The 72,089-nt window shown below is 42.7% G+C and overlaps 1 protein-coding gene and 1 pseudogene across 1 annotated transcript; one reads left to right on the forward strand and one right to left on the reverse strand.

Moving 5' to 3' along the window:
- Positions 1-23,356: 23,356 nt before the first annotated feature.
- On the forward strand, positions 23,357-54,183 carry gemin8 (gem (nuclear organelle) associated protein 8). Its single transcript, XM_078232408.1, has 3 exons — positions 23,357-23,439; positions 30,778-31,219; positions 53,794-54,183. The coding sequence occupies exons 1-3, from the start codon at positions 23,416-23,418 to the stop codon at positions 54,048-54,050; spliced, it is 723 nt and encodes a 240-aa protein (XP_078088534.1). The 5' UTR covers positions 23,357-23,415; the 3' UTR covers positions 54,051-54,183.
- On the reverse strand, positions 34,890-37,116 carry LOC144506224 (large ribosomal subunit protein uL15 pseudogene; annotated as a pseudogene).
- Positions 54,184-72,089: the final 17,906 nt, after the last annotated feature.

Consider the following 72,089-nt stretch of genomic DNA (forward strand, 5'->3'; position numbering starts at 1 on the left):
TCCTCCAATGTTCAGCTGGTGGGTCTATCCTGCTCTGGTTCCATTCTTATCTCTGCAGTCGGACTCAAAGAATCTCCTGCAATGACTTCTCTTCCCACTCTTGCTCTATTATCGCTGGAATCCTACAGAAATCTACCTTTGGTTCCCTGCTATTCCCATTTACATGCTGACCCTCACAGACATCATCCCAGTGTTCACTGACCTACGATGTTTTCCAGTCCAACAACTGCTCATTTTTAGTATTCTGATCTGACCTTCAAATCACTTCATGGCCCCTATCGCCCCTCACCCGCCACCCCACTTACTCTTTCTCACTTGTAATCTCTCCCGAACCTACAAGCCTTTAAGATATGTATCCTCTTCCAATTCTATTGATCAATTCGCTTGATCATTCCTATGTTTAATTGTACCAACATTGCCACCCACCCAGGCCCTTTTCCCATAACCCCACATATTTACCCTGTTAATCCCCCTGACATTAGGGTCAATTTAGCATGGCCAATCACCCTAACCCGCACATCGATGCCAATTTTATTTTTCATGACACCCTGCGGAGCATCTTGGGTCAGCTTACCTAGGTGAAGGTGTAATATAAATGCAAGGTTTTATTGTTGTTTTGTAACATACACATCATTGAACTTAGGTGTAATGACTTCAACCTGGTGTATGAGGTTGTCTCTTGGAATATGATTGAGGTCATAATAGCCTGCCTAATCAGGGAGCCTCACCTGTATGTAAATATGGAAGTGTCAGGTGTCTGGCACTCCTGATCCTGACCTTGCATCTGACGTACTCTAGGAGTGGAATAGAGTTTGTAAATAAAGAGAATTAGGTGAAAAGACACTGGCCTCTGAGAGGTTATTTCACGAGCATTGATTCATCTTTTCCAGACTAAGATTAAAGGCCGTCTTAATTTTGCATCAGTCACTGGAGGGTGCACAAGGAATGCACTTCCATCTATTATCCCACTATGACTCTGTCCAACTTTTCTCAATGTACCTTCAGATATTCAGAAGCTGTAACCAGTGCTATTAGCGCCCTCTACAGGGAATCTGCCCACACATAAGCAGAGGGGAGGAATTGCAGAGTTGCAGCAGCAGCCGCATTTAAATGGTTGCAGCAGCTTAAAAGCCTAAGTCTGCAAGTTTGTGGTGGCAACAGTTTCAATCACTCCAGCTAGTGATTCATTGGAGCATCAAGTCTCCAAATTGACAGATTTTTCATTTTAAGGTGCTTGTGTCAGAAATTTGGCTCAAAGCATTTTGCCAGAAGGTGGTGACCATGACAATGAGTACCAGCTTCAGAAACCTACACCAAGTTTATCCATATCACAAAATGTTCACTGATAATATTAACCAGTCATAAATTGAACCAACACAATGTTAGGAACATTGTGGGTGGCACGGTGGCACAGTGGTTAGCACTGCTGCCTCACAGCACCAGGGTCCCGGGTTCAATTCTGGCCTTGGGTCACTGTCTGTGTGGAGTTTGCATGTTCTCCCCATGTCTGCATTGGTTTCCTCCGGGTGCTCCGGTTTCCTCCCACACTCCAAAGATGAGCAGGTATGGTGGATTGGACATACTAAATTGCCCCTTAGTATCCAAAGATGTGTAAGTTAGAAGGGATTAGCCGTGGTAAATGTGTGGGGTTACAGGGACAGGGGGAGAGGGCCTGGGTAAGACACTTTGCAGAGAGTCGGTGCAAACTCAATGGGCAGAATGGCCTCTTCTGCACTCTATGATTTTATATTTCATCATCCTTGCCTGTTAAAACTCTAGAAACTTCAACAAGACATTGCAATTTCCTTATTATCCCCTTCCTTCTCCTGTAGCTGCTCTCTCATATATGCAGGAAGACAAACAGACTTATTTCAGATATATGTATTCAGTTCCTGCTCCTCTTCACATCCTTATTAAGCATTGTTTTCACACACCTTGGTTGCATTCCTTAATGACAGCAGAGTGTAATCACTCTACTTCATTCTTGAAGAAAACAGCAAATAGCAAAAACAAGAATTCAGACCTAAATCCCCTCCAAAGCCTACTGAATAGCATCAGCTTGCTGCCTTTTAACCTCCTGAAGGAGCACTGAGGAGTTCAGAGTCTACAATTGGGTAACTAATTGTAGGCACCAGTGTGAAACAAGGTGGAAATAAATGGTATGAAAGCACATAGATTTGATTTAGTTAAATTTTTATTTCCAATGGAATACAATGAGACGGATTTGGGAAAGGTGGAGGAATGCCTGCAAGAAAATGTAGCGGAATATTCTCAAAATGGTTCTTATAAAGGGAGCTGCAAAAAATTGTGCAAACAGCTGGAGGACACAAAGGGCAGCAAGATGGCGTAAGTGATTTTGCAGCAGGTATGGATTTTGTTTGTGTGAAAGTGTTTCTTTTGAGCTGTCTCCACAGAGGGTGGCACAGTGGCAAGCACTGCTGCCTCACAGCGCCAAGCACTGCTGCCTCACAGCGCCAAGCACTGCTGCCTCACAGCGCCAAGCACTGCTGCCTCACTGCGCCAGGGACCCAGGTTCGAGTCCCAGCTTGGGTCAGTGTCTGCGCAGAGTCTGCACGTTCTCCTCGTGTCTACGTGGGTTTCTTCCAGGTGCTCCGGTTTCCTCCCACTGTCTGAAAGACATACTGGTTGGGTGCATTGGCCATGCTAAATTCTCCCTCAGTGTACCCAAACAGGTGCCAGAGTGTGGCGACTAGGGGATTTTCTCAGTAACTTCATTGCAGTGTTAATGTAAGCCTACTTGTGACACTAATAAATAAACTTTAAAACTTAGATATCTAAGAGCTGGCTGCAGCTTTCTGTAGCTGGGTTTCAGCTCATCCTGCTCCCTTTCTACATCTTCCTCTTCCTCCATTTCTCGCAAAGAGTTGCAACAACTGACAGTGATCCAGAACTCCCTGGCTAGAATGTGCTGCAGCATTCATCCAGCCAGGTCTTGTTAAGTCAATGAAAGTATGCCTCAGAATCACCGTAGTCTGCAGAATCACAAAGCAGGCAGCATGAGGGGCTGGTTCTCCTTTGCTGCCAACTCTTCATTTTCAGAGTGGAATCATCAATGGAAAGGTTATGTAGTCCAGTTTTCTGTTGACAGATTAAGGCAGAAAAGGTTCTGCACCAACCTTATGAGATGAAGAGGGAAAAAAGAGCAAAAAAAATTGATTCTTCTGCGAAAAAGTTTGAGTGAGGAAAAAGACAAAAAAAAGTTCTTTTAAACACTCTTTTCCCATCTAAAACCAGGTATTTCATTCAGGTATTGTTTCCTCAAGGTGAACCTTAAGTATTAGTTTAAGGAAATGAATAGGCAAACATGAGAGGCTGATTAGAACTAAAAGTACACGAGTCAGCTGGAACTCTGCTGGGTTCACATAGCTGTTGGAAGGAGCTTTTTCATAGGTTTCTTCACGGGCAAGGAGGCAGTGTTAAGTCTCCCTCGCCTACAGCATAGGAAATGCTGGAAACTCTCACAGGGTTTGTCAGAACCACTCCTGGCCAAAAAATCATTGACTTAAAAAGTTAAGCCTACCTTTGGTTCGGGATAGATGCTGCCTGACTTGCTGAGAGTTTCCAACATTATCTGCTCAGATTTTCAGCGTCTGCAGTGTTTTAGTTTTGCCAAGATATAGACCTACATCTGAAGCTTCAAACAATGACATTCTCTTATTACCTGGTAACTGATACAGACTCACAGAGCGAGAAGTGGGAAAATAGTTTAAAGATTGAAAGTCAAAATTACAAAGAAATACCGAGTATTTCATCATCTAGCTCAATTTTACCCTTATGCTTCCCTGCAAGTTCCCTATCAAACTGTTTGAACAGGATAGCCGTTCTGACAAAAGGTCATCAACTCTAACCATCACTCTGTTTCTATCCTTACAGATGCGCCTGTCTGGTTCATTATTTCCAGAATTTTCTGTTTCTATTCTTTCTTCATCAGAAAAGATCATTTCTGCCTCAACAGTTACTTTCCAGTATACATAGTCATGAGGCTGGGGGCTCAGAAGTTAAATTGTCCATATTCTCTGATATTTGGGGCAGTGTGGTCCTGGGTTCAATTCCGGCCTTGGGTGACTGTGTGCAGTTTGGTTCTCTGCATGGATTTCCTCCCACAGTCCAAAGCTGGATTGGTCATAGTAAAATTGTCCATTTAGTGTCCAAAGATGTGCAGGTTAGATGGATTAGCCATGTTAACTGTGTGCGGTTATGAGGATAGGTGGGGGTGAGGGGGGGGGGGGGGTGTGAGGGGGTGAAGGCCTAGGTAAAATACTTTGTCAGAGAGTGGATATAGCGTCAATGGGCTGGATTTGCCTGCCTCTAACCCCATCTACAAATGGGATAAATGCAACCATTGAAAAAGCCTTTACTTCTGTTTCCACAAAAATCATAATTTTGAAACAGACTAAAATTCTTAATAGTTATTCCTTTTCGTAAGCCATTGCAACTTTTCCAGTGTTAAATAAAGAACAATGATTCGCCAAGGTATCTGTGCAATGAACAACCAAAGGACAAGTGAAAATAATTATTTCTTATGCATAGACTATTTACTGTTGCTTTTTGCATAAAGCTTCATTCAACAGATATAAGCAGTAAAACAGCATGAACATATATAAACCATAAGTGAGTGTTCTGACTCCTACATTTTGGATCACTTAACCTGACACGTTTTCCTGGCAAACAGTTGACACAGATAGTTTTCTTGTCCAACACTGCCACCTACTGATCATTTATGAAACATTTTAACTTGACACTACCTTCATTCAAATTCCAAGCCAAACTATTTCATGCCACAAAATCTGGGTTAAATCACAACTGATTATCATTAGATATATTCAGAACCTGGTTCAATAACAATCAGAAAAATAAAAACACAATAATATGTTTGTTAGAGGTGCTTGGTATCTCATAGAAGCAGCGATGGACAAAATATTAATGCATAGGTAATTGCTGTTGACGTAAAGTTGGTAGAAAGTTGTGGCGAGCACGAATGATTCGGAGGAGTTCAGAACATCAGCTTGTGTGAAGATTCTCAGGAAGACAAAAGATTTACGATGAAAATTAGGGCTGCTACACATATGCATGTTGAATATGCATGAATTGTAGTCAGAAACCAGTCTATTGTAAAAAATACGTTATCATAGAACCATAGAAAAGTTATGGAGCAGAAAGAGGCCATTCAGCCCACCGTGCCTGGCCTAAAAAGAGAAAAAAGAAACTAGCTGCTCATTTTAATCCCATTTTCCAGCCCCTGATCCATAGCCTTGCAGATTACAGCACTTCAGATGCAGATCTGCATACCTTTTAAATGAGTTTAGCCAACTAAGGCAGTGAATCCAGACATCCTCTAATCCTTCTACCACTCACCTTAAATCTACGCCCTCTGGTAACTGACCCCTCAGCTAGGGAAACAAGCCTACCCTGTCTAGGCCCTTCAAAATTTTGTACACCTCAAACAGGTCACCTCTTAGCCTCCTCTGTTTAAAGGAAACAGCCCCAGCCTATCCTATCTCTCCTCATAACTGCAATTTTCAAGCTCTGGTAAATCTCCTCTGCACTCTCTACATAGCAATTTTGTCCTTCCCGTAACGTGGCCGAAACTGTCCACAAAAGCTCCAGCTGTAGCCTAACCGGTGTTTTGTACAGTTCCATCGTTACACCCCGACTTTTGTGTTCAATACCTCACCCAATAAGAGAAAGCATTCCATATGAATTCCACCTTCAAGGATCTGTGGACATGCTCTCCAAGATCTTTCACTTCCTCAACCTCTCTCAATATCTTCCCATTTATTGAGTTTTCCTTGCTTTGTTTGCCTTCCCCAAGTGCATTACATCACACTTTTCCAGATTGAATTCCATTTATCATTTCTCTGCCAATTGAACCAAACCATTGATATCATTCTGGAGCCGACACTTATCCTCTTCACTATCAACTATACATCCAATTTTTGTGTCATCTGCAAATTTCCCAATCATGCCTCCCACATTTAAGTCTAAATCATTAATAAATACAACAAACAGCAGGGGTCCAACACTAAGCCCAGTGGAATACCATTGGAAACCACTTTCCATTCACAAAAACATCCATCAACCATTTGATGCGCGACAATCAAGCACGAGGTACAAGGCTTCAGCGATTGAAGGCTTTTATTGACAAACAATGGAACTATCTAACACGAGTACACCAATCCAGACTGGAGGGGTCCCGCCTGAGCAGAGGCCCGACTGGGATGTGCCATAACAACATCCACCACAGGTATATTAATCCCACAGTGTAAACACCCTAACCCAACAACATTATAACAACCCCCACAGTGGCAACACCCTAACCCAACAGTAACATTGGAATAACCCCACAGTGGTAACCAACGATGGTTCACCACATTCACCCCTCCTTTAAAAACAAAGGCCGGCGGGGTGCGAAAACAGGTCACATATATACAAAATTCACAAGTCCAGACGGTCTGGAGGACCGCACCGTCGCTGTGATCTCCTCAACACCGGCTGCGACACCAGAGCAGGTGCTTGCGGTGGCGTTCTCTCCAAAACAGCGTCCGGCTGTCCCCTCAAGGACTCCCGGGCCGGTTGACCCTGGTGAGGCGGTGGTGCAGGGGATCCTGGAACCTTCTGTGGTGGCGCCGATCTCCGAGTCTCAGGCAAGCTGTACATGGGAGTATAACTGTTATGCACTGGTCCCGGTGCTGACCGCGCCACGTCTGGGGAAGAAAGAAGTGAAAGGGGGTTCGTGACAGGGGGTATAGGAGCTACAGGAGTTGCTACGTCCCCTGCGGGCGCCAGGTCTCGAATCGAGACCGTGTCCTCTCGCCCGTCAGGATATGCCACATAGGCATACTGAGGGTTGGCGTGGAGGAGTTGGACCGGTTCGACCAAGGGGTCGGACTTGCGGGCCCTCACATGTCGCCGCAGAAGGACGGGTCCTGGGTACGTCAACCAGGCTGGTAAGGAGATCCCCGAGGACGACTTCCGAGGGAATGAGAACATCCTCTCGTGGGGAGTAGCATTGGTTGCCGTACACAGGAGGGAGCGAATGGAATGAAGCGCATTTGGAAGGACCTCCTGCCAACGGGAGACTGGAAGGCCCCTGGACTTCAGCGCCAATAGGACAGCCTTCCAGACTGTAGCATTCTCCCTCTCCACCTGTCCGTTACCCCTAGGGTTGTAGCTCGTGGTTCTACTAGAGGCAATCCCGTATGAGAGCAGGAATTGCCTCAAGTCGTTACTCATGAACGACGAGCCCCTGTCGCTATGTATGTAGCAGGGGTACCCGAACAGGGTAAAAAGATCACTGAATGCCTTAATCACTGTGGCAGTCGACGTGTCCGCACAGGGGACAACAAACGGGAACCGGGAGTATTCATCTATGATATTGAGAAAATAGACATTCCGGTCCGTTGAGGGAAGGGGGCCCTTAAAAGCCACACTCAGCCTCTCGAAGGGGTGAGTGGCCTTGACCAATTGTGCCCGGTCCGGTCGATAAAAGTGCGGTTTGCATTCCGCGCAAATCCGACAGCTTCTCGTTACTGACCTGACATCCTCCACCGAGTAGGGCAGGTTGCGGGCTTTTATGAAGTGGTAGAGTCGAGTGACTCCAGGATGGCACAGGTCATTGTGGAGGGCCTTCAAGCGGTCCTCCTGCATGATAGCGCATGTTCCGCGCGAGAGGGCATTCGAGGGCTCATTGAGCTTCCCTGGACAATACATAATATCGTAATTATAGGTGGAGAGCTCAATTCTCCACCGCAAGATCTTATCATTCTTGATCTTGCCCCTCTGCGTATTACTGAACATAAACGCCACGGATCGTTGATCCGTGATCAGGGTGAACCGCTTCCCCGCCAGGTAATGGCGCCAGTGTCTGATGGCCTCCACAATGGCCTGAGCCTCCTTCTCCACCGCTGAATGCCGAATTTCGGGACCTTGAAGGGTGCGGGAAAAAAACGCGACGGGCCTGCCTGCCTGGTTTAGTGTGGCGGCCAGGGCGAAATCCGATGCATCACTTTCCACCTGAAAAGGGATGGATTCATCCACCGCGTGCATCGTGGCTTTCGCAATGTCGCTTTTCAAAGCCTTGAAGGCCAATTGGGCCTCCGGCGTGAGTGGGAAGGTCGTGGACTTGATGAGCGGACGGGCTTTGTCCGCGTAGTTGGGGACCCACTGCGCATAATAAGAAAAGAAGCCGAGGCATCTCCTCAGTGCTTTTGTGCTAGCGGGCAAGGGAAGTTCAGTAAGGGGGCGCATACGGTCTGGATCAGGGCCGATGACCCCGTTTTCCACCACGTATCCAAGGATAGCTAACCTGCGCGTACGGAATACACACTTCTCCCTGTTATAGGTCAGATTCAGGCGAGATGCAGTGCGCAGAAAGTTTTGGAGATTCGTGTCATGGTCCTGCTGGTCATGGCCGCAGATGGTGACGTTATCCAGGTACGGGAAGGTAGCCCGCAACCCGTTCTGGTCCACCATTCGGTCCATAGCACGCTGGAAGACCGAGACCCCATTGGTGACACCAAATGGAACCCTAAGAAACTGATATAGACGACCATCCGCCTCAAAAGCCGTGTATTGTCGGTCCTCTGGGCGGATGGGGAGTTGGTGGTAAGCAGACTTAAGGTCTATGGTGGAGAACACCCGGTACTGCGCAATCTGATTGACCATATCAGATATGCGCGGGAGAGGATACGCATCCAGCTGCGTATAACGGTTAATGGTCTGACTGTAGTCGATGACCATCCAGGGTTTGTTCCCGCTTTTAACCACCACGACCTGCGCTCTCCACGGACTAGCACTGGGCTGTATGATCCCTTCTTTGAGGAGCCGCTGAACCTCAGATCTGATAAAGATCCGGTCTTCAGCGCTGTTACGCCTACTTTTAGTAGCGATGGGCTTGCAGCCTGGTACCAGATTCTTAAATAAAGAAGGTGTGGTGATCTTTAGTGTGGAAAGATTGCATGCGGGGCGCTTTGGGCAATTTGGAGGCTGCGGCTGATTCCCTACTGCCAGTGAAGGGAGTGGCCCACCGTACTGTAGGATCACACTCTTCATGTGGACCATAAAGTTTAGTCCGAGGAGAATTGGCGCGCAAAGGTGCGGCAACACAAGGAGCCTGTATTGCTCGTAAATTGTGCCCTGCACCTCTAGGGTTACCATACAACGTCCTTGGATCGGTACAGACCGGGACCGTGATGCCATAGAAATTGTCTGTTTGGCAGGAAGAACCCGGAGTCCACACCTTTTTGCAGTGTCAGGGTGAATAAAACTCTCGGTGCTCCCACTGTCAAACAGACAATACACAGTACGACCATTTACCTTGATGTTCATCATCGAACAGTCAAGCCTACGATGCTTTGTCTGGTCCAGAGAGATCGACGCCACCGTTGGCCCCAGGGCGTCACTGCATGCAGCCGAGGTTGATACTGAGGACCCCTGCTGGTCGCTCCTGGTCATCGTCGACCATGATGGCCGCCCCCATGAATCGCACGTGGGTGAGGGCGCCAAGCGTAGCGACTCCTGGTGGTCATCCTCCTCCTCCGTCAGCCACGATGGCGCCGTCCTGGATTCGCACGTGGTCGGGCCTCGCGGGTACTGCGACGCCGAAGGAGATTGTCTCCGCTCTGGAGGGTCACAGGCTGCACTGCCGTTCTTGGGCTTCGACCTGCAGGCTTTAGCATAGTGCCCCTTTTTACCGCACTGACTGCAGATCGCCGTTTTTGCTGGACACTGTTGCCGTGGATGCTTGGCTCCTCCGCAAAAATAGCATCGCTGGCCGCCTGGAGCTGCCGCCGTCGTCGGGTCGATATGGGAGCGCGAGCCCGTGGGGCGAGGAGGGATTTGTGCTTGCTCCTGCCACGTTGTCTCCACGTGGTCTTCGGGGTACAGAGCCAAGCTTTTCGACGCTGCCTCCAGCATCTCAGCCATCTCCATCGCTTGGGTCAAGTTGAGGTTCCCTTTCTCCAATAGCTTAAGCCGGATGTACGAGGACCCTACCCCTGCTACGAACGCATCTCGGGCGAGGTCGTACATGTACTGCTCAGCTGACACCGCTTTGCAGTCGCAGCCCCTGGCAAGCTGCAAGAGCTCATTGGCGTAGTCCTCCATGGTTTCGCCCGACTGCCGACGTCGTGTAGCGAGGAGGTAACGAGCGTGAATCTCGTTGGGTGGTCTCGTGTATCGTTTCTTCAAGAGCTCGATGGCCCTCGGGTAATTGGTGGCCGCACGAATCGCAAGATAGACCGTGTCGCTTACCCTCGCGTGGAGGACCTGGAGTTTGTCGTCGTCCGTAGTAACTGCTGCAGAGGCCGCCAGGTAGTCCTCGAAACACTTCAGCCAGTGGTCGAAGGTGTTAGAGGCACCGACCGCACGTGGGTCCAGCGTCAGACGCTCTGGTTTCAGCATTTGCTCCATACTCTCTTTACTGTCGAGAGTTTTGTGTTTGTCAATAAAATTGATGCGCGACAATCAAGCACGAGGTACAAGGCTTCAGCGATTGAAGGCTTTTATTGACAAACAATGGAACTATCTAACACGAGTACACCAATCCAGACTGGAGGGGTCCCGCCTGAGCAGAGGGTCTTATACCTCTCCCCAGGAGGCGGGGCCCGACCGGGATGTGCCATAACAACATCCATCACAGATATATTAATCCCAGTGTAAACACCCTAACCCAACAACATTATAACAACCCCCACAGTGGCAACACCCTAACCCAACAGTAACATTGGAATAACCCCACAGTGGTAACCAATGATGGTTCACCACACCATTACCCTTTGTTTCCTGTCACTGGGTCAGTTTTGGATCCAACCTGCCACTTTCCCCTGTATCCCATGAGATGTCACTTTTCTGACCAGTCTGCCACGTGGGACCTTGTCCAATGCCTTACTGAAATCCATGTAGACAACATCCACTGCACTACCCTCATCAACCCTCCTTGTTACTCCCTCAAAAAAATTCTATTAAGTTAGTAAGACACGATCCTCCCCTAACAAAACCATGCTGATTATCTCTGATCAATCTGTGTCTTTCTAAGTGACAGGTTATACTGTCTCTCAGAATGTTTTCCAATAATTTGCCCACCATCAAAGGCACACTAATCAGACCATAATTTCTGGCCTATCCCTTGTGCCCTTTTTATTACTGGTACAATGTTCATTCATTACATGATAGCAGATCCCATCTACAAGCTGGTGATTAGTGCTACAATGTGACCTGAGAGTTTCTGGACAAAGAATAGCAATGAGTCAAGATTACTTCCTGCTCACAGCCCAGTGTAGCTTGCTCGAAAGTATGCATTGTAATGGTAGGGATGCCGCCGTTCACAGTCAAATAGCTCATCAACAAGAAAAGTCACCACTTTGCCATTCATCGGCAGCTTTCACAATTTATCAGTGAGCTTTGTGATTGTCAGAGAACACGTTTTAAATGCCCACTCTTTGAGAAATTTAAACAAGGCTTTCCCGACGTTTAAATGTACCGCATGAGGCGAGCGGATTACAAAAGCAGTTTGGGGACCGAAGGCCCAATGAGTAAATTGTGAGCATTGGTAACACCGCTTCACACTGAAAAGGGGTGAGAAAATTAGGGCAACATTTCCCTACATGATGTGTACAACAGAATAAAATCCAAGAATTCAATTCATTTGTTAGATTACAGAATGTAAATTGCAAGCAAATTGCATCAACTCATCACTCAGACATAACACACAGTTGTAGGAGCTGCACTGTGACATTGGCCAGATGTTTGTCACAGCCAAAGTTCAAATTAAAAGAAAAAAACTGAAAAATGGTAGAAATCGGTAATGTAATGATCTGTCAGCATTTGAAAAAGGAATGTTTGGTTAACTTTAATTTTTCATTTCTAACACATTACATCTGAAATGTTAGCCTAACCTTTTATCCCTACTTATGCTAACAGCTCCTGTGTAATTCCAGTTTTTTTTTTGTTACAGAGCTGCTCTGTTCTCTGATTTCATTGCTGTACATTAGGGGAATTAACTATCTGATCTACTTTCAGACTTAGATCTATAGCCAACCAGCAATTCCCACAGCAAACCTCATGCCAGTGTACATGCAGTTAAACCCTGGAGGAAGTTAGCTTGGCTTTAGATGTGTGAAATTTGTGTTATGGTTTAGGCTATTCCCGGCAGCTTTGCGTTCACAGCAAGAAGGTAAGGGCCTGGATTCTCACTCTCACGTCGAGCGCACTGAGCCGGGTGAATTCCCAGCCCCTCGAGCCCGACTCCTGAAAAGATGCCTTGGAAGTTCAAACGTTCCTTTGGGAGTGGGGAGGGGTGGGCAGGTTTTATGGGAGTTGTGCCTTCCGCCCCCTACAAAAGAGTCTGAGTGAGAGGTGGGAGGGGTGAAAGTCCAACCTTCATATACGGCACTTTATGCTAGCTGTGAAAAACAAGACCAAAACACAGCCCTCCAGCACTGAGCCCACACACTCCCCATGCCCCTTCATATCCTCCATGCCAACCTATGCTACTCTATTCACCCCAATGATTCCCCCATACCATCCATGCTAAACTATGCCCCTCTACCCACCCTCAATGGCCCCCATACCCGCCATGCTAATTTTTATGCCCCTCCACCCACCCCATAGCCACTCATACCCCACCATGTCATTGTATCCATGTCACATATCTCCCTTGGTCCTTTATAGCTCCTATACCAACTTCGTGCTAACTCATGCTAAACCATGATCTCAGCCAACACCCTTTGTCTGAACATCCTCTATCCCAACTCACCCAGTTTCCACCATGGGCAGACTTCAGGACTCTGAGATTAAATAAAGATCATAGGTGTCTATTGATAAAATCACTACATAAAACAACACTTGAATTGATTTTTTTAAAACTACATTCAACTTCCTTTATTCCTTTATAAGATCAAGCATTTGCATTCATAGACCCACGTAAAAGATTTTATATGCACTTGGAATTGTCGATTGACAGAAACCTCACTGTGATAATGGTAGGTTGTGAAATCAGTCATACAGCACTAATGGTGACCCTCAAGCTGTGTCAATGGGCAGATTTAAATAGAAAGCACATTTTTTTCTTTAACATTGCGGCAGGGATTTTAAAAAATATTTAAAGGGAAGTTCCCTTTAATAGTTGACTATTCCAATGGATGTGTCCATTTTACACACATTCTTGTCTATTTTAATACCCACTACAATGCTACTGTACCCACTACTCATGAAGAATGCATATCCCAAGGATTAAAAATGATCCTTAATTGCAGTATATAGTACATTGCAGATCATACAGGATTGCAACCATGTTTCTTTGCCTCTCTCAAAAGGTGGAAAGTATTGCATGATGCTGCTCAATGACCAATGCAGGTAGTGTGGGTTAAAATTAGCCCTTCATGTGCACATATGCTTGCCTATTTGTCTTTCTCTATCTGTCTCACACCAGTTACTAATTAAAGTGTTTACAATGACTAACTGTCAAAACACGAGACGGTAATGAAGGTAGATAGTTACATAGAAATTTCAGCACAGACACAGGCTATTCAGGCCAACAAGTTGTTTCTTTTCTTCACCCCAACTTCTTTTGAAATTCATGTTTAATATCATGCCAAGCCTAATCTTGCCAAACTTTCCTCATCTGCCCCTTGAGTGAGAAGAAAATGGGAGTGTGCCTCCCCCATGCCCCTCCCTAAACCCCACCCCTCCCCCCCACCCACTCTGCACCTCTGTGCACAAAGGCTGAGCCTGAGTTAGAATAATGTAAAATTGTGAGGAAAGAATTGTCAGTATAACAAAAGTGCTATTGAACATGACTATGAAAAGAAGTGGAATTTTAAATCCTCTTTGCAACTATGGTGACCACTAAAAGGCCAACAAGAATCCTAAGCCTACTTATAATGAAATAGCATCCTCTTCATAGATCCCTACAGGTCATTCAGTCCATCGATTCTGCACTAACTTTCTCTGACGGAGTACCTTACCCAGGCCCTTTCCACCCAACCATAACCCCACACATTTACCATGGTTAATCCATGTAATCTACACATGTTGGGATACTAAGGGACAATTTAGCATTGCTAGTCCACCTAACCTGCATGTCTTTCGACTGTGGGAGGATACTGGAGCGCCTGAAGGAAACCCACACAGACAAGGGGAGAATGTGCAAACTTCACACAAACATACTTGTCAATAGTTTACACATACTACTTAACACTTCTCCAACTCTATATGAAATAGAAAAAGCAATTCTTAGCAGAGTCTATTCAGTGCCCGCAGCTTATTTGCCTGCACAACTGTGATTACACTGCAAAAGAAATTCAGTGGCTGTAAAGCGCTTTGGGGCATCCTGAGGATATAAAAGGTGGTAAGAAGTCTCACAACACCAGGTTAAAGTCCAACAGGTTTATTTGGTAACACAAGCCACTAGCTTTCGGAGCGCTGCCCCTTCATCAGGAGCAGCGGTCCAAAAGCTAGTGGCCTGTGCTACCAAATGAACCTGTTGAACTTTAACCTGGTGTTGTGAGACTTCTTACTGTGTTTACCCCAGTCCAACGCCGGCATCTCCACATCATGATATAAAAGGTACCATATTAAAAAAGTTCCCTTTTTCCTATTCATGCTCAGTGGAAAGCATAATTTCAGCTTTGAAAGGTAAAAATAAATAAACTTTCATGAGTTTGAAATACAAATATAAATGCTATTTACACTTCTCTGCAAATTAATGCAAGGTGAACTGCGAGGAGGATGGTGTTAAATTTTGAAAGGACGTAGTTTAGTTCATTAGGCTCTGAAATAGCCCAGCAAGCCACTCAGTTGTATCAAACCGCTAAAATAGTAGTTCGGGAAGGAGGCTCACCACCTCCTCAAGGGTAATTAGGGAGGAGCAAAATATGCTAGCCTAGCCAGTGATGCCCACATCCTGTGAAAGAATAATGGACAAGTGGCAGATGAAATTGAATGCATAGAAATGTGAAGTAATTCATCTTGGCAGAATGAGGAGAGGCAATTTAAAACAAAGGGTACAATTCTAAAGGGGGTGCAGGAGCACTGAGACCTGGGGGGTATATATGTGGGCAGGTTGAGAAAGCAGCTAATAGAGCATTCAGGATCGTGGTCTTTATCAATTGAGCGTAGAGTACAAAACCAAGGAAGTTATGATAAACTTGTATAAAACATTGATCCGGCATCAAAAGGAGAATCGTATACAGGTCTAGGCACCACACTTCAGGGAGGATGGGAAGGCATTGTAGAGGGTGCAGAAAAAATCATGTGAATGGTTGCACAGGGGAGGAACTTCAGTTACGTGGATAGATTGGAGACACTATGGTTATTCTCCTTAGGGAAGAGGAGATTTGGTAAATGTGTTCAAAATCATGAGAGGACTGGACAGCGTAGATAGGGAACACTATTCCCATTGGCGGAAGGATCAAGAAGCAAGGGACACGGATTTATGATAATTGGCAAAATAAGCAATGGCGACATGAGGGAACATATTTTTACACAGTGAGTGGTTGGGATCTGGAATTCACTGCCTGACAGTGTGATGGAGGCTGATTCAATTGAGGCTTCCAAAGGGAATTATCTGAAGAGAAAAATATTGCAGTGTTTCCAGGAAAGGCTGGGGAGTGGGACTAGGTGAAGTGCTCTTGTAGAGAGCTAACACAGTCTCATGACAGCGGATCATAGCCCCACATTATGTATGCACATATTGAACTTTTAAATAAGACATGTTTCTTAAGAAAGGACATACAAGCAAAAACTGGCAGAGACTACAAAGTAACCACTTGCTGGAGCTCCTATGTGGATTGTACTCAGTCCTAGAGAGACAAAGGAATGTTGCACACATTTAAAAAGAAAAGATGCAATGCAAAAGCTGAACTGTAATCTCCTGCGGAGATAATGGAAGCTGATTACCATCCCAGGTAAAACCACCTCCTGTGAGTTATACCCCAGATATTGTTGTGTTTTTCCACTTCCAAGAATACACAGGAAAATTGGTTAAAAACCAACTGTAACCCTGGTCTGTGTGTGCTAGTCTGGTGTCCAGTTCTAATGTGCTAGTGTGTGCTGTGAAGATCGCAGCTGTAGAACATTCACTATGCACACTATGCAGGCAAAGTCTCTCTTTACAATCGCGAGAAGTAAGTCAAGTGAGCAAAGCCATAGTCGAAAAGGAAGCGGGGCAACTCTTTTCAGCTAACTTGTCGAACCAGGAATCTCTAAACCACCTGCTCAACTGCCAAGGTCAGCTCTACTGGAATGACCCAACTTAACAACCACAACTTTTCATTTTTCTCACCTATAAGCTTAGGTATTATTTGTATATCTTTTAAAACTTTTTTTTGGACTCACTTCCCATTTGTAGTCTGTGTCTATGTGCATGAGTAATTATTTGTCTTGCATTTTAGTAACTAACAAGCTCACTCTTTCTTTAACTCAAGAAAACCTGGTTAAATTGGAAAACATAAAAGCATTTGGACTGGGAGAAGGTATCCATGAGGGAAGAGATGCTTTTAAAATTAGTCTTGTTGCAACTAAGCTAGTGGTTTGAATTTTAAAAGGCAAGCCAATTCATCCCTCTTCACCTAGGAGCATGGCAATTTGGGAGTTACCGTCTGGAATTATAACATTCAAACATACGAATTAGGATCAGGAGTAGGCCATTCGTTCCCTCAAGCCTGCTCCTCCATTCATTAAGATCATGGCTGATCTCAACCCCACATTCCTGCCTACCCCGGTAACCATTCACCCCCTTGCTTATCAGGAATCTATCTACCTCTGCCTTGAAAATATTCAAAGACTCTGCTTCCACTGCCTTTTGAGAGGAGAATTCCAGAGATTCACAACCCTCTGAGAGAAATAACTCCTCCTCGCCTCCGTCTTAAATGGATGACCCCTTATTTTTAAACAGTGACCTCTAATTCTAGATTCTCTGACAAGAGAAAGCATCTTTCCACATCTACACTGTAAATACCCCTCGGCATCTTAAAGGTTTTAATCAAGTCGCATCTTACTCTTCGAAACTCTAATGGATACAAACCTAACCTCTCCAACCATTCCTCATAAGACAATTCCTGGTATTAGTCTAGTAAACATTCTCTGAACTTCTTCTAAAGCACTTACATCTTCCTTAAAACCTTAAATAAGGAGACCAATACTGTACACAATACACCAGATGTGGTCTCCCCAATGCCCTGTACAACTGAACCATAACCACCCTACTTTTGTATTCAATTCCCCTCACAATAAACAATAACATTCTATTAGCTTTCCTAATTACTTGTTGTACCTGTACACTAGCCTTTTGTGATTCACGCACTAGGATGCCCAGATCCCTCTGAAGCACAGAGCCCATTACAAATTGGATGACCTTGCCTGGGAACCAGTTGTAACAACAGACAGAAAAAGCCGAATAGCTTTATTCTGTATTGTAACCATTCTATGATTCCCTGATTCGAAGTGAACCATGTCTCAGAATGTCTGAATAGTATCCAGACATCACTGTATAGCAACATTGTCCAGAGGTGATGTGGCTTCCATGGAACTTCCGTGCCTGTCCTACACCATCCTCATGTGTTTCCCCTTACTGTGTATTTTAAATGCCTGTGAAGTAGTTTGGCTGCTGGTTTCTGCTGCGAGGTTATTCCAGGCTCTTCTGCTATTTGGTAGAAATCTGTTCAGATATGTTTGAGTGTGACATTGGAGAGGCAGCACTGGTTGGTGTTTACCGTCCTATAGCAAACAGCTTAAAAGATGGTGGGATATCAAGAGAAACTTCTTGAAACAGCTTTGTAGAACATTGTTAGCCAACTCATCTGCCTAAGTTGTTGCACTGCAGTCCACTCCATAGAATTCAACATAGAGATAACACTGGATGTTCTGGCATAGTCATTGCAAATAAACAAAGCTGCACTTCTTTGAACCATTTTTAGTTTGTTTACAAGGTACGTTCAGATCAAAGAACAATACAGCACAGGAACAGAACCTTCGGCCCTCCAAGCCTGCGCCGCTCATGTGTCCACTAGACCTTCTTTTGAATCCCTCTATTCCCAGTCTGATCATGTGGCTATCTAGATAAGTCTTAAATGATCCCAGCGTGTCTGCCTCAATCACCTTGCTTGGCAGTGCATTCCAGGCCCCCACCACCCTCTGTGTAAAATACGTCCCCCTGACATCTGTGTTGAACTTTGCCCCCCTCACCTTGAACCCGTGACCCCTTGTGTTCGTCACCTCCGACCTGGGAAAAAGCTTCCCACTGTTCACCCTATCTATGCCCTTCATAATTTTATACGCCTCTATTAGGTCGCCCCTCATCCTCCGTCTTTCCAGGGAGGACATCCCCAGCTTACCCAATCTCTCCTCATAGCTAAGACCCTCCATACCAGGCAACATCCTGGTAAACCTTCTCTGTACTCTCACCAAAGCCTCCACGTCCTTCTGGTAGTGTGGCAACCAGAACTGGACGCAGTATTCCAAATGTGGCCTAACCAACGTTCTATACAGCTGCAACATCATATGCCAACTTTTATATTCTATGCCCCGTCCAATAAAGGCAAGCATGCCATATGGCTTCTTGACCACCCTCTCCACCTGTGCTGCCACCTTTAAGGATCTGTGGACTTGTACACCCAGGTCCCTCTGTGTGTCAATTTATTGAATAGCTCCCCCTTACATTAGATCTACCGAAATGCATCACTTCGCATTTATCTGGATTAAATTCCATCTGCCATTTCTCCGCCCAATGTTCCAGCCTATCTATATCCTGCTGTATTCTCTGACAATGTTCATCACTATCCGCAACTCCAGCAATCTTTGTGTCGTCCGCAAACTTACTGATCACACCAGCTACATCTTCCTCCAAATCATTTATATATATCACAAACAGCAGAGGTCCCAGTACAGAGCCCTGCGGAACACCACTAGTCACAGACCTCCAACCGGAAAAAGACCCCTCCACTGTTACCCTCTGTCTTCTATGGCTAAGCCAGTTCTCCACCCATCTAGCTAGCTCACCTTTTATCCCATGAGATTTAACCTTTTGCACCAGCCTGCCATGAGGGACCTTGTAAAACGCTTTACTAAAATCCATATAGACGACATCCATGGCCCTTCCCTCATCAATCGTTTTTGTCACTTCCTCAAAAAACTCAACCAAATTTGTGAGGCATGACCTCCCTCGTACAAAACCATGCTGTCTATCACTAATGAGATTATTCAGTTCTAAATGCGCATATATCCTATGGCTAAGAATCTTCTCCAACAATTTCCCTACCACGGACGTCAAGCAACAACAACAAAAGCAACAACACCTCCTCCACGATCATCCTCAACATTGGTGCCTCACAAGGCTGTGTTCTAGCCCCCTACTATACTCCTTATACACCCATGACCGTGTGGCTAAATTCCCCACCAATTCAATTTTTAAGTTTGCTGATGACACCACCATAGTGGAACAGATTTCAAACAATGACGAGACAGAGTACAAGAATGAGATAGAGAATCTGGTGAACTGGTGCGGTGACAATAATCTCTCCCTCAATGTCAGCAAAACGAAGGAGATTGTCATCGATTTCAGGAAGCGTAGAGAACATGCTCCTGTCTACATCGTAAGAAGTTTAACAACACCAGGTTAAAGTCCAACAGGTTTATTTGGTAGCAAAAGCCACACAAGCTTTCGGAGCTGCAAGCCCCTTCTTCAGGTGAGTCACTCACCTGAAGAAGGGGCTTGCAGCTCCGAAAGCTTGTGTGGCTTTTGCTACCAAATAAACCTGTTGGACTTTAACCTGGTGTTGTTAAACTTCTTACTGTGTTTACCCCAGTCCAACGCCGGCATCTCCACATCCTGTCTACATCAACAGGGACGAAGTAGAAAGGGTCGAGAGTTTCAAGTTTCAAGTTTTTAGGTGTCCATATCACCAAAAATCTGTCCTGGTCTCCTCATGCCAACACAATATATTTAAGAAAGCTCACCAATGCCTCTACTTTCTCAGAAGACTAAGGAAATTTGGCATGTCAGCTACGACTCTCACCAACTTTTACAGATGCACCATAGAAAGCATTCTTTCTGGTTGTATCACAGCTTGGTATGGCTCCTGCTCTGCCCAAGACCGCAAGAAACTACAAAAGGTCGTGAATGTAGCCCAATCCATCATGCAAACCAGCCTCCCATCCATTGACTCTGTCTACACTTACCACTGCATCGGCAAAGCAGCCAGCATAATTAAGGACCCCACGCACCCCAGGCATTCTCTCTTCCACCTTCTTCCTTCGGGAAAAAGATACAAAAGTCTGAGGTCATGTACCAACCGATTCAAGAACAGCTTCTTCCCTGCTGCTGTCAGACATTTGAATGGACTTACCTCGCATTAAGTTGATCTTTCTCTACACCCTAGCTATGACTGTAACACTACATTCTGCACTCTCTCATTTCCTTCTCTTTACGGTATGTTTTGTCTGTATAACGCGCAAGAAACAATACTTTTCACTGTATGTTAATACATGTGACAATAATAAATCAAATCAAATCAAATAAAAAACAAATGTTTGAGGACATGTACCAACCAACTCAAAAACAGCTTCTCCCCTGCTGCCATCAGACGTTTGAATGTACCTACCTGATATTAAGTTGCTCTTTCTCTGCACCCTAGCTATGACTGTAACACTACATTCTACACCCTCTCCTTTCCTTCTCTATGTATGGAATGCTTTGTCTGTATAGTGCGAAAGAAACAATACTTTTCACTCTATACTAATACATGTGACAATAATAAATCAAATCAAATCAAAGCCATGTATGCAGCATCCTGACTGTTTGGCTAGATTTCACCTTGCAAATCCTAAGATTTTGTTTGCATCATTTACAGCACTGTTTATGTGGTGTACTTGTCATTTAACTGATCGGACACCAAGACACAAGTTCCACTTGACAGATGTAAGGTTGATTCGCATCATGACGTTTGTGGTCCTGTAGGCTGCCTTATTCTTGTTGCATGCTTGTTGTGGCATTTTTTTAGGTTTAAAGTAATTTGCCTTCGATGGGATCATTCTCAGTACATCTAAGACCTTCTACATCTGTACTTGGTCTTCTTGCCTACAAATGGGTCAGTACATGAGGCAGTGTGCAGAGAGCTTGACTTTAGTGTCAGGACTGATTCTAGCTCTTCTGAAATTTATGTACAGCAAGAACATCAGGGGCCTGAAGGTGGCCATTGGGGAACACGCAATGTAATCTACATTGAATGTGACTTTTAACATCAATAGCACATTGACTTCTCTTAGTTAGCCATGTTCCTATCCATTACTGAAGTCTATTACTAATGTACATTGTTTTGTGTTCCAGGTTCTTTGTCAAATACATGGGCCGGAATTCTTCAGCCAGTCATGCCAGTGGGATTCTCCAGTCTCGCTGGCATTGCCTGCAGGTTTCCCGCCAGCGTGGAGTGACATCAATGGGAATTCCCATTGACAGCGGCGGGACCAGGGAATCCTGCCACTAGCGAACAACGCACCATCCCCCGCCGGCGGGAAACGCAGGGCTGGGAGGCTGGAGAATCGCACCCTACATGTTTTCACGATGTTATGTCCTTCTACATGGGCCTTCTCCATATGATGAGAAATGATATGCTCCAATATTTCACAGGAAACAGAAATTAAATCAGTATTTAGTTAGCAGGGAATACCCTTCTTTAAATATAAACAGACTTTAGTAGTTAATCGATCTGCTGATTAAACCCCTTCCTTTTCTGACTTTAGTTATATACTTTAGTAAGTGCTGCTGCTCATTCTTCAGCACAATCCTTCCCCATGTATTTCACCAACTGATATTTCATCAGATCCATGTGCTTTGATTCAATCTCCTTAGTTTTAATACTGAAGCAATATCTATGTCAAAGCTCATAACGATTTGGATGAGGATTGTATCTCCCTTTTTTGTAGAGATACACCTATCTTGGTTTCTTTTTATGAACCTTAACTCCCATGTGGATTTCTGCCAGGACAGCCTAGGAGTCACGCATGCCAAGTATCATTGGAGGAATCTTAACACAAGCTGGATTGGATGTAAGAAGATGCCTCAGTGTGAATTCCTTGAACATGTTAACTGAGACTGAAGATCCTATGATGTTAACGGACTATTGGTAAAGATCATACTATATTGGAGTTTAGGATGTACTGAGTTTGTTTCCCGTTTATCCTTGATATGTTGATACTCCTCCGATCTATGATTATGAATGGTAAAGAGGTTGCAGACACTTTGACAAGTTTAACTTTCAGGTTCTTCAGCATTTGAAAATTTAAGGCTGGATTTCGATGAAAAATTCCAACAAAAGTGGGTTTATATCCTTGGTAAGGATACCCCACTGATTCATTGATTCCATTTTCTACAAGTGATCTTTGAAAGCTAGAAGAGTTCCTCATGACTTCAGATGGTGATCTGTCCTATAAGCAACATATCCCATGGGTAAGCCAATTTTCTGGGCAAGGTGTCAATTAAATGAATCTCAGCAGCAAGAATTGTGTCAGCATTCTCAGAGTGTGTCAGTATCTGGAGTTCTGCTCGTTTGCTTTGCTTTGCAAATTTACAATGAGAATTTTCAATTTCTTCACAGCACATTGGTTTTGTCATGTTTGCGTTTGTGGAAGTATATTGTGTATCACTTGTGCTCACCCTTATGCCACCAGACATATCTGAGAATATTGAGAAAGAATTGTCTTTGGCAACAGGTCCTGAGTTAATTGTCAGAGAATGAATTTGAAAATAATGGTAGCTTGCAAGTTAAGCACCAAGACAACTTTTGCTCCTGCGTTTTGTGAGTTTTTTGAAATACTACAGCATTCTATATGGTACCATTTGTCACAGTGATCACAACACTGAGCAGGTTGATCTTCCTTCACAAATGGCACTCATCCTGATCATGCATTTCACCAGTATCGCTTTTCCTTATTAGGTAAGTTTTGTAGATTTTTGTACTGGTCTGTTGAGATGTTGGCACACTTGATGTGAAACCAGCACCTAAAATCCTCACAGATGAAAGACTGCCCTTAGCCTCAGCTTTGTGGTTCTCAGCCTCAGCTTTGTGCGAGCTGCTCCAATGGCATTTCACTGGCCCTGGGTTCAACTGGCTATAACAGGCAATGACCTCTCCTTTACAAAGATGGCCACCCGATAGTCCCCGTTTGTGGTCCCCGTTTGCCAAGATGGTCGCACCGGGCTCCCACTTGGGTGGAAGTCCTTCCTTAACCACGATGGCCATCCTGCAGCGCCATTTCAGGGGCCCTTCCTTTACCAAGATGGCCACCCTGCGGCTCCGCTCCAATCACCATCCGGCACACCGCTGTCACATGATTCCTCGACATCGCGCGCGGACCCGCTGGTGAGTCTGCGTGCGTGAAGTGTGGGCTCGCGGAGGGAGAATGGAGGCGAGAGGTGGCCGTCAGGTAATGTCCGCCCGGGTCTGATGTGTGTGAACCCTCAGCTTGGGTGCTGCTGGTGTGTGGATGGTCAGGGAGGCGCTTCCTCTTTTGATACCTGCACCGGCTCCCCCACTCCGCCCCTCTCTCACAGAGGCAGGCAGGCCTTGCCCGGCTGGCTCTCCCCAGCACACCCCGCAGAGGCTGGAATGAAAGAGTCTTGTCCAGCATCTGATTTTTTTTTTGTTTTTATTCCAATTCAATCAAGTCCAATTCAGAGTCTCAACAAGTTGAGACATATTGTCACGTGTTAGTATACAGTGAAAAGTATTGTTTTGCGCTATACAGGCAAAGCATACCGTTCATAGAGAAGGAAAGGAGAGGGTGCAGAATGTAGTGTTAAAGTCATAGCTAGGGTGTAGAAAAAGATCGGCTTAATATAAGGTTGGTCCATTCAAAAGTCTGATGGCAGCAGGGAAGAAGTGGCTCTTGAGTCGGTTGTTAGTAACCTCAGACTTTTGTATCTTTTTCCTGATGGAAGATGGTGGAAGAGAGTATGTCTGGGGTGCTTTCAACATGAACCTATCTTTCAGGGTGTTTAAAATGGTAATAGGGTTACAAAGGGGAAAGCTTTTTCCTGTGGTGGAAGATCCCAGAACATGGAGACACAATGTTCAAGCTAGAGCCAGGCCACTCAGCAGTGAATTCCAGGAACAATCTTTCATACTGAGGGCTCTTTCTGCTCAATAACCCATGAGAAAGGTGCAGCTGCTGGGTTAATTTTTAAGATGATTTCATATTAATTAGTGTGGGTGTCAAGGGGCATAAAAGCAAGGTGAAAAAGAGAAAATCAAGGAGTAGCATGATGGCACAGTACTGCCTCAAAGTGCCAGGGACCTGATTCAATTCTGGCCTTGGGTGACTGTGTGGAGTCTGCACATTCTCTCCGTGTCTGCATGGGTTTCCTCACAGCACCAGCATGCTTAATAGTAACCATTCCTTCCCATTAAGCAGTTCATTCTTCCTGCCTTCACCCCTAATCATCTTCCAAGCTGAGTCTATAATTTATTTCATTGTTGTTTTCTGTCTTTGAATTTCCACACCTTTTTCTCCTGTAAGGAATTATAATACCTGGTTCTCAATCTAATTGCCCCTTTCTCCCTTAAATTTCAATATCTTTGTCAAGACCTGGCAGCTCTTTTCAAGATGTGGAGATGCCGGCGTTGGACTGGGGTAAACACAGTAAGAAGTTTAACAACACCAGGTTAAAGTCCAACAGGTTTATTTGGTAGCAAAAGCCACACAAGCTTTCGGAGCTCTTAGCCCCTTCTTCAGGTGAGTGGGAATTCTGTTCACAAACAGAGCTTATAAAGACACAGACTCAATTTACATGAATAATGGTTGGAATGCGAATACTTACAACTAATCACTTGATTAGTTGTAAGTATTCGCATTCCAACCATTATTCATGTAAATTGAGTCTGTGTCTTTATAAGCTCTGTTTGTGAACAGAATTCCCACTCACCTGAAGAAGGGGCTAAGAGCTCCGAAAGCTTGTGTGGCTTTTGCTACCAAATAAACCTGTTGGACTTTAACCTGGTGTTGTTAAACTTCTTACTGAGCTCTTTTCAAACCATATCTCAGTTTTTCTCTCTTGCTCTTATATGCTTCTTGGTTCTCTTACAGTAGGTTACAGTCTTCAGATCAGTATTCCCTGTTTAAAGCTTGATCTTGTCTAATTACTCAGCAGCAAAGTTATATGCTACCAGAGCATGGGGCCCTGACAACCCATGAACTTCAATTCCAGCGGAAATGCAAGGATTAGGCTGCCAGCATTGCAACCCCTGAGTTTACAATGGTCATTCTGGGAGAGCTGAATATCACAGACTGGGGGTGTGCAAGTCACTGCATCCTGGGTGCTTCTGCATGCGCTTGCTGTAAGGGCAGCATGGTGACACAGTGGTTAGCACTGCTGCCGCACAGCGCCAGGGTCCCGGGTTTGATTCCCAGCTTGGGTCACTGTCTGTGTGGAGTTTGCACTTTTTCCCTGTGTTTGCATGGGTTTCCTCCGGGTGCTCCGGTTTCCTCCTGCAATCCAAAGATGTGCGGGTTAGGTAGATTGGCCATGCTAAATTGCCCCTTATTGTCAGGGGGATGAGCTAGGGTAAGGGCAGGGAGTTATGGGGATAGGACCTGGGTGGGATTGTGGTCGGTGCAGACTCGATGGGCTGCACTGTAGGGATTCTATGATTTTATTGGCTGTTGTCAGGAAATTACTGGAGTTTTATACTTCTGAATAGGGTGACCTTGAAAATGTTTAGTTAATGAGAATGAACCAACATATATTTGTAAAGATAGGCTTTTTCCTTGGTGGAAGATCCCAGAACATGGAGACACAATGTTCAAGCTAGAGCCGTTCTGTGCACCATAGCTTAAAATATATTGACCTTGGGTAGGGTTGGAATGTAGATTTACTGCAATGATACCTGAACTCCAATGGTGAAATTATAAGGAGGGATTACACATACCAGGATTGTATTCCCCGGAATTGATTTGATTTTGATTTATTATTGTCACATGTATTGGTATACTGTGAAAAGTATTATTTCTTGCACGCTATACAGACCAAGCATACTGTTCATAGACAAGGAAATGAGGGAGTGCAGAATGTAGTGTTACATTCATAGCTAGGGTGTAGAGAAAGATCAATTTAATACGAGGTAGGTCCATTCAAAAGTCTTTGATGGCCGCAGGGAAGAAGCTGTTCTTGAGTTGGTTGATATGTGTCCTCAGACTTTTGTGTATTTTCCAGATGGAAGAGAGTATGTCCGGGGTGCGTGGGGTCCTTGATTACGCTGGCTGCTTTGCCAAGGCAGCGGTACGTGTAGACAGTGTCAATTGAGAAGGTTAAGGTGTGATTTGGTCAAATTTTTCAAAATGTTAAGGGGAACAACTGCTGCAAATAGAGATAAACTATTTCCACTGGGCATAGTTGTAAAAACCTTTCACTGAAATTAGGAAGCACCTTATCACGAAAAAGGTTGTAGAAGTAAAAAAGTAAAAGTTTATTAGTCACATCATAGAAACCCTACAGTACAGAAAGAGGCCATTCGGCCCATCGAGTCTGCACCGACCACAATCCCACCCAGGCCCTACCCCCATATCCCTACATATTTTACCCACTAATCCCTCTAACCTACGCATCCCAGGACACTAAGGGGCAATTTTAGCATGGCCAATCAACCTAACCCGCACATCTTTGGACTGTGGGAGGAAACCGGAGCACCCGGCGGAAACCCACGCAGACACGAGGAGAATGTGCAAACTCCACACAGACAGTGATCCAAGCCGGGAATCAAACCCAGGTCCCTGGAGCTGTGAAGCAGCAGTGCTAACCACTGTGCTACCGTGCCACATGCAAGGCTTACATTAACACTGCAGTGAAGTTACTGTGAAATTTCCCTAGTTGTCACACTTCGGCACCTGTTCGGGTTAGTGCACCTAACCAGCATGTCTTTCAGACTGGGAAGAAACCGGACCCATGCAGACACGGGGAGAATGTGCAAACTCCACACAGACAGTGACCCAAGCCGGGAATCGAACTCGGGACCCTGGCACTGAGAGGCAGCAGTGCTAACCACTGTGCCACCATGCTGTCCATAAACTTGGAACTTTCTTCCACAATTACAATTGACACTAGATCAATTGTAAATTTTAACTATGAGAATAGTAAGTTTTTTTTATGTACAGAGGTAACATGTTTAAGAGATGTGGGTCAAAAGTGGATAATTAGAATTAAGTTGCAGATCAGTCATGATCTCATTGAAAGGTAGAACAGGCTCGAGGGATTAAACGGCTTACTCCTGTTCCTACGATTAGGGGAGTGAGAATAAAAATAGCGACTGTTTCTTGTGAAAGTGCGCAATTTTTTATAAAGAAAATTTATTTCAACACTACTTTTTAATAACTGCCTTGCTTCAGCATATTCCTGTTGCATGTCATGTATTTTGTTCTGATATGTTAACATCATTTAACATCCATATTATGACTGATATTGTCAACAATGTGGCATAGTCGTACCACAAGAACTTAAGACTTAGAAACAGTCCCCTAATTCTAGTCTTCCCACAAGAGGAAACGCCCTCTGGGTATCCACCCTATTAAATCCCCTCAGGATCTTATTTCAGTTGGATCACCTAATTCTTCTAAACTCCAGTGGATACATGTCCGCCCTATTCAACCTTTCTTCATAAAATAAGCCCTTCATTCCAGGAATGAGTCGAGTGAATTTTCCCTGAACTGCTTAAAGCAATTGTATCCTTTTTCAAACAGAATGATCGACACTATGCCGCACTACAGGTGTGATCTCATCAGGGCAGTTCTGTACATTTTATCTCCGATTTCTGTTATCCAAAGAGTTAACATATTAAAGGATATGGAGCAAAGGTGGCTAAATTCAATTAGGTCACAAATCAGTCATGATCTCTTTGAAAGGCAAAAGAGGCCTATATGCAACAAGTACTGCAGATGCTGGAAATCTGTGATAACAGATTTCTTTCACAAATTCTGGAAATACTCAGTAGGTCAGGCAGCATCTGTGGAAAGAAACAGTTAACATTTCAGATCAAAATTACCTTTCATGCGAGGAAAGTTGATCTCGACCTGAAACGTTAACTCTGTATCTACAGCAGCTCGGACAGAACAGGCATCTTCAAATCTAGCTAATCTGCAGGAAATTGTGATGAACAATGTAAGAATGATGCTGTTAAAGGTTTGAGAACAGAATATCTATCTGTAGGTGAATAGTACTTGGGGGAACTGAAAGCAATAGAAAGTTGTATAAAGCTGGGGAAGGAAGGACGCCGTAGTCAATGCATATTCTACCATGTATGTTCCTTACCAAAGCAAATTTTGAGTTGGTTCTAACAGTTCTTATACAACAGTGGAGGGAAACCTGCAGCCCCCGGGGACCGCATGCAGACCATCAGGGTTCTGAATGCAGCCCATGAGACATTTTGTTGACTGTTGCCCACATGCAGAGTTATCACATTCCACTGGTTTCCTTCCGTGTAGCTTTTTTCTACCAAAATAGCTGAAGTGATACACAGTTAAAGCAAGAGCATTTGAGGTGAGGTGTCCAATCAAGCATAAATATTTAATTTGTTTTTACTTTTTTTTAGCTGATGACAGTTCTATTAATATATGAATGATGAAGCCTTTTCCAAAACTTGTCATCAAATATTTGATGTGTATTAAATGTATTCAATTTTATTCAAGGATCATGGTTAGTAATGGCCCAATTTCAATCTTGCAAGTCAGAGAAGATGGAGGGCCACTGATGCGACCCACTCACTAGCCTAAGTTGCCCATCATTGATATACAAAATGAATTCTTTAAGAATGAGTATGACACGATCTACTGAGCTGCAACAGCTTTAGATTTGTTACAAACTAGCCATTAGTATTGTTCCAATAGCCCTCTGATTTTATATTGCAAAATCATTATCCATACCTGGACTTAGCTAAGGGCCATGAATGCATTTCTTTTTCTATAAATTTTGGAACTTTTGTTCTTTTGAAGATGTTTTTTCCTTTTAACTGCGAGCAGGATTCCTTATATCTTCAAATTGAATTTTAAAGTCAACACCAACTGAAAAGAGCATTCTCTGTTGCATTGTTTTTCAAATCTTATTGGTTGAAGGACATCTTTTTAAATTGATTAGTTTCCCCAATCCCATCCCATCCCCTCCCCCCAGGGCCGAATTATACTGCGGTATGCTCATAATGTGAAAATGCTATATTAATTGATATCAGTGAAATAGGTGTGCTTTTGTGTAGTATCTTTTAGAATTTGTCTCCCCCCCCCCCCCCCCCCCCCCCCCAAACCCCCCTTTCAAAACCTGGAACTAATTGCTAACTGTACCGTTCTTGATTCCAATGCAGGAGAGGTTGTTACGGCACTAATCAACAGAAATGCAGTGCATGCTGTTTTTCATAAACCATAGATTCCTAACTACCAAAATGAACAGTATAAAGATAGATATGAATCTGCTCTGAGTAGCGTTCAGGGCCACTCACTTTTTTTTAGTTTTGTCTTCTACACGAACCCAAAAAAATCTACTCACATTACAATAAGACTAAACCAATTTTGCTTCTAGTATCAAAAAGTTACAGAGGCAGCTTGTTACTCCCGTATGTTGCCTGATAATGAGTTGAGAAATGCTTTGTCTATGCTCAAAGTCAGCACAGCTAGATTTGATCCTTGGTTTCTGTTGAAAATCAGGTCAGCTGTGAAGTTGACTGCATGTGCTCAGTAAAACAAAAGAAAGCAGCATTGCAAATGTAATTCTCCATGATGGTGTTGCCTGGTTTGAGTGTTTCCAACATTTTCCAAAGATGTGCGGGTTAGGTTGATTGGCCATGCTAAATTGATCCTTAGTGTCCTGAGATGCGTAGGTTAGCGGGATTAGCGGGTAAATGTGTAGGGATATGGGGGTAGGGCTTGGGTGGGATTGTGGTCGGTGCAGACTCGATGGGCCAGATGGCCTCTTTCTGCACTGTAGGGTTTCTATGATTCTATTCTGTTTTTATTACATACATAGAGATAATATATTGCAACCAAAATTTCAATTTATATCAAAGGCTGCCACATTCTGTACAAAGCATTTTATTGTGAGACATCCTCCTTTAGGGCTTTAATAATTTCTTCTTGCATGCATTTATTTTTGTGAAATAATTGGATAGTTGACATGCATCCACTCATTTAACTTTAGAGATTTTTCTTTTTCTTCAATATTTGGTTCAAACCAACATGGTAAAACTGTAACGCTTCCTCATTCATACGTTTTGTAGATTGGACATTCAATGGATATACTATCTTATGCAGAATCTTGCTAAAATGTTCGACAAATAGAATCTCATAAATACTGCCTCCACACAGCGAGTGGTTTGGCAGCTAAAGTACTTTTGACATTTAAATAAAAATTTTAGCTTCCCAAGCTAAAGGTTGTTAGTGTCTAGATTGGTTGTTTGAGCATTAGTTTAGCTCAGTTGGCTAGGCAGCTGGTTAGTGATGTAGAGCGATGCCAACAATATGGATTCTTTCCGATATCGGCTGAGGTCATTCATGAAAGCTGTCTTCTCAACGTTGCCCCTCCCTGAGATGTGGTGATCCTCAGGTTAAAATCACCACCAGTCAGCTCTCCCCCTCAAAGGGGGAGAGCCTATGATCAGCTGAGACTATGGCAACTTTACCTTTATACCTGTTGAACTGTGAACACAGCATAAGTGATTGTCTTTAGGAGAGAAGGAGAAACGTTGGAGTAGGAAAAAAGGATGCAAATAATTGTTTGTATTTTCTTTTTAGCAGGGTGATGGGATGAGGCAAACATCGGACATTTGGTACAATCATAAAATGTACTCAAGGTTTTGGCAGCATTATCAGCTAGCTATGGGATGGCTACAGAAACATAGACGGGCTTATCGCAAGGCAGTCGAATCACTTGAATATTCTCCCTGGTATAACGCAGAACCAGCCGCAACTCGCTTTGCTGACTGGCATAATGGATCACCATGCTACTCTTCAGGATATCCTTGGCAAAATGAGAACAGCCAAAGCAGACAATGGCAATGCTGGCACAGCTCAGAGGTTGAAGTGGAAGATTTGAACAGTGAAGCTGATTTGAATGCTGACGAAGGAGGGGAAACAGACTCCGATAGTGAAATAGAATGTGATATCAGCAATGTGGAAATAACAGAAGAATTGCGCCAGTACTTCAAACAGACAGAAAAGCATAAAGAGGAGTTAAGTAAGTGTCAGTGATTGTGTAGAATTTTCTTCTTGGAATATATTTCTATGACCTGGATATGTGTCACTGCTGCATCCTTTCTACGCTTCTCCCTATTCTTGTGGCCATCTGTACCCCTTGCAAAGATTCTCCCTGCCTTCTCTGTGTGATTCAGATCACCAGTCACAAAACTTATGAAGTGATGGTCAGAAAGTTATCACATTTCCAATCTGGCAGAGTGGGTTGATGCTTAGTATGTAGCACCAATTAATCCATTTTGCAAAATATTTCTCATCTCCCACATGAAAGCAGAGATCCAGTAAGGATTTGCACTTTTTTTCCCCCTAATTTTAAGTATTTGTTTAATCAGTCCAGATTTCACTGAACTATTACTATCAGGACAAGGAAGTCCTTTTCACAGATACCAGACGGTGCAGTTCTTGGGCAGGGGAACAAACCACATCTCACATGAGGGGGTTAGCTTATGAGGAGAGATTGAGTAGACTAGGCCTATACTCATTGGAGTTTAGAAGGTTGAGGGAAGATCTTATAGAGACATATAAGATAATGAAGGGGTTAGACAGGGTAGAAGCGGTGAGGTTATTTCCACTTACAATGGAAACAAGAACTAGGATGCATAGCCTCAAAATACGGGTGAGTCAATTTAGAACAGAGTTGAGGAAGAACTTCTTCTCCCAGAGGGTAGTGAATCTTTGGAATTCTCTGCCCAATGAAGCAGTAGAGGCTACCTTGTTAAATGTGTTTAAGTCACAGATAGATAGATTTTTAACCATTAAGGGAATTAAGGGTTGTGGGGAGCGGGCAGGTAAGTGGAACTGAACCCACTATCAGATCAGCCATGATCTTATTGAATGGCGGAGCAGGCTTGAGGGGCCAGATGGCCTACTCCTGCTCCTATTTCTTATGTTCTTATGTTCTCTTCTTTCCAGAGAATTCCAAAAATTCACTACCCTCTGGGAGAAGAAGTTCTTCCTCAACTCTGTTCTAAATTGACTCACCCGTATTTTGAGGCTATGCATCCTAGTTCTTGTTTCCATTGTAAGTGGAAATAACCTCGCTGCTTCTACCCTGTCTAGCCCCTTCATTATCTTATATGTCTCTATAAGATCTTCCCTCAACCTTCTAAACTCCAATGAGTATAGGCCTAGTCTACTCAATCTCTCCTCATAAGCTCACCCCCTCATGTGAGATGTGGTTTGTTCCCCTGCCCAAGAACTGCACCGTCTGATATCTGTGAAAAGGACTTCCTTGTCCTGATAGTAATAGTTCAGTGAAATCTGGACTGATTAAACAAATACTTAAAATTCTTTCCTTTTCTTTCCTCCCCCTCCTTTTATTCTGGTTGAACAATAACTTGTTATTTTCCAGAAAGCCAGATGGTAAAGGATAGAACTGGAGCCAAATTTACACAGGGGGAGAGCCCCTAACTCAACTGCCACAGTCTTGGTCTTATCTATAGAGGCTTAAGTGAATCCCTGATTAATAACCACCACCGATATATAATTTAAAACAATTAATATGTAATTAACGGATTCCCTTCTCGCTCCAAAAATGATAGTTGAATTGCTATGTGCAATGAAAATTGCAAAACAATTTTTTTTTAAACTTCCAGATTCTGTACGAAGTATTACCTTGTGAGATACCCTCCTTCAGGGCTGTAACAATGTCTTCTTTCATGCATTTCCTTTTGTAAAGCAATCAAGAAAGTTGATGACTTGCATCCACCCATTTAATTTAAGAGATTTCCTTTCTCTCCAGCATTTGTTTCAAATCAGCAAGGTCAAACTGTAACTTTTTTCGCTCTCACTTTTTGAAGAGTGGACATTATCCCACAATTAGAGATTATCTACATAAACTGAATGAGTATACTATCTTCAGTATTCCCCTTGTACAGAATCTGACTGAAAATATTTGATAAATAGAATCACTTATCCACTGCTCCCACAAGAGCAAATGTTTCAGCAACTGAAGTAAGTTTAGCAATTATTTTTGGTATCTCTGCCACTAAAGGCAGTTGGAGATAATGTTTTCCACTGTTTGTCTATGAACAATATAACTCAACTAAAGTAGGGGTTTCATTTAAGCTTGGTACACATAGTATATGGCCAAAGGATGAACAAATTAGTTTTTGGTTATTACGTATCTGGATCCAGAAATATTTAAAATAATCTATTAACATTGGGAGATATGGCAAAATTACTTTTTTAATATTGTGGGTTGTTTTATTTAGAATATTGTCGACTGTTTTAGAATGCTGTCAATTGTCTCAGCTACTGTGGTGGAATTCGTTGCAATTGTAAAAATTGGAGCAGAGTTTTCAGGACAATTTGTTAGTTGTGGATTGACCTGAAGCCTCCTTAGTAAGATGGAAGCTCTTAATAAAAAAGATTTCTTATTTTTTTAGCTTTGTAATTGTAGTGCATCAACCAGAGAGAGAAATTTCTCATGGAAAAGCTACATAATCATCATAACTTTGAACTAACATTGTGGCAGAGGTATGCATTCCACTGAATGGCCTCTTCACTTGTTTTCTTAGTTTCCCAAAATAAAGCTTAATGTTCCCCATTTTCACCCATAAAAGAAAAATTATGAAACCAGCTACACTAGAAAAGTTATCAGGAGATCGTCCACCCCATTGTCAAATTCATGATTCCCCAAAGCCTAAAGAACACAACAGCGATAGAGTTACAAAGTTGAAACAAGAACCAAGCACAACAAATGTCAGGAAATTTACCTTGGAGAAGTATTGCTAAAAATGATTAGTTTCATGTTCAGGTGGCATAAGAATTGGAACCTAAGCACATATTTATCCAGATTTAATTATCTATAGGATGTTTCATTGCAGTACATAACTCCAACATAACAAAACTCACATATGGTCTGTTCTAAGTGCACAATCATTTCAACTTAGCAATTGCTCTGTATGTTCTTCAGATAGAGCATCATTTTCTGTGATGATCTATTGTCTGGGATGGGAGCAGCACTTTCTAAATAGACTTGTTGATTCAAAAGTTATTCCAGTTCCACTCTGCTTAACACTTAAACCAATATAATTAAAAGTCCCATGCCCCTGACTCAATTTTAAATCTAAAATTCTGCTCTAATCTTATTAATAACATGTTTCTCAAATTCTGTAGCATCACCTCATGAGAAATAATCAACATGCATTATAAAGATGCCTGTAAGTTTCCTTTATGATACTAATAAAACATTGTGGGATCTGCTTTTAGTTGAACACAGGTTTACAGCAAACTTCACTGAAAGTACCATATCCTGGAGCTGTAATTCAGGCAATAAATGCACTTGTTTAGTTTCCAAAGTTTCCCTTTTGCATTTGCTGTCTTTATTTACGGTTTCAGAATGGTATGTTCCCAGTTGGTGTTACTACCAGATGGGAAAATTCCAGAATGGAACCCTGGCTCAAAAGACCATAACCTTTACTTTTTTTCAGAAAACATGGAGGAATAGAGTCACAGTCACTATTAGTTTTAACAACAAGAAAAAAAATGTTAAACATGAAAAGTTTGACTATGATACAATACTCCTTTACTCCCCCCTCAGCTTCACAAATGTGTAGTTTTCAAAAATAACACCCCCCTCTGAACCAAATGGCCAATGCCACTAAACTGATCTTAAGTGACAATTTTATTTGTACACCCAATTATAACATTTATGCCATCAATACACAGGCTCCATCAACTTCCTTTATCTTCTCTTCAGCTTCCTGCTTGACAATGACTGGCTGTTTTGGCAGTCTTCCTTTGCCCAGGATTTTATAGTCACCAGCATGCAGAGCATCAATAACAGGTGCTGGCCCTTCAGGTTTCTTGGCATAGTTCAGTCTGGCCTGTTCACCAGATTTATGGTCGGACAAAAAACTGATTCTTTTTTAGATGGTAATGTCTCATACCAACTTTTCAAAAGTTACATGGATGATACTTATCGAAGTTGTTGATTCTGTGATGATGCATACCAGCATTGCCACAACTACCAGCCATGATCATGGCTAAAGTGTCCTCTCAGCTTCCTGGTTTTTCTCATTCTGGACAGCCTTTTGGCTAATGATGCAAAGTCATGTTGAGTTTTTGATAAGTACGGTGAGAAAATTGTCTATGTAAGTTTAAGATAAATTTTTTTTCTCTGTCTGATTCTTATCATCTGATGCCATTAAGACCTGTCTAACACCCTGGGGAGAAACATTGTGTTTTGTCAATGCAATACAATAATGTCCTCGCTGGATAAATTGCAGAACCCACACTGTCACATTTCATTTGTGCATTTTTCATACATTTACTCAACCGCAAAGATATCTCACTAGAAGTAACAGCAATGGTTGTTAAAATGGCTTATTCCAGCTATCTTACATGACATTGCTATTCTCTTTAGTGTCATCATGTGTTGCTGTCATCAAACCTATAGCAAGTCATACTTTTATGTTCCTTAATCTAACATTAATTGTCACCATTTAGTGAATCAAGTTAACGATGTAACCAGTCTAATGTAGATGCTGGTCAGTTTAACATCAATGATGTTTTAGAAACAATAATCGGGGAAAAATCAACAGGCGGTAAGAGAGATTTGAATTAATTAAGGAGAACCAGTGTGGATTAGTAAAAGGCAGGTCATGCTTGACAAATCTAATTGAATTTTTGATGAAGAGATGTTATCCATATGGATTTTATGAAAACTTTGATCATGTACCACATAAAAGGCTGATTAACAAAATTGAGAGTCGTGGAATAGGAGAGTCAGTATCAGCTCAGATGAACAAAAAAGGCTTAAGGTCAGAAAACTGGCTCATGGTAAATGGTTGGATTTCAGACTGGAAGATGTTAGACACTAGTGTTTCCCCAACGGCCATTGCTAGGACCACTACTTTATTTGATAAAGATATATAAATGGCTTGAATGTTGGAAAGCAGAGTAAAATTTCAATCAGTTTCATCTTCAGTCCAGCACATTCACTACAATATGTCATATCGTACACTGGAGATCAGCACAAATGTTCTTTCTGTAAAATCCTAAAGCTGCAAAAAAAAAATTCAAAACAGTAGTTCCAAAAGTGTTTACAAAAAGTACAGAAGTTTGGTTTTATTTCCAAAAGGTTAGAATTTGACGATAAATTGCTCTTGAGAGTAATTGGTGCTGATTCTATAGGCCAAATGGCCACCATCTGTGCTGTACTCTTCTGTTTGTTGGACTGCTTTCCTGTTCTGTTTTCTTTTAGACATCCATTGTCACAACTGCAGAATCAGAACTTTGCCTATATTGAGTTCAATCCAACATGAGTACTCGGTCAGATCATACAATAGGATTCCAGTTGATTATATGATTCCTTGCTGTTGAGTTTACAATTCTGTACAAAAACTCAGATACCAAGCTTTACAATTCCAGCCTGGCTACAGCAAACAATGGTTTGCTCAAAACGCTTGCACCACTTCTAGGTTTGATCTCTAAATCCCAGCAGACTAACACGAAAGAACATTACATTAAAGGTGGACAGTGAAGACTATAGGTAACATGCAGCCAAAAAGGGACACTTATGTTCATCTCAATCTCTCCCAATGACTGTTGCCATGGTTACGTGGTCCACACATGCTTCTTAATCATTTTATTATGACAAACAGTACCTAAACAACATGTTCCAGACGTTCAAGACGTGGATGAATTGATTTGTTTCCATTAAGCTTGTTTCCCTGTTCCATGGTCCTTGTTGAACATAACTGAAAGCTATTTTAACTCATTGTATGCTGATCCCACAAAGAACGTAGTACACTGAAATGCATGGATACTGTGAACTCATCCCCTCAATGTTTTGTTCTTAGAAATATTAGCCCAGATAGTTGGAGTCATACCTGGCACATGGGAAGATGGTTGTGGATGTGGGGAATCAGTCATCTCAGCTCCAAGAACCTCTGCAGGAGTCCCTCAGAGTAGTGCCCTAGGTCCAATTATCAATGACCTTCCCTCCATCAAAAGGTCAGAAGTGGGAAGTTCGCCGATGACTGCACAATGTTCATCACGTTTTGCGACTTCTCAGATACTGAAGCACTCCATGTTCAAATGCAATAAGATCTGGACAATATCCAGGGTTGGGCTGACAAGTGGCAAGTAACATTCGCGCCACACAAATGCCAGGCAATGACCATCACCAATAAGGGACAGTCTAATCACCGCCCCTTGACATTCGATGGTGCTACCATCACTGAATCCCCCGCTATCAACATCCTTGGGATTACCATTGACCAGAAACTCATGTGGACTTGCCACGTAAACAAATGACTAGAAGAGCAGGTCAGAGGCTCGGAATACTGTGGCGAGTAACTCACCTCCTGACTGCCCAGTCTGTCCACCATCTACAAAGCACAAGTCAGGAGTGTGATGGAATACTCCCACTTGCCTGGATGGGTGCAGCTCCAACAATACTCAAGAAATTTGACACCATCCAGGGCAAGGCAGCCCACTTGATTGACACCACATCAATTCCCTCCACCACCCACGCTCAATAGCAGCAGTTGTACTATTTACAAGATGCACTGCAGAAATTCACAAAAGATCCTTTGACAGCATCTTCCAAACCCAACAGTACCTTCGAAACCCACCACCACTTCCATCAAGAGGGACAAGGGCAGCAGATACATGGGAACACCACTGCCTGCAAGTTCCCCTCCAAGCCACTCACTATCCTGACTTGGAAATATATCGCTGTTCCTTCACAGTTGCTGGGTTCAAAATCCTGGAATTCCATCCCCTAACGACATTATGGGTCAACCCCACAGCACATGGACTGCAGTGTTTCAAGAGGGCAGCTCACCACCACCTTCTCAAGGGGGGCAACGAGAAATGGGCAATAAATGCTGGCCTAGCCAGCAAAGCCCATGTCCCACGAATGAATAAAAATAAGTCAATATTGGAAATACAGGAGCACAAGGAGAATTGCTGTCTTAAATGATGCCTTGAGCTAATATCGAATATGAAATAGTGTTTAACTTCAGATTTATGTGATTTTTACTGGATTTACTATCAATGATGAATAGGCCAATCTATGTTCAATTAAAGAGCGTACTGCAGGAAAATCTCAACAATAATGAATCTTCCATTATTAATTATTTGTGATCAAATATTACATGTAAACATTTCTAAAATTTCAATCAGCATCTGCTCCATATGACTGGATGGTCTTTTCACACAAATCTGTGGAGTACCAAAAGGCTTCAAATGACACGACGCTGAGTGGGGGAAAAATTGTATTATAGTAATGTGTCATCAATCTGAACAGTTTACATGGTTCATTTAGTGAAAGTCGAATTTGTGATGCTGGTGAGATAATTGGTCAGTTGCTGAGACAGTATTTTGCATAAATAGGATTACTTTTTCACTTTAAAAACAATTACTTCAAATTTTGATATAGTAATACAGTTAATAGTTGAATATAAACTGTTTGTTTTTTGCTCTATTTTCAATCTGAAGTGAAAATTGATGAAGTATAGCCCTAATTTAGCGTGGGGCTTGAATGTGAACTAATCGTTCCGTGACCAAAAGAAATTGCTTTGCAGAAACTTTAATTACAAATGTGCAACACAACCATCATCCTTTACATTTCAGTGCAACATTGTATTTCCAGCTTAGTCATTTCTAAATTGACTCCTTAAGTTGAAAGTTAATTTTCTTCTGTTTCGAGACTCAGTCAGCCATTTCCATTCAGTCCCCGACAATATGCCTTCTAATCTATTTTGTGTGCTGCACAGGCGATTTGTTTAAATGCATGGACCCTTTAAATTTTTTTTACCAACTTCTGCACAGATGGAATCCTAAAGGGGCCAGGAACTTTTTGGTTGCTGTGCAATTGCACAAACTAAAGGAAATGCTAGTCCTCAGGAGGATTTTGTAGTGTTTAGCAAATGGTCTGTGTTCCTGACCAGTTTGGAATAAGACCAAATGCACAAATTGCACTACAGCACTAAGCAACCAACACATTACACTACATTGGCTGATTTAGAACCAGGCACTTGATTTGAAAGATAATTAATGCATTCTGATGTCAATGGAAGAGTCCTTTTAAACAGTGTTCAATCAAAGCACGCATTAAATAAAACAGTGTAGATGAAGGATCTGTCTGGCAGTAAACACTTCCATTTAAAGTGTCTAATGAAGCCCTTTCCTCCATTAAAGACAAATAAGAGTATTAATACAAAAACAGCACAGAGACCATGTGCAATGCTGACATAAAATCTAATATACTGATTGAATCCAGTGGCAACTTTGTCTTACTTCAAAAGTGTGTACAATATTTTTGGGATTGCACATTTGCTGTCAAAGTACAGGGTTATCCTACAATGTAGGTGCCATCAACCCTGTACCAGAGGTCAGTGCCACGTAACAGATGACAGTTTCAATCGTACAAATGCAGGGTAATATAAAGACCATCCAAAGGGAGGTGATCAAAATTCAGGTGCCAGTTATTAATTTTGTTGTTTGCAGCCAATTTTTTCAGTACGTTTACATTTTAGCTGAGGTGTGGTACTTAACACACAAGTTCACACAAAGCCTTCCTGATGGCTGCACGGCTGAACATGTACACAGCTAAGCAAGAACATTGCCAGTTATCTTTGGGTACTCTTGCTCATCTTGTATCTTCTGATTATAATGTAGAATTAGTGAAGCTATCGAAGGGTGAATAAAGAAATCATTAAAGGGAAAATTGACACAAAGTAGTTGGCTAAAAGCAAAGACAATATTCACAGTTTCATCCAACCATTTTGGAGGGAGGTTAAGGCTAACCTAAGCTCATCCGAGCCTCATAGTTCTTCAACTGAGTTTTAGAACTTTGCGCCCTTGGTTTTACTTTGTTCCACTCTGCATAAACCTACTTTGGATTAAAATTAATTAACTGATAATATAACTACCCTTTCAAGCAGTAAAGCAAGGTTAGAACAAACTGGAAATGACACTGCAGCCGCATACGTAAATCTGAGCCATGCTAATGGCCCCTGCACTAAAAAAAGCCATCTGCTGTTCAGGGTTGATTCTCTATTCAGCGTGGTTAGAACATGGGACTCACATGGGGTCATTGAAGGAATAACATGGATGTATTTAAAGGAAAGCTAAGTTCGTACATGAGGGAGAAAGGAAGAGAAGAATCTGCTGATAGGGTGGTAGGAGGCTCATGTGGAGCATAAACACCAACACAGATCAGTTGAACCAAAGGACCATTTTCTCTGTTGTAATTCTGTGAAATTCTTGGGAATTTGTGGAACATTGGTGCTGCTGATCAATCTGAGAGGGGAATCTGAGAGTGAGAGAGGTAGGGTGTGTGCATGTGGTTGGGCCTGGGATGGGGTTGGGAAGGCAGTAGGAAATGAAGAATGGGACTGAGGAAGTTAAATAAGATGGGAAAGAGTTGAAGAAAAATAAATGGGAGATTTGGATTTCATGAAACTGATTGGAATCCTAGCAATATCAGAAGCCATGTTGTTTGCACATTCCTTTAACAGAATACTTGTGCTTGTTTTAATCACAGTCAAAATAACTGAGTACATTATCACATGTATATTAAAACTGTGGCTTTTTGTTAAGGTATCGTTTTATATTTGTGGAATTTAAATTTATAACTTGGTCAAAGCAGAACTTTATTGAAGTATGAAATTTTGTCTTGCGTTACTTTCCACAAAAGAGGGCAGTATTTTCCTACAAACAGGAAAGTGATTTTGTTTTCTGTAGTACAGTTGCCTGTCGATGGGTGTCACTGGGGAGTATTTAAAAACTTAACTGATAAAACAAGATTGCACTTTTTGTTCATTGAGACTGTAGCAGTATGGAATGGCATAATGGAGGTTTGCTTAACCCCTGGAAAGTCAATTCCTAATCTCTCTGGCATATCTGGAGAAGCGATAAAACTTTCCGGGAAGAAAGGAAACACTAGAAGAATCTAAATTCTTAAGATAGCTACCATTTGGATTGTGTCCATTTCCAGATGAAGATTTACAAATGCAATCAACAAATAGAAGGAAGAGGGGAAATTGAAGGCTCAGAACATAAGCTAGTCAACAGTTTAACACAATTCCAATTAAAAACAGATAGCAAAGTTACAAGGGATAAAATCGCAATTATCTCTGCAGTTACCCCATTATAAGATTGTTCTTTTCTGACATCTGTTAACATTTTCTAGGCAAATGGCCATCTGGTTTATATTATACTGTGGAAAGTGACTTTTTATAGTCCTGTAATCTAAAAATACACGTATACATGGCAACATGCAACCTTACTGGTAGAGAAACTTTAACCAAGGCCAGACTTGCTGCAGTTTCACGATAGTTAACCTTCCAAATTGTATGGTGCTAAATTACAGGGTTTCATATTTCTATAAGAAAGTATGAAATGTGTTTGGGGCTGAGAGTGTAGCATTTAAATTATTCAAGGCTAGAAGTTAAGCTGCAAAAAACTCCATTCCTAAAAGACAAAGCATTCAACTGAAGAGGGGAAGTCAAATGGAAATTGAGATTGGAAGAAATTGCAAATCTTAATAGAGTCAATTATGTGCTAATAAATAATATTACGTTACTGCATTTAATATCTAGGAAATTAAGGATGTGTGTGTAGTTGCTATTGACAGTGATTGTAAACTATACAGTTGCGGGAATTCTTCAACCTAATTCTAATGTTCAAGTTTGACAGTTTCTTAAAATTTTATTTCTAGTACCTCTAGTGGAAATTACTTCCTTCTGCTTTCCTAGAGTACTTCTAAATTTCCCAGCTATGGGATTACCTCATGTATCTTAACACATAACAAATTGTCCAATTATTATTTCTCCAGCAGAAGAAACGTGGTTAGTATTTCCTGTTATGTGGCATGAAAAATGTTTTACTAATACAAAGAAAAAACGCTGTGATTGTGTACTCTTGGGTAAATACCAAGGGGGCCTGAGTAGTAATTTTGCACCCCCCACTACAGACCTGCTGACACACCAAATGGGCATCTGATTTATTCTCTTCAGCAGAAGCAAATCAGTTAAAAGTTGGTTCTATAGAAACACAAAAAATAGGAGTCAGAGTAGGCCATTCGGCCCTTGAAGGCTGTGCTGCCATTCAGCATTATCATGGCTGATCCTCTATCTCTACACCACGTTCCTGCTCTCTCTCCAAGAAGTGACACTTTGATTCTGGAAATCTATCTATTTACTTCTTAAATATATTCAGCGACTTGACCACCACAGCTTTCTGTGGTAGAGAATTCCACAAGTTCACCCGCTAAGTGAAGTTTCTCCTCATCTCAGTCCTAAATGGCCTACCCCATATCCTGAGACTTTGTTCTAGGTAAGACCCCACAGCCAGAGGAAACATCATCTCTGCATCCTGTCTGTCCAGCCTTGTCTGAATTTTGTACATTTCAATGATATCCCCTCTCATTCTTCTGAACTCCAGTGAATATAGGCCTGGTGAATATAGGGCAGCACGGTAGCACAGTGGTTAGCACTGCTGCTTCACAGCTCCAGGGGCCTGGGTTCGATTCCCGGCTTGAGTCACTGTGTGGAGTTTGCCATTCTCCTCGTGTCTGCATGGGTTTCCTCCGGGTGCTCTGGTTTCCTCCCACAGTCCAAAGAAGTGCGGGTTAGGTTGATTGGCCATGGTAAAATTGCCCCTTAGTGTCCTGAGATGTGTAGATTAGAGGGATTAGCGGGTAAAATATGGGGATAGGGCCTGGGTAGGATTGTGGTTGGTGCAGACTCGATGGGCCAAATGACCTCTTTCTGCACTATAGGGTTTCTATGATTCTAGTCGACCCATTCTGTCCTTTTGCAAGAATCCTGCCACCACAACAATCAGTCTGGTGAACCTGCACTGCACTTCCTCTATTGCAAAGATATCCTTCTTAGATAAAGAGACCAAAACTGCACACAATATTCCAGGTGTGGTCTCACCAAGGCCAGGTACAGCTGCAGTAAGACATTCTCACTCCATTACTCAAGTCTACTTGCAAGTAGACCAACATACCTGCGGGACCCCACTAATCACTGCTTCGCATTTGAAAAAGACCCATTTTTTCTTACCCTCTGCTTCCTGCCTGCTAACCAATCTCAGTCCATGTTAATATATTACCCCAATCCCATCTGCTTTAATTTTGCACGCTAATCTCTTCTGTGGGACTTATCAAAAGCTTTCTGGAAATCCAAATACCCAATCCACTGTTCCATACTTATCTATTCTATTAGGTACATTGATAAAAAATTTCAGTAAGTTTGTCAAACATGATTTCCCTTTCACAGTCCATGTCGACTTGGTCTAGTCCTGTTGATATTTTTTAAGTGACCTATTATTGTGTCATTTATAGGAGATTCTAGCACTTTCCCTACTTCTGATGTTGGGTTAACCAGTCTCTAATTCCCTGTTTTCTCCACCACTCCTTTTTAAAATGGTGGGGTTACATTTGCCACCCTCCAAACTTCCAGAATTGTTCCAAAAGTGACAGAATTTTGGAAGGTGACAACCAATCTTTGCCTCTTACAAATCTCTGGGTGCTGGTGGATGTTAAACCTGAGTCTGGTTCCATGTGTGCTCGCAATGCTTTTTAAGAAATGAAAATCCGCCCTGTCCCTTTGAAGACTTTGACACTTTGCTGATCTATTATTCTGCATCTGGCCAACGACTTCCAGTTCCTCATCCAGTGGCCACCATTTATGTATGAACCTTGATGTTGAGAGTTGGTGAGCTGTTCAACTGCACAAGCATCATTACCAGAAGTTCTTGCACATGTTTTCTCATTGGGTTTATTGGATTAAGAACTCTGGCTAACCTTCCTATCATTCTGTAACCAGGAGGTCTGAGGCCATTTATAACACTCCTACCTCTGCCCCAGCTGAAATTTGTTAACTCTTCATAAATCAGAAATAAAAACCAGGATCATCCTTTCCTGTCGTTATCATTTTCTCAATTAACTCTGAGCCACTGTAAAAATACAGTGACAATTAGTAATCCACAGAAGTGGAGGAAGTATTGTATTGGGAAATAGAGTACTCCTTCTCTGATCTGTATGCAGATCAAAAATATAAATTAATAACGTCATCTTTATAAATTATACTAGTTAAACTTGAATAAAATATATCTTAATTTGACAAGAAATCTTAAGTTAACCTTTGTAAAAATAGAATATGTAAATGAAGAGTCATTGTCAACCACAAAAGAACCTGCTGTTCTACTTCTGTAAAATCTAGAAATAAAAGAATTGCATGGCTTGCTTTATAAATTTTTGTTTAATTTCCTTCTATTCTGGGATGCTTTTACACAGTTTTTGGCAGCCAGTATCCAGCATAAATAGGTCAAATGTTGATCCAGATATAAGAATAAAGCTTCCTCTACTCTGAATATTGCAACAGCAATGTTATATAACGCTGATCTCAGAAGAGCAATTCTAGCTACGAAGTATTATTTTTCCACTTCCAATGCCAGTTTTTTTGGTCGTCTGTATCCGCTTAACAGTCACCAATAATGCCAAATTAAAGGCACTGATAACCACTCAAGACTAGCTATTCAAAGTCATTTCACTTAGGGCTCTTACTGCCAACATACAGAGAAGATTTGCACCTTATAACTCTTGGGATGGATTCAAATCCTGGTTGCAGAAGAAAGGACATGTTGGTGGGGGGGGGGGAGTTGATGCCTACTATAAATGCCAAGGACTAAAAGAAAGACATTTGTTTTCCAACAGTGATTCCCTCCTTGTTTAAACAAAATTGTTGAAACGAACATTTGAATGCTTATGGTATCAACTGGCTTGAGGGTACTATGAGGTAATTGGGTTAACATTTGTAGTGAAAATGGCAGTTGCTGAAGCATTGCTCGGTTAATGAGTATCGTTATTGTTAATTTAACATACTTGGATTAATTAGAACCACCTTCCTCTGAGGTTGTGATTGTCTGTCAGTGTATTTTTAAATCTCTTCTCAACAAGGTAAGGATCTAATCAGTGGGAATATCAAATACAGGCTGTTAAAACAGTTCCAAGTCAGATCTAGCGATCTTAAATGCAGAGTGAAGCTCTCTCCCTTTAATAATTCGGAACAAATGTGGGTTAATTAAGGAAAGCCAACATGGATTTCTCAAAGCAAAAGGTGTTCAACTAACTTGGTGGGATTTTTTTTTGTGTAGGCACAGAGGATTGATGAGGGCAATGCGGCTGATGTGGTGCACACGGACTTCCAAAAGGAATTTGACACAGAGATACACAACAGACTTGTGAGCTCATGGAATAAAAGAGACACTGATACAAAATTGTCTCATTAACAGGAAATAGTGTGTAGTGGTTAATTGGATTTTTTTTTGGACTGGAGGACGGTGTCTAGTGGAGTTCCCCAGGCGTCAGTGTTGGGACCTTGTTTTTTCTGATATATATTAATGCCCTAGACCTTGGTGTACAGGGCATAATTTCAAAAGTTTGCAGATGATGTGAAACTTGGCAGCGTTGTTAACTTGAGGAGGATAATGTTGAACTTCAAAAGGACGTAGACAAGTTGGTGGAGTGGGTGAACAGGCAGCAGATGAAGTTCAATTCTGAGAAATGTGAAGTGATTCATTTTGATAGGAAGAACATGAAAAGACAATATAAATTAAAGGTTACAAGTCTGATGGGGGTGGAGGAGAGCAGAGGACCTGGGTGTAAATATTGGGAGGTGGCAGGACAGTTTGAGAGAGCGGGTTAATAAAGCATACAGTATCCTAGGCATTAGGACCAAGAACACAAGAGTAAGGAGGCTATGTTGAACTTATGTAAGACACTAGTTCGGCCTCAGCTGGAGCATTGCATACAGTTCTGGGCATCGCACTTTAGGAAGGATGTGAAGGCATTGGAGACAATGGCAGAAGAGATTCATGAGAATAATTCCAGGGATTAGGAACTTCAGTTATGAAGATAAATTGGAGAAGTTAGGATTGCTTTTCTTGGAGAAAAATAGGTCGAGAGGATATTTGATGGAGCTATTCAAACTCATGAGGGATTTGAACAGAGTAGGGAGGAGATACTGTTCCCTCTCATGAAAGGCTAGACAATGAGAGGGCACAGATTTAAAATAAGTAACAAAAGAAGCAAAAGCAACATGAGAAACTTTTCATGTAGAGTATGGTTAAGGTCTGAGAGTACAGTGGAGGCAGGTTCAATTGAAGCATTTAAAAAGGAATTAAACTGTTTTCATGAAAAGGAAGAATATTCTGAATTACAGAGAGAAGGGGGGGAATGGCAGCAAAGGAATTGCTCATTCAAAGACCAGTGCAAACATGATGGGCCGAATGACCTCCAATGTTGTAATAATTCTGAGATTCTGTGAGCTATCCTGTGGCCTTTGGGTGAAATTGCCAATTGATGCTGAATTCAGAGAAGTTGTGCTCTCTGACCTGTATGACTGCGCCCATGAGGAGCTGAGTTAAGACTCCTTAAACATTTACGTAAGACCCTTACAGTTAACAGCCAGAGGAAATTTTTATACCAGTCTTTGACCCCTATCCCTCTGGCAATAAACAAAGCAAGAAATGATCCTTAATCCTTGCTGTGTTATCTGATATCAGCTATACAGTGGTGGGATGCTACAGTTAACTTCACAGTCCCCTCTGGAGAGTGGACACGTACTAACAGCTGGTAAATATTTGGCACGTAGTCTATTGGCACAAACATGAAGAGTAGTTACTAGGATTAAGTACTGGGGTCTGTTAATGACCTTGGCTGAGTAGTCCTGCATGGGTTGGTGCAGTGGAATTCAGAATCATTGAGTGGGGTGGGAGAATCTACTAATCAAATGTTAAAGTTGATATAAGTCCTTTTAGTACATAAGTACTTTTAACTGTTGAGTTTAAGTTTCAGTACTGTGAAAATATGAACTTTGAGTCTATACAGATGTGGAATAATATATTGTCATATCTTTCAAATGATTAAAGTGCATTTTACAGCAGCTGAATCTTTAATTATCTTCTTCCCCACGTATTTATCTTTGATGCTTAGACATGCCATCTGTTCACTTCCAGTGAGGTACTCCCGCCTTCAGGTGTTTAATGATCATATACCAGAAATTTGGAATATATGGCATTCTCGTCTTAACACTGCTAAAAATTTGAACCTTGTATTTAGGAGAGGAACTATATTTTCTCAATACTGCACTGTGTAGTGTCAGCCTAAATTGCATGCTTAAGTCTCTGATGTGGCACTTGAAATCACAACCTCTTGACTCCAGGGTGAGCGTGCTAGCACTAAACCAAGACTAACACTTTTAGCTTTACATGGGTGTATATAGCGCAACTGTGGGGGCATCACAACCAATCATTAGCAATGTAATGGAAAATATCATCAACAGTCCTATCAATCAGAACTAACACAGCAATAACCTGCTGACCAATGTTGAGTTTTTTCATAGAAACCCTACAATACAGAAAGAGGCCATTCGGCCCATAGAGTCTGCACCGACCACAAAAGTTTAGTTTAGGTTGTGCCAGGACCACTTAGCTCCAGACCTCATTTTAAACCTTGGTCTAAGCATGAGGGAAAAATGAATTTTTGAGGTGAGTGACTACACTTGACATCAAGACAATATCAGGACATCATTGCAGGAACTCTTTGATAGTGTTTTAGACCCAGTCATCTGCAGTTGTTTCACTCACTTTTCCTCCATCATAAGCTCAGTAAGAAGTCTTACAAACCTGTTAGAGTTCTTTGAAGAGATAACAAATAGGTTAGACCAAGGAGAGCCAATGGATGTTATCTATCTTGACTTCCAAAAGGCCTTTGACAAGGTGCCTCACGGGAGACTGCTGAGTAAAATAAGGGCCCATGGTATTCGAGGCAAGGTACTAACATGGATTGACGATTGGCTGTCAGACAGAAGGCAGAGAGTTGGGATAAAAGGTTCTTTCTCAGAATGGCAACCGGTGACAAGTGGTGTCCCGCAGGGTTCAGTGTTGGGGCCACAGCTGTTCTCTTTATATATTAACGATCTGGATGACGGGACTGGGAGCATTCTGGCCAAGTTTGCCGATGATACAAAGATAGGTGGAGGGGCAGGTAGTATTGAGGAGGTGGGGAGGCTGCAGAAAGATTTAGACAGTTTAGGAGAGTGGTCCAAGAAGTGGCTGATGAAATTCAACGTGGGCAAGTGCGAGGTCGTACACTTTGGAAAAAAGAATAGAGGCATGGACTATTTTCTAAACGGTGACAAAATTCATAATGCTAAAGTGCAAAGGGACTTGGGAGTCCTAGTCCAGGATTCTCTAAAGGTAAACTTGCAGGTTGAGTCCGTAATTAGGAAAGCAAATGTAATGTTGTCATTTATCTCAAGAGGCTTGGAATACAAAAGCAGGGATGTACTTCTGAGGCTTTATAAAGCACTGGTTAGGCCCCATTTGGAGTACTGTGAGCAATTTTGGGCCCCACACCTCAGGAAGGACATACTGGCACTGGAGCGGGTCCAGCGGAGATTCACACGGATGATCCCAGGAATGGTAGGCCTGACATACGATGAACGTCTGAGGATCGTGGGATTATATTCATTGGAGTTTAGGAGGTTGAGGGGAGATCTGATAGAAACTTACAAGATAATGAACGGCTTAGATAGGATGGACGTAGGGAAGTTGTTTCCATTAACAGGGGAGACTAGGACGCGGGGGCACAGCCTTAGAATAAAAGGGAGTCACTTTAGAACAGAGATGAGGAGAAATTTCTTCAGCCAGAGAGTGGTGGGTCTGTGGAATTCATTGCCACAGAGGGCTGTGGAGGCCGAGACGTTGAGCGTCTTCAAGACAGAAATTGATAAATTCTTGATTTCTCGAGGAATTAAGGGCTATGGGGAGAGAGCGGGTAAATGGAGTTGAAATCAACCATGATTGAATGGTGGAGTGGACTCGATGGGCCGAATGGCCTTACTTCCGCTCCTATGTCTTATGGTCTTATGGTCTTACAACACCAGGTTAAAGTCCAGCAGATTTATTTGATATCACGAGCTTTCGGAGCGCTTCAGAGTGGTCCACTCACCATGAAGGGGCAGCACTCCGGAAGCTCATGATACCAAATAAACCTGTTGGACTTCAACCTGGTGTTGTGAGATTTTTTTACTGTGCCCACCTCAGTCCAACGCCATCATCTCCACATCATAAGCTCAGAAGAGATGTCCACTGATGATTGCGCACGTTCAGACCATTCGCACCTCCAAAGATAATGAAGTGGCCTGTGCCCGATGCAGCAAAGCCTGTCCCATATTCAGATTAATGAGTGGAAAGTAGCACATGCACCATACAAATGCCAACCAACAACCATCTCCAAACAGAGAATTTAATAATTTTCCCTTGACGTTCAGTGGCATTACTATTGCTCCTGGGGGCTACCATTGACCTGAAACTTAACTGGACTAGCCATATAAATACTGTGCCAAAAGCAACTCAGGCTGGGAATGCTGCAGTAACTTTTTGAATCCGCAAAACCTGTCTACCATTTAGAAGTCTCAAGTTAGGAGTAACAAGTAGGTCCCTGTATAAGTGCAGCTGCAACAGCACTTAAACAGCTCAACACCATCCAGGACAAAGCAACCTGATCTGCACCCATTCATCATGCTAAACATTTACTGCCTCCTCCTCCATGGACTGCAACTGTTCTATAAGGTGTTTCCCCACCACCCTCAAGGGCAAGTGGCGATTGGCAATATAAAGCTGACCTTGCTAGTGATGGTCCCATTCCATGAACAATTTTTTTTTTTTAATGTCCGTTTCAGTCTGAGGCAGTGGAGTGGTGGCGGGGGTGGTGTTGGGAGGTGAAGATAATGGCTTCTGTCTTCCTATGTTTAACTGAAAGAAGTTGCAGCCCTTACAAAATCTTTTTGTTGCTTATTTGGTGGGGACTAATGATTATCAGGATTCTGATTTATTTACAATTACTACCATTTGAATAACATCTCACCAAGTTTTAAATACTTATTACTAGCAGATACATTTAGTGTATTGTGATAAATGGAAAATTTGAATTGATAGATTAATTATCAATTACTTGAAGCCCAGTTTATTTATTTACTGAAAATGATGACAGATTGGAGTTAACAACTGACATTGCAATGTCAGCTGATTTAAATCTAATCTTATTGTTTGCATTCTGATCTATGAAGCAGACAGCTGTGTCAGTGCAAAATAACAGTGACTGATGCAATACTGATTTGAAGGAAATGATCGACATCGCCACTCCCAAACAGTGCATTTGAATCAGCTTTCTTTGGGGTTCTCGCATGAAAAGAGAGTGAATATTGATGCATTTATTGTTTGGGTGGGACAGAGTTGCTCTTGTATTGGTGTTGTCAGTGGAGTGTTTACACTGCTGGCAGCAACTCCAGTCTAAAGCTGCTTAAATCCCTGCAGCCAGAGTGCAAGCAAACCCACTTAGTGGAAAACATTGGGATTATAGTTCCTTTTTAATAACAGGAACCTCATTAGCAAAATGGTCAGTTACTTATGTATGTCTGGGACAGTGGCACTTTATCATTCCAGTGCTGTCACTAGGATTACAATAAAGCTTAATGGAAGGAGAGGAAAAGATGATAAATTTGAGAGCGAAATTGAAGATTTTATCCTTTCAAACTTGGTTAATAACTAGTGAGGACATGTTTTATTATGTAACAGTGGTGAAGTGCTTGTGGAAACAGTTTGACCTGATATCTTCTTGATAAAATGTTCTACATGTGATTACTTCATCATCAGCCTTCCCTTGTTTTGAGGATGTTGTTACTCGGGGTTATGAGTTTCTGCTATGGATCTTTCTGGGACTAAACAGGATGATTCTTGATCCACAGGGCTCATGGAGCAAGACATTCCATGAGATACTGGGACCCGAAGTGCAGGATTTGCTTCCTTTTGCTTCTCTGTTGCCTTGTCATTAAGACACTGTGACTCAATGTGATGCAACTTGATGGACAAGTTATCGCCATTTTGAGCAATTGGTAGCAAACTCCTCCCAGTCATTAATGTCTGTTGACATGCTCCAAAGAGCACTGTCTTTGAAGCATTTTCTTTGTCCTCCCCTGGAACATTGGCGATATGACTGTTGAAAAAAAAACAGGATCTAGTGTGGAAGACAATTTCCAACTGGCCAGACACCGCATCTGGTCCATCGAAATTGCAGTATAGGAGTGTGGTGATAAAAACTGCTGCGTACACTAGGACTTTTATTGACAACGAAAGGTCTTTGTTATCAAACGCTCACTGCCATAGTTTGTAGAAGGCTGAGCTGGCCCAGTGTTGCAGCTCTTCATCAATGGTGGCCTTCTGAGAGAGCTGGCTGTAAGGTATGAAAAGAGCTTAACTTATTCAAGAGTTTCTCCTTCAACATATACTGAGGGGGGAATGTTTGACTGACCAGGTGTCGGTTGATATGATTTTTATTTTGGCAACATTCAAGGACAGGCCATGATTCTTATATGCAGAATTGAAGAGATTGAGTGTGTTCCAGAGTGGGTACCAACACTGCAATCATCTGTAAACTGCAGATCATGTGTATCTTTGGTCAGTTTAGTTTTGGCATGGAGGTAACTGAGATTCGGGTTTTCCATATAGAAGGTATTTAATACACCACGTGACAGTTACTTTGTTGAGATAAATAGCTGCTGTTGGGTCGATGGTCAGTAGTATGGGGGGTTTTAACCCATTCCGGATTTTGAAGGCATCTATTTCAGTTCTCCCATTCAACACAGATGCAGTCATATCATCATGAAGCAGCAGTTGCAGAATTGTGATGAAATTTCATGGACAGCCACATCTTTTTCTACGGTGCATAAACCAAGCTTTGGTCAGGTTGATGAAAGCAATGAAGAGTTCCTAGTGTTGCTTGACATTTTTCTTGGATTTGTCTGGCAACAAAGACCATGTCAGAAATTCCTCTGGAAAATCCAAAGCCCTACTGTGTGTGTCTGGGAGGATTTCCTCAGCCAGAAGAAGCAGACAATTCAGGAGAATACATGTCACGACTTTTCCTGCTATGGACAAGAGGGAAATACTTCAATAGTTTCCACAGTATGGTTAACCTCCCTTCTTGAAGATAACTCCATGTGTTGCATTCCTGACGTTGGAGGGGCAGTGATGTGGCAGGGGGAATTCCTTTTCTTACCAAAACCAAAGGATGAGAGGTTGGAATATTGGTGTGAGCAAATGTCTGCTAGCTTTGAAGATCTCAGCCAGATGCCATCCGGCTGCAGGATTTGTTGCCTTTCATCCATTTGATTGCTTGTTATAGCCCTTCCATTGATGGTGGTCCATCCATGGATTCGACTACAGGGGATAGCCTGGAGAGTATCAGTTCCCACTATGCATTTCTGATTGAGGAGTTGTGCAACACGTCCTTTTCAGCATTTTCTGATGGCATCGTCATCTTTAAGGAGAGAGCACCATCCTGCGAATGAAGGAGATTTTGTCCAGTTGACCTTGGTCTGTGGATGGCCCTGGTGGCTTCAAAAGCACCGTAGTATGAGTGACTGATCAGAATAACTGAATCTGAAGAGATACAGATGTAATACTGAGAACTGATTTTTAAAAACCTGGTTGACTGAACTTGTGTAAGTTTATTTTTCTAATCAATATACTAATGAAGGATTTTAAGTGTTGCTGAGAGTTTAAAACATCCATGTTATAGACATTGAATCGAGAGAGAGCAATAGTCATATCATAAAATTATCAGGAATCTGGAAGCCAAACCTGATGAACTTTTTTAAAAAAACTAACAGACCCCTTGTTCCTGTGTGGTTCATGAAAGGCCTGATTTCCCAGTGGGTTATTACTTACTAATGGGCTGGCTTGTTGCCCAGATTTTTTTTTAAATTGAATTTGTCATGTTTTAAAAGGATCAATTTATCTCAACAACAACACAAAGCAAATTTTGATTTATTGAAATGCAAATTATAATGATTATGAAGCCCTTCCCTCAAGTTTCATATTCCTAGACGCAACAATTAGTGATGATTTAACAACCAGTCACAGATCATGAAGCAAAATATCAGCAAATAAGTTGAACTGCTTTTCCTAATTTGGAAACTTTGTCAAGACACTTCAGTACAGTGTTAGTACTGTTTTCTCACTGTCAATGACATTTACAGGGTTTTACAATCAAATCGCTGCGAAGAACTTTTAACTTATTTTAATTAAAATGTGGGCCAAAATATTTTTATCTGTAATTTCTATTTAAATGTTCTGCACCATTGTTTTCTTGTGATAGTGATGAAAATATCTACAGGTCAAGGATGCAATGCTTCTTTGCTTTGGGGAATTTTTAGCGAGAAAGATATGGGCTGTATGAACAGTAGAAAAATCATGTAGGGTAATTTTTTTTTTGCAGTTGCCATTTTCCATCACTAAAATTGCATTAAGTTACAAAGGATTCACAGCTAAACAAAACAGACAATGCAAGAGGGCAACTTGCACAATTCGGCGCACAACTTCAAATGAGAAAATGTTGGCACACAGGGCAAGCTGGAGCAATGCACTCATTGTTTCTCTTTGCTTTTGTGAAGATTGGAAGCCGACATTTACATTTATTCTACATAATGCTTACTGGGTCTTTTTGCTTTGGTATGTTCACAGAACGACAACAGCAGTATGATGATGAACAGCAGGCAAAGTATGTATTGGCTGACCGTGATTTTCACAGTACAACGGGGAGAACAATCCAGCCACCTGCAGAAAGACCTGGTGAAAGGAGACTGGTGGAAATGAAGAGACTGTATGGAGATGATGCCACGAAAATCCAAGGAATGGAAACTGCAATGCAACTCCTATTTGATAGAAAGTGTGATGAGAAACAGCCAAAGTATTGGCCTGTAATTCCATTGAAACTTTGATTGTGTTTCCTTATCCTATAAAACTGACTGATATTGCTAACAAGCTTGTTTTACTTTGTTTTGAATTTTAGCATTATGTACTTACTTTATAATGTTTGTTATATTTTAATAAACATGAAAATGTTTACCATTACCAATGAAATCTGAAGAGATGCTTTAGCACAGAAAATTCAACTTCCGTGCATGATTGGGGCAGATGAGAGCATCTTTGCACTATCACTGAACTAATAATCCAGAGGCCCAGGCTAATCCTCTGTGATGGGGCGGACACCGGTTCAAATCTCACCTTGGCAGCTAGTGGAATTTAAATTCAATTAATAAAACCTGGAATATAAAGCTAGTCCCAGTAACGGCGACTGTGAAACTATCATCGATTTAAAAACTTATCTGGTGCATTAATGTCTTTTCGGGAGAAAATCTGCCATCCTTACCTGGTCAGACCTACATGTGGTTCCAGACACACAGCAATGGGTCTGCCCTCTGAAATGGCCCAGCAGGGCACTCAGTTCAAAGGGTGATTCAGGATGGCCAACAAATGCTGCTCTTGCCAGTGACGCCCACACCCCATGAAAGAATAAATAAATCAGCAACTCAACAAGCTGAGGAACAATGCATGCCTGTAAAACTCGAGCTGCTCTAATCTTTGCACATCCCCAGGTTTAGATAAATCTTATTAGTTGCAACCTTTCCACTGTTTGAAGTGCTTTGCAGATCAGTTAATTGAAAATTGATTATCTGGGAAGAGTAAATAGAATATACTTAAGTCAGAAGAGAAAAGTATTACACTTTTGAATGGAAGCAGCAAGGCAAAGGGATATTGGGAAGTGGCAATGGAGTGAAGAAGCAAAATTATTAAATTAATGCTTCCCAAAAGTGGATTTAAAAGTACAAGGAACAAACAGCAGACTAAGGGCAAACAGGTAGCACCAAGATTATCTGGGGAAAGAGTGGCGAGGATGAATTGAAATTGATTAATAGTGGTAGGAAGAGCTAGTGGAGCTCAACAATGATGGGATAAACAGGAGAAATAGGGGTAAAAACTTCAGAGTTATGGAGGCAGCCTCTTGGTGACAATAGAGGTGAGGATTGCAAGCTAAAGTTGAATTCTCATAAATAAAAATGTAATTTCACATCACTGAACAAGTGATATTGTGGTTTAATAAAATTGGTAGAATGATTTTGGGTAAATACTCTGGTGTCGCAAGTTCCTGCATTGGGCAAACATTGAGGGAAAATGCAGTGTTGAGACATGGGCAGAATGAAAGTAAGTAAAAGGGCTGATAAATCATCTTATTGCACATCTTCAGATGATGGTAATAGTCTGGAAGTCGATTGTCTTGCAACGCATAGGCAGGAAATACAACTGGAGCAAGGCAAGGGTGAGGAAAACTTTAGAAGAAATAACTGGAAAAGAACATTGATCTTAAGATCCTTATCGCGATATAAGTGATCTGAAATTTCAAATGTTTTTAAGTGGTTACTTACCAGTTATATTCTGCAAAGTTGGAAGAGACAGCCTGGGAGATGAATGAACATGCACGCCTAAGCAGATAGTTTCATTGCCATGGAAATGTTTGGGCATAGTTTGTTCTGCATTGGATTGAAATACAAAGAAATCTTTCACACTTGGACTGTTTAAAGACTTGAGATTGGCTGCAACATTTTATATTGGTTCATGGAGTTATTTAACTCCATGTCGACAGTGCCTAATCTCAATTCGGTGTGTTCGAGAATGATTCATCTGATATCTCTCAGTTTGCTGTACAGAAGGAATTCCCAGGAAGGAACCATCAGCCCTTGTCTGAGAAGGGAGCCCTTAATTATGCAAACCATTAAAGAGAGCCCCTCTAAGTGGAGTCAGACCATTTTCTGGCAGAAAGCAAGAAAACTCAGTTGGTTATAGTATATTTCTAGGAGCTGTCTGGCAGCAACTGAACTATCCAGCTTGTTTTTTGTTAAATCTGTGTTTCCAAAGGTTAATTTACTCCAGTAATGGTCAAAAGCAAAAACAGTCATCATTGAATTCCCATAAATAATTTTCAGAAGTTCCTTTTTAAATTTGCAACCAACGACGTGGGAAATAAAGAACATGGGACAATTAGATATCTGTCTTTGAAGTCCAAACTAGCATAAAATAAGATTTTAACAAAAGGTATTATTCTTAATTGAAACTGACAATTTGAATTACTTTCCACGAGTGAAAAGAATCTGTAAGTATAGACAAGTTTGAGCAGTGTTAACCCTTGGCAAGCAAGGTTTGACTTCAAGAGATTAAGGCTCCATTCTTCGAAATCAGGTGGATTACTTGTCAAAACTGAATGTGTTTTATTTAGTTGCTCTTTAAGTAACGATGGGGAATTGTAATGATTTCAGTCTGTAATCTACAAAATGGATCAATCTTGAATGTTTTTAGCGCATCTTCACACCCACATTGTTTTTTTTCCTTCAGGGAATAGAGGGAGAAACTTCCCTGTTGAAACGTGTTTTGAACCATATTATGAATGCTCCTTCCGCGGGCAACAAGCCTTGGTATTGGATGTGAACCCAGAGTTTCTGGTCCATAGGTAGGGGTGCTACCACTGTGCTACAAGACTTCTGAACATTGTGTCGATTAATTTGGGCAATCAACTAAGAGCATTTAGTATATCTCACAGAAGAGGGAAGAATTTAAGGAGAAAAAGATAATTAAAGAATTGTGTACTTAATAAGGCAGAGGGCAATTATATGGCTTGCAGAAAGCAGTTAAACCAGTGCTACTCAGACTATTTTCCAATGTAAACCCATTTTTACACTTCAAAATTAATGTGATCTCAGATGCCAACAAAAATAAAATAGGGCGGCATGGTAGCACAGTGGTTAGCACTGCTGCTTCACAGCTCCAGGGACCTGGGTTCGATTCCCGGCTTGGGTCACTGTCTGTGTGGAGTTTGCACATTCTCGTGTCTGCGTGGGTTTCCTCCAGGTGCTCCGGTTTCCTCCCACAGTCCAATGATGTGCGGGTTAGGTTGATTGGCCATGCTAAAATTGACCCTTAGTGTCCTGGGATGCGTAGAATAGAGGGATTAGTGGGTAAAATATGTAGGGATATGGGGGTAGGGCCTGGGTGGGATTGTGGTCGGTGCAGACTCGATGGGCCGAATGGCCTCTTTCTGTACTGTAGGGTTTCTATGATTTCTATGATTCCATGATTAGCAGAACATCATATATAATTAGTAAATAAGGCATATTATAGATTAATGCAATACATAAATATGAAGTGTTTTTAAGTACTTTGTAAAGGTGTTATTATTTTATGCACTGATAGGTTTCTGCCAAGCTCTCCATATTCCCTCGTGACAGAAGATTCAATAAAGCCCATCTCCTCCCAAAACACACATGCTCTAATCAGCCCCTCTTTTCCCCTCTCCCTCCCCAAACACACATTTTAACTCACCCCTCTCCTCCCCACACAGCACACAGGTCAGCAAGCTGGAAGTGTGGTAGCTCTAACCGCCTGAGGCAGTGATTCACCAACCCCACACGCCTGTTGTGCCTTCCATTGCCAATTTAGAATTCCACATTTTCCTAACATTTTTAAGTAAAGATGTTACTTTTGTAAAGTTCATTCCCCTACGTTCCAGTGAAGTGGAGTAAACTGAAGCTGGGAAGCTGACCAGACGTCTCTCTCTCTCTTTCTCCCACTCTCTCCCACCCCCACCTCCATCCAATCCTGGATCCCTTGTCACCACCCACAGTGCAAGAATTGACTCCTCCACAACCTCTAGTTAACTTTTCTGATCCATCAAGAAAAAAATAAGTCCTGGGGACCAAGACATCAGTGCCGAGATCAGATCCAACAGAAACATTCAATGGGATGAAGAGGAAGTGCTGTATTTAAACACTGCTGCTCACCAACGCACCACCACCACCACCACCCCTCCCCCCTCAAACCATGGACACGGAAGACCCCTCCCCACAAGCAAAGGGGTGACCCTCACCCCACCATAGAGGTATCTTACCCCCCCCACCCCCCATAACCACACAAGCATCAGGGAACACTTTTTTTCTATTTGCCATCATGTCCCCTTCCCACTCACTGGCATTGCATCACCCCGCCTCACTGGCATTGTCCTTCCCCATTCTCAGGCCTCAAACTCCACCCCCCCCCCCCCCCCCCCCCCCGGCCCTCTTTCACAGGCATCAACCACAACCACCACCCCCCCCCCCCCCCCCCCACCCCTCTTACAGACATTGCACCCTCTCCTCCTTCACAGGCATCGCCACCCCACTTCTCAGGAATCAGCCCTCTTCCCACCCCCACCAGATATAAGTGGAACCCCTACCAGTGAGGCTCCTCAGAGCCCCTGGCATTGTTCACCGGCCAGGTTGGCACTGCAGGTTATCACGACGACAAGGTATGAATATTTAGTGAGGGGAATCAAGTGGGTTGGGAAGCCCTTTAATAATATGCTAATGTATTAAAATATATATGGAATGAGGTTCCTGCCTTTTGTGGACAGGAACCTCATTACATCACCAGTGAGGGGCGGCGAAAATTGGGAAATGAATCTCACCAGCGAGAATATCATTTCCCGAACTCTTGTGGGATTTTGCGCCCACATCGTCGTTTATGCTTGTGGCGAACGTGGGCACAAAATGCCCCCAATAGAATAGTTACAGTTCAGAAGGAGGCCTATCTCATGTACTGACCCTCTGAAGGAGCAATTGCCCTAATCCCATTCTCCTGCATTTTCCCCTTAGCCCTGCATTATTTTTCCTTTTCAGAGAATGATCCAATTCCATTTTGAAAGCCTCAATGGAACCCTCCCCCCACCACTTTCTCAGGCAGTGCAGATTTTAACCACTTGCTCAGCGAAAGCCTTTTCCTCAAATTGCCATTGCTTCTTTTGCCAATTACCTTAAATCTGTGCCTTCTGATTCTCAATCCTTTCACAAATGGGAATAGTTTCTCCCTATCTATTCTGTCCAGACCCCTCATGATTTTGAATGCTTGTGTCAAATTTCCTCTCAACCTTCTCTTGTCCAAGGAAAACAGTCCCAACATCTCCAATCTATCTACATACCTGAAGTTCCTCATCCCTGGGACCATTCTCATTCATCTTTTCTGCACCCTCTCTAATGCCTTCAGCAAGGCAAGGGTGAGGAAAACTTTAGAAGAAATAACTGGAAAAGAACATTGATCCTTATCGCGATATAAGTGATCTGAAATTTCAAATGTTTTTAAGTGGTTACTTACCAGCTATATTCTGCAAAGTTGGAAGACTTCTTTCCTAAAGTGTGGTGTCCAAAATTGGATGCAATGGTCCACTTGAGGCTGAACTAGTGTTTTATACAAGTTTAACATACTTCCATGCTTTTGTACTCTACGCCCCTATTTATAAAGCCGAGGATGCCATATTAACCAGTCTCTCAACCTGTCCGGCCATGTTCTATGATTTATGCATATATACATCCAGGTACCCATGCTCCTGCACCCCCTTTTGCAATTGTACGTTTTATTTTATAGTGGTCAGAATTTTCTGATGTCATACACTCCACTACTACTACTTGCGAGAGCAGAAAATTTGGCGCTCAGCCAAATCTCCATTCACTGCAACGGGACTGGAGAATGCCAGCAACGGGCGAGGTTGGAGAATTTTGACCATGTTTTTCCTTCCAAAGTGAATCACCTCACACTTTGCTGCATTAAATTTCATTCGCAACTCGCCTGCCCATTCCACCAATCTGTTTAAGTCCTTTTGAAGTTTTATGCTATCCCCCTCATCGTTCACTATACTTACAAGTTTTATATCGTCTGCAAATTTTGAAATTGTGCCCTGTACATCAAGGATTTGATCATTAATGTATATTTCAGGAAGAGCAGGAGTACAAACACACATCCTTGGTGCCAGAAAAATATTGGTGACATGAAAGTATCAGGGAAATCCAAGAAACTGGAATATTTTCTGTTGATTATATATATTGAAAACTGTGGGAAAATGTAAGTTAGGCAGGGACAGTGCGGCGGTGCTGGTGGAACTTGTGCCTTTGATATGTTGATCAATGTAGCAACACTGCAAACAGATGTTTACCTAAGGCAAGTTAGTAACAATGGGGAACGGAACATGAATGGATTTTAATAAGTCGTTAAGGGTTTCAAAGGGAGTGATACAAGGTGTAAAGGAAGATTCATAAAGTAAATGTATTTTGATTTTACACCCTAAAAGCTGAACTCAAGAAATAAAGGTGATTGAGTCTGAGTTTTAAAAGAAGTTAGGTCAGATAAGGGGCGATCAAAGGGAAAAACTGTATTTAATGAGATGATTTAACCTCTGCAGGGAAGCTGTGTTTTTCTTTACCTTGGCCAACAGTAGGAATAGCTGTTTAGCTCCCAGCGAGCAATGTCTGTGAAGAAAGCCTGTTTTGAAAAGGTAAGCTGCTTGCTTCACCTCAGAAGCAACCCCAAACTTTGCGCAAAAGTCTGTTGCGTGCACTTTACCAAATTCCTTTTAGATGTCCATGAACACCATCTCAACAATATTACCCGCATCAACCCTTTCTGTTACCTTGTCAAAATACTCATGAAGGTTAGTTAAACACAATCTATCTTCAACAATTCCATGCTGGCTTTCCTCAATTAACCCCCAGACTGCCCAAATGACTATTACTTTTGTCCTGAATTATTGTTTCCCCATCACTGAGGTTAAACTGTCTTGCCTGTAGTTGCTGGGGTTATCTTTACACCCTTTTTGATCAAGGATGTAACATTTGCATTTCTCCAATCCTCTAGCAGTACCCCGAGTCTAAGGAATGTTAGAAAATAATGGCCACTCTCACTTCCCTCAATATGCTGGATGCATCTCATCCGATTCTGGTATCTCATCAACTTGAAATTTAGACAGCCAATCCAATAAATCCTCCTTAGCAATTTTAAACCCTTAAGATGTTTGAACAACCACGTTTTTCACCATGACCTGAGCAACACCTTCTTCTCTAGTAAAGAAAGCATTTATTTTAATATCTCAGCATGCCCCTGCCTCCTCTTTTTGGTCCCTAATTGGCCTCACTCCTCCTCTCACTAATTTTTACTATTTATATGCCGAGAGGAGATTTTATGTTAACTGCCGATTTCTTCTCATGTTCTCTCTTTGCTTCTCTTATTTGCTTTCTAAATTCCCCTTTGAACCTTCTCTTTCCAGCCTGGTTTTCAATTGTATTATCCATCTGACATCTATCTGACACTTTTTCAGCTTTATCTTAATGTTTATCCATTTTGTCATCCCAAACTCTGGTTTTGTTTGCCTTCCTTTCCCCTTCATGGGATCATACCTTGGGCTGTACTTGATCTGTCTCTTCCTTCAAGACTGTCCATTGTTCATTGACAGTTTTGTCTGCTAACCTATGATTCCAATTTTTCTGGGCCAGAACCATTCTTACCCCATTGAAGTTGGATTTGCCCCAGTTAATTAATCTTAGACCGGATGGCTCCTTGTCCTTTGCCACAGCTAACCTAAACGTTCTGATCACTGTGCTCTAAATGTCCATCTACTGATACTTTATCCATGTGGCCCATCTCACTCCCAAGAACAAAGTCCACCAAATCTTCCCCTCTTGTTGGACTGGAAACTTGCTGCTGAACACGTCAGGAACCCATTCTGCCCTTTACACAACGACTATCCCAGTCTGTATTTAGATAATTAAAGTTCTCCATTATAACTACAATTCTTGCACTTCTCTGCAAGTTTCTTGCAAATGTTTTCCTCTACATCTTTCCTACAAGTTGGTAACCTATGGACCACACTGAGCAATGTAATTGCACCTTATTTTGTTTTGCAGCTCTAGCCAAATAGATTCTATCCTTGACTCCTCTGGGGCAACTAAAGGGCAAAGGTTTAAGGTGAGAGGGGAAGATTTAAAAGGGACCTGAGGGGCAACTTCTTCACGTAGAGAGTGCGTACATGGAATGAGCTGCCGGAGAAAGTGGCTGAGGCAGATACAATAGCAACATTTAAAAAGCATTTGGATAAATACATGAATGGGAAAGGATTAGAGGGATATGGACCAAACACGGGCAATTGGGACTAGCTGGGAGGGCACCATGGTCACCAAAAGACCTATTTCTGTGCTGTATTGCTCTATGACTCTATGATATCTCCCTCTGCAACTAATACTTCCTTTCCTCTTTTTCCCGAACTCTTTGTATCCGGGAATATTTAATACCCAGTCCCTCTCTTCTTTGAGCAAGGTTTCGGTTATCGCCACAACATATTTCCACATGGCTATCTGCACCTGCAACTCACCAATCTCATTGACCACACTCTGTGCATTCACATTCATGAACTGTAACCCTGACTTAAACTTTATTACTTACCCTCTCACACTGAACCAATCTAATAATTTTCTATGTCGGGGTTTAATACTCTGGGTGGGATTTTCCGGCCGTGCTCACCCCAAAACTGGAATATCCCACCCAGGGTCAACAGACCTTTACACCTCCCCCACCAGCTACGATTCCTGTGGCAGGTGGGAGGGGAAAATTTACTCCTATCTGTCTCTCCTGTATTATTTGCACTTTGGTATTCCTCCATAGTGTTACCTCCTGGTTCCCATGCCCCTCCCCAATAGCACTAGCAAACGAGCCCACAAGGAAATTGGTCTTGACTCTGTTCAGGGGAAACACATCCAATCTATACACATCCCATTGTCTTCAGAACTGATCTCATTGTCCCAAGAATCTAAATCCCTCCTTCCTCCACCATCTCTCCAGCCAAGCATTTATCTGCTCTAACCTCCTATTTCTATATTCACTCGCACGTGGTCCTGGGAGTAATCTGGAGATTACTATTTTTGAGGTCCTTCATGGCAATTTCCTGCCCAGCTCCCTAAAACCACATCCCCCTTTCTACCCATGTTATTGATTCTAATGTGGACCACCACTGATGGCTGTTCACCCTCCCCACTCAGGATGCTAAGAAGCTATTCAGTGTCATCCTTTAATCCTGAATGAGGGAGGCAACACACTATCCTGAAGCCACATCTGAAGTCACAGAAACTTCTGTCTGCTCCCCTTACTATCAAATCTCTTATCCCAATTGCTCTCCCATCCTTCTTCATGCTCCCCCTGTACATTTGAGCCTGTCATGGTTCAATCGACTTAGCTCTGGCTGTTACGCTCCAGATGAACTACCACTCTCAGAACTATTCAGAACTGAATACAGAGTGGACAGTGAGATGCACTCAGGAGATGCCTGCACTACCTGCCATCTGCACCTGTGCCAATTTAAAGCCAAACATGATTTTCGCACAGAGACTGGCTTAAAGCGGACTTGCTAAGAAGAAACCATAGCCTCACTGAAATACTATTTATAATCACTGCAGGTGAAGACAAGACTACTCTGCCTGATAGGATTGAGCTGGGCACTTGCTTCATCCATCTGGGGTAGCCCTAAGAGGTGCTCGTTGGCAGTGGAGCCCTTAATGTATCAGAAATTTTTATTGTCTTTTTTATTACTCTCCAGTTTTAAAATATGTTTTCAGTATCAGCTCCAGTTATTATTTATTTTGATATTTTTTATGAAATATTTTTTCATCTGTCTTTTTAAAAAATGTCCTGAGGATTTAATTCTCTTCTAACAATTAGTTTCTGTGTAACCTGGACTGGACAAAAGGCATCTGCTAATTCACAAGAGTGCCCCTTTAGTTGAAGCCTCTAAAGGATTTCAGTTGAACGCAGATGAAAAGGAGAGGCCACATGAAAAGGGAGCCTTCACAATAGAAACTTTCACAGCAACTCAGAGAGTTTCATTGCGTCCAAATGAAATCTGCAGAGTTTGGTGACAGTTAGCAAGTCAAGTGAAAATTAATGATGGGAGTTGATTTCAAAAGAGCATCAATATGATATTTCATGATTAAAGTGGTGTAAGATGAAAGGAGGGATGTCAAGGAAATCAACACATCACCTACTCAAGTCATGCACACCAGATTAACACATCACACACTCACACACTGGATCGCCATCTATTTAAATGATATTCACTGTATTAATACATCATTAACCCATAACACACACACAGACACAAGCCACAGTGACGCCAATGTACATATTAGCAGTTCCTGTCACATATGCCTCTCAAATAACCTGGAGAACTAAATCTATACACACTCTGTCAGCACAAAACTAGTTGCCAAACTATATAATCTGTTGCAAGGGTATTTGCAAACATCTGCAACATTGGAATGGCACTGCCAATGGTAGTCAAAGTAAACTCCTCCCTCATTATTTTTGCCTTTATTTCCTTCCCTGATGCCATATGGATCACCCCATAGTTTCAGCTTATACATTGGCCACAAATGTCTCATATGGTGACTAATGTACAAGTCAGCATAGCTAATAATTTCATCTCCTTTCCAACTGCATGTCTACAATGTCATGACTGGATGCCTAGTATCCTTAGCCTTGGGTCATTAATTGGTAGCCATGTTCCCTCCTGTCAAGCAAGGGAAGGCACAAGCAACATACCCACCACAACACACCCCTCACAACGTACCCACCTCAACATAAATAAGAACATAAAAACTAGGAGCAGGAATAGACCATCTGGCCCCTTGAGCTTGCTCCACCATTCAATAAGATCATGGCTGATCTTTTTGTGGACTCAGCTCCAATTACCCGCCTGTTCACCATAACCCTTAATTCCTTTACTGTACAAAAATTTATCTATCCTTGCCTTAAAAACATTCAATGAGGTAGCCTCAACTGCTTCACTGGGCAGGGAATTTCACAGATTCACAACCCTTTGTGTGAAGAAGTTCTTCCTCAACTTAGTCCTAAATCTGCTCCCCTTACATATCACCACAACATACCCGCCACAACATACCCACCACAACATACCCGCCACAACATACCCGCCACAACATACCCGCCACAACATACCCACCTCAAGTAGAAACATGCAAAATGAATCGCTGATAAAAATAAGATAGAAGTACTTGGTCTGTTAAAAACATAAAACAAATAAATCCCTAATAAAAGCAATGTTTTTGATGAAGATTAAGAAAAACCAGGGTGGAGTTTTGTAAGAAATTGATTATCTTTTTGAGGAACTAACTGAATATTGGGAATGTTTTGGGAAACTGGAAATTGGCTAATGTGTTGTCCACATTCAAAAGGACCGACAAAGCTATTACAGATCTTACTTCAATCCTACATAAAATAATGAACATAATTATCAGGGGTAAATTTGATTATTTGTATAATAAAACTAATAAAAACAGAGCTTCAGAAGTGGAAGAGCATGTCTTAACAACACCCATGTTGTTTTGAGCGAATACTCCTGGTGTAGTGTGATAAACACTATTACTTACTAGAGCTGACATTTGTAAAAGACATTTCACTAAGTTGGAACACAAGATTGGAAAGTTGAAACTTGGAATGGATACGGGACTTGGCTGAAGGGTTAACCGTGGATACTTGATCGAGCAGTTATGGTTGAGACAGGGGAAGTATGCAATAGGCTGCCATGGAGATCAGTACTGGAAAGGCTGTTTCTAATTTACATCAGTGATATCAAAAGCCAATGCAATATGGCCAAATTTGTAAATAGTAGCAAATTCGGAGAAACCGGGAGAATTCGCAGGGTTCATTTGGAAGAAGCAGCTTAGAAATTACAGAGCAAGTTGGACAAAAGAAGCAAATGACAGCTGAATAAATACAAATTAAAGTGAGGTAATATGCAAAGAAACACATGAACGCTGTTAAAACAGTTGTGGATAAATTAGACCAAAAAATCTTGGTTACTTTTGATATCCACTCAATGAAGCAAATAGAATAGTCAGTATAGTAGACTATATAATAAATGTTACAATGAAGGAGAAAAAAATATGGAATTGTACACATATTGGACTTTAAAAAGATCTGAGTTTTATATTTTAAAATGGATGCAAAACTCCAAAGATGGCTGAGAATGTATAGTTAGCCACTTTCAGGAATGGCTGTTGGTGTTTCTCTAAGGGACAAAGGAATCCCTCTCTGTGTTTCTAGCAAGGTACTTTGAAAAGAAACGGAAGACTGATTACCATCTCCTGTAAAGACAAAGGAACATAATTCCTATCCCAACTTGAAGACCATGGGTGTAATTGCCTGAACTGACTAGTGTATTCTGGGTCCAGTTGGAATACACAAAGAAGGGGATAAAAAAGCTAACAGAGAGAACTGCTTGCCTGCCTGCCTGTATCTTTCCTGATGGTCTGTGGGTGTGTTTGTGTTTGTATATGCTGTGAGAAAAAACAGCTGGAAAAACTCTCTCTCTCTCTCTCTCACTGTGGAAGTCAACCAGCCAGCAAAAAAGGATTGCAAGGATTGAAGGAAAGCTGGAAAAAGGACTGAAATATCTCTACCAAACCACAGAGCACCTGAATCAAAGAATCAACTACTCACCGACAGAAGTCAACTATACTGGAATCAAATCTTAATGGCCACAATGCTTCATTATCTATTCCTCGCAACTCCAGGCCTGTTCCGTGTAACATTTTATTTGTATTTACTTACGATTGCATTCAATTCTTATTTCAAGGGGGCAATCTTACCGACCATTCACGCCACACTCCTGCTGCAGCGAGGTCGGAGAATTTGGTGCCCTGCCAAACCTTCGTTCACTGCAGCGGGATAGGAAAATCCAGCCGGCGTGAATGACCGTAACATTCCAGCCCTAATCTGTATGAATGTAGAGGCATGTGTTTTACCATTTCTCCTTACCTTTTAGTAGTTAATAAACTCACTCTATCTTAACTCAAGAAAGTCTGGTTAAATTGGCTCCTTTTCAACCATAATTGTTGGGTCTGGAAAATGTATCCAAGGGAAAGGAGAACCTTGTTAAATTAAACCTTGTTGCTACCAGCAGAGGGTGGGTTAAATAAAGACATGGTACCAGTCATCACTCCTCATACGGGGTTTGTAACATACAGTTTGGGGTGTCCCAGCTGGATGGTGACAAATTGAGGGGTCTCATCCAGATCAACAACCTTTGGGGAATCTCACCTGGGGCTGGTCGTAACAACTATAAGTCAAAGGAGGTCACGTTAGAACCATATATTATTCTGGCCAAAATACATTGTAAGTGCTGTCACCTGTGTGGAAAAGAGCCAAGAGGCTGATTCTTATTATCATAGGCCTGAGTAAGGAGGAAAGATAAACAACCTTGAAAGGAGACATCTGAGAGGTGATCTTATTACACTATACAGGATAATAAATAGTATAGGAAAGCTAAGTCCAAAAAAAAATTGTTATATTGCAAAAGTGGTACAAGTTCATAATCACAAAAGGCAAATCTAAGACTAATATAGAGAGACCGAGACATGGGAAGCAATTACCACATCGAGCAGTGGAGAAGAAAGACTGGAACTATGTAAGAAACAATTGAGTAATGCAACAGGGGACTTCAGTGTTTTTGACTGGATGAATTAGATGGGTTAAATGGCCTTCCTCATCAGAAATATCTTGTGCTCTTATGAAACAAGACCAGCTCACTGAGCAAAGACTGGTAATCAAATATGGGAGTCTTCTTGTTTTGTATGGTTCAGTTTCATGCTGAGCAACGCATTTATCGATGAGCTGTCAGGATCATTTGTTTAACTTTTAATTTGTTTATAATATAAAAATTATGCTTTCTTTTGCACCTCTGAATGGTGTTTTGTTAGAACCATGTTTTCAACTACAGTTTAAATTTGCATTATGTTCCTCATGCTTTATCCTGCCAGTCCTGTCAGCTTTTGAGATGCTGCAGGGTCACAATTAGTTTTAATGCCCATTATTTCTGCCCGACACAATGTGTTGCCATGGAAACAGGTTTGTAGTAAAGCTGGATGTGAATGTAAAGCTAGTTTCCCTGGCCTATCCGAATCAATAACAGTGTTGTTATGAAACAAGAGGAGTATTCCTCCCTAGATTTTATTTTTCTTGTAAATGCACCGGGTTCAGTTGGTTTTAATGCAGAGGCTAAATATTTCATCCCAGAATCATATTTTAATTACAAACTATGAAATTCTTCACAGTACCCACACCATACTACAACCAAGGACATTTTGCGTGCCTGTTAGTTCTAGATTCAAAAAGGGGGTTAAAACAAAACCTGGGAACTGCAGTCTGATCAGTATAATGCCAGAGGTTGGAAAGATATTGGAATCTCTACAAAAAGAAGTAATAGAAAAGTATCTAACACAGAAAATATTGTTTAAAATATATAGGAGGCATAGAATCTGAAAGGCTAAGTCATGCTTAGCAAACCTGACAGAGATCACAGAAAGAATAGACAAGGGTAATGTAATGGATGTCATATATTTGGTTTTTCATCAAGTCTTGGATAAGCTACCACACAGTCGGCTCATGACAACAGTTAGGACCTGGAAGTAAGGGGACATATAACTGAATAGATAGAAAATTGGCTAAAAAAACAGAAAGCAGTATGTAGGTGTAAAGGGTAGTGATGCGCGACAATCAAGCACGAGGTACAAGGCTTCAGCGATTGAAGGCTTTTATTGACAAACAATGGAACTATTTAAACACGAGTACACCATTCCAGACTGGAGGGGTCCCGCCTGAGCAGAGGGTCTTATACCTCTCCCAGGAGGCGGGGCCCGACCGGGATGTGCCATAACAGCATCCACCACAGGTATATTAATCCCACAGTGTAAACACCCTAGCCCAACAACAACATTATAACAACCCCCACAGTGTCAACACCCTAACCCAACAGCAACATTGGAATAACCCCACAGTGGTAACCAACGATGGTTCACCACATTCACCCCTCCTTTGAAAACAAAGGCGGGCGGGGTGCGAAAACAGACTACATATATACAAAAATCTACAAGTCCAGACGGTCTGGGGGACCGCACCGTCGCTGTGACCTCCTCAACACCGGTTGTGACACCGGAGCAGGTGCTTGCGGTGGCGTTCTCTCCAAAACAATGTCCGGCTGTCCCCTCGAGGACTCACGGGCCGGTTGACCCTGGTGAAGCGGTGGTGCAGGGGATCCCGGTACCTTCTGTGGTGGCGCCGATCTCCGAGTCTCAGGCAAGCTGTACATGGGAGTATAACTGTTATGCACTGGTCCCGGTGCTGACCGCGCCACGTCCGGGGAAGAAATAAGTGATAGGGGATTCGTGACAGGGGGTATGGGAGCGACAGGAGTTGCTACGTCCCCTGCGGGCGCCAGGTCTCGGATCGAGACTGTGTCCTCTCGCCCGTCAGGATATGCCACATAGGCATACTGAGGGTTGGCGTGGAGGAGGTGGACCGGTTCGACCAAGGGGTCGGACTTGCGGGCCCTTACATGTCGCCGCAGAAGGACGGGTCCTGGGTACGTCAACCGGGCTGGTAAAGATATCCCCGAGGACGACTTCCGAGGGAATGAGAACATCCTCTCGTGGGGAGTAGCATTGGTTGCCGTACACAGGAGGGAGCGAATGGAGTGGAGCGCATTTGGAAGGACCTCCTGCCAATGGGAGACTGGAAGGCCTTTGGACTTCAGCGCCAATAGGACAGCCTTCCAGACTGTAGCATTCTCTCTCTCCACCTGTCCATTGCCCCTAGGGTTGTAACTCGTGGTTCTACTAGAGGCAATCCCGTATGAGAGCAGGAATTGCCTCAAGTCGTTACTCATGAACGACGAGCCCCTGTCGCTATGTATATAGCAGGGGTACCCGAACAGGGTAAAAAGATCACGGAATGCCTTGATCACCGTGGCAGTCGACGTGTCCGCACAGGGGACAACAAACGGGAACCGGGAGTACTCATCTATGATGTTAAGAAAGTACACGTTCCGGTCTGTTGAGGGAAGGGGGCCCTTAAAATCCACACTCAGCCTCTCGAAGGGCGAGTGGCCTTGACCAATTGTGCCCGGTCAGGTCGGTAAAAGTGCGGTTTGCATTCCGCGCAAATCCGACAGCTTCTTGTTACTGACCTGACATCCTCCACCGAGTAGGGCAGGTTGCGGGCTTTGATGAAGTGGTAGAGCCGAGTGACCCCTGGATGGCACAGATCATTATGGAGGGCGTTCAAGCGGTCCTCCTGCATGGTAGCGCATGTTCCGCGCGAGAGGGCATCCGAGGGCTCATTGAGTTTCCCTGGACGATACATAATATCGTAATTATAGGTGGAGAGCTCAATTCTCCACCGCAAGATCTTGTCATTCTTGATCTTGCCCCTCTGCGTATTATTGAACATAAACGCCACGGATCGCTGATCCGTGATCAGGGTGAACCGCTTCCCCGCCAGGTAATGGCGCCAGTGTCTGACGGCCTCCACAATGGCCTGGGCCTCCTTCTCCACCGCTGAATGCCGAATTTCGGGACCTTGAAGGGTGCAGGAAAAAAACGCGACGGGCCTGCCTGCCTGGTTCAGTGTGGCGGCCAGGGCGAAATCCGATGCATCACTTTCCACCTGAAAAGGGATGGATTCATCCACCGCGTGCATCGTGGCTTTCGCAATGTCGCTTTTCAAAGCCTTGAAGGCCAATTGGGCCTCCGGCATGAGCGGAAAAGTTGTGGACTTGATGAGCGGACGGGCTTTGTCTGCGTAGTTGGGGACCCACTGCGCATAATAAGAGAAGAAGCCGAGGCGTCTCCTCAGTGCTTTTGCACTAGCGGGCAAGGGAAGTTCAGTAAGGGGGCGCATACGGTCTGGATCAGGGCCAATGACCCCGTTTTCCACCACGTATCCCAGGATAGCTAACCTGCGCGTACGGAATACACACTTCTCCCTGTTATAGGTCAGATTCAGGCGAGACGCAGTGCGCAAAAAGTTCTGGAGGTTTGTGTCATGGTCCTGCTGGTCATGGCCGCAGATGGTGACATTATCCAGGTACGGGAAGGTAGCCCGCAACCCGTTCTGGTCCACCATTCGGTCCATAGCGCGCTGGAAGACCGAGACCCCATTGGTGACACCAAATGGAACCCTAAGAAATTGATACAGACGACCATCCGCCTCAAAAGCCGTGTATTGTCGGTCCTCTGGGCGGATGGGGAGTTGGTGGTAGGCGGACTTAAGGTCTATGGTGGAGAACACCCGGTACTGCACAATCTGATTGACCATATCAGATATGCGCGGGAGAGGATACGCATCCAGCTGCGTATAACGATTAATGGTCTGACTGTAGTCGATGACCATCCGGGGTTTGTTCCCGCTTTTAACCACCACGACCTGTGCTCTCCACGGACTAACGCTGGACCGTATGATCCCTTCTTTGAGGAGCCGCTGAACCTCAGATCTGATGAAGATCCGGTCTTCAGCGCTGTAACGCCTACTTTTAGTAGCGATGGGCTTGCAGCCTGGTACCAGATTCTTAAATAGAGAGGGTGTGGTGATCTTTAGTGTGGAAAGATTGCATGCGGGGCGCTTTGGACGATTTGGAGGCTGCGGCTGATTCCCTACTGCCAGCGAAGGGAGTGGCCCACCGTACTGTAGGATCACACTCTTCATGTGAACCATAAAGTTTAGTCCGAGGAGAATTGGCGCGCAAAGATGCGGCACACAAGGAGCCTGTATCGCTCGTAAATTGTGCCCTGCACCTCCAGAGTTACCACACAACGTCCTTGGATCGGTACAGACCGGGACCATGATGCCATAGAAATTGTCTGTTTGGCAGGTAGAACCCGGAGTCCACACCTCTTTGCAGTGTCAGGGTGAATAAAACTCTCGGTGCTCCCACTGTCAAACAGACAATACACAGTACGACCATTTACCTTGATGTTCATCATTGAACAGTCAAGCCTGTGATGCTTTGTCTGGTCCAGGGTGATCGACGCCACCGTTGGCCCTTGGACGTCACTGCAGGCAGCCGAGGTTGATGCTGAGGACCCCTGCTGGTCGCTCCTGGTCGTCGTCGACCAAGATGGCGCCCCCATGAATCGCACGTGGGTGAGGGCGCCAAGCGTAGCGACTCCTGGTGGTCATCCTCCTCCTCCGCCAGCCACAATGGCGTCATCCTGGGCTCGCACGTGGTCAGACCTCGTGGGTACTGCAACGCCGATGGAGATTGTCTCCGTTCTGGAGGGTCACAGGCT

The sequence above is a fragment of the Mustelus asterias genome, chromosome 17, assembly GCF_964213995.1.
Source record: "Mustelus asterias chromosome 17, sMusAst1.hap1.1, whole genome shotgun sequence".
In the NCBI taxonomy this organism is placed as follows: domain Eukaryota; kingdom Metazoa; phylum Chordata; class Chondrichthyes; order Carcharhiniformes; family Triakidae; genus Mustelus; species Mustelus asterias.

Coding starts and splice junctions, on each gene's coding strand:
- gemin8 (XM_078232408.1), top strand. CDS start 23,416: ATGGAGGCGAGAGGTGGCCGTCAG. Junction 23,440..30,777: donor AGGCGAGAGGTGGCCGTCAG/GTAATGTCCGCC, acceptor TTTTCTTTTTAG/CAGGGTGATGGGATGAGGCA. Junction 31,220..53,793: donor AAAGCATAAAGAGGAGTTAA/GTAAGTGTCAGT, acceptor GTATGTTCACAG/AACGACAACAGCAGTATGAT.